Source organism: Podarcis erhardii (assembly GCF_964252035.2).
Source record: "Podarcis erhardii genome assembly, chromosome: 3".
NCBI classification, from domain to species: Eukaryota; Metazoa; Chordata; class Lepidosauria; order Squamata; family Lacertidae; genus Podarcis; species Podarcis erhardii.
The window spans coordinates 4,094,447-4,155,394 of NC_138507.1; the positions used below are offsets into that span (position 1 = coordinate 4,094,447).

Sequence of the window (60,948 nt, forward strand, 5' to 3'; positions counted from 1 at the left end):
TTATGTTTTTCTCCTATATAGACTGAGGAAAGAGAATGGACCACAAACAGTTTGGGTGGTTACTAATGTATGGTAGAAGCAGGAGGACTGGAAGCCAGGAAGAGGGATAAGGAGCTAGCTGTTTGCCGCAGGGGTCAGCAACCTTTTATAGCCATGAGCTGGTGCACTATCCCTCAGACTATATTGGGGGGCGGGGGATGAATGAATTCCTATGCCCCACAAATAACCCAGAGATGCATTTTAAATAAAAGCACACATTCTACTCATGTAAAAACATGCTGATTCCCAGACTGTCCGGGGGCCAGATTGAGAAGGCGATTGAGCCTCATCTGCCCCCCCCCCGGGCCTTAGGTTGCCTATACCTGGTTTTGGAAGGAATGCTATCATTTGTTTTATGATTTCTAGGTTTTGTCATCCCTAGTCTCTCTGTCCCATATATCATACTCTCACTTACATCTACAGTTGCATAGGAATACTGCGGTTGGCATACAGACAAGCACAGGGGGAGTTTGTTTTGTCTTGTTGATCATACAGCTAAAATATATAGGAGTATGAAGAACCCTGTGAAGGCAGCTCCACACCTTACACATCAAACATGATTGTTACAGCATTGTTGCCTACTAGTGTCCTCTCCAGCTAATGCAAAAAGTGTACATTATCGTACACATGTTTGGGAGCCCTGGTTGAGCCAAGTCCTTGTGCACAGATATTTAAGGATGCATAACTCTCATCCACACTCCACATGTTTGTTGTGTAAAATACTGGTGTAACACTGATGTATCCACAACAGTTGTGTTGGGTTTGATTTGATTTAATGGATTTATTATATTTTTATGCCCCTTTTCATTAAAATGAATCCCAAAGCAGTTTACAAACAATAAGTAATCATAATAATAATATGGAACATCACAAATACAACATAAATCGTACAGAATAAATAACAAATCATCAGTGAAATAATTACAATCTATAAAACACTATTAACTAAACCACAAATTAAAATATGCTAAACATCGCAATTAAGGCAAAGTCATATTATATGATTAACAAATCAATTCCAAAGTTATAATCTATAAAACAAAATAATAACATTAACAAAATAGCAGCCAATATAAACTAAGCATTGGTAAGTTCATACATGCACTCTCCACACCCCATGACTCATTATCTTTCTCTCCATTCAGTTCATCAAAATACACATACACCTAATGCCCATGGCAATAACTCCCTTCTGAAGGGTCCTCAGGCTGGGGGTGGAGCAGCACAGGTGAAATCAACCACCCCCTGATGGTAAATACAAATACAAGATGGATGACACCTGGCTTGAGAGCAGTACATGTGAAAAGGATCTAGGAGTCTTGGTTGACCACAAACTTGACATGAGCCAACAGTGTGACGCAGCAGCTAAAAAAGCCAATGCAATTCTGGGCTGCATCAATAGGAGTATAGCATCTAGATCAAGGGAAGTAATAGTGCCACTGTATTCTGCTCTGGTCAGACCTCACCTGGAGTACTGTGTCCAGTTCTGGGCACTACAGTTCAAGAAGGACACTGACAAACTGGAACGTGTCCAGAGGAGGGCAACCAAAATGGTCAAAGGCCTGGAAACGATGCCTTATGAGGAACGGCTAAGGGAGCTGGGCATGTTTAGCCTGGAGAAGAGGAGGTTAAGGGGTGATATGATAGCCATGTTCAAATATATAAAAGGATGTCACATAGAGGAGGGAGAAAGGTTGTTTTCTGCTGCTCCAGAGAAGCGGACACGGAGCAATGGTTCCAAACTACAAGAAAGAAGATTCCACCTAAACATTAGGAAGAACTTCCTGACAGTAAGAGCTGTTTGACAGTGGAATTTGCTGCCAAGGAGTGTGGTGGAGTCTCCTTCTTTGGAGGTCTTTAAGCAGAGGCTTGACAACCATATGTCAGGAGTGCTCTGATGGTGTTTCCTGCTTGGCAGGGGGTTGGACTCGATGGCCCTTGTGGTCTCTTCCAACTCTATGATTCTAGGATTCTATGATTCTATGATTAAACAAGTCTCTCTCATCTCACAGTTCTTCCTCTGGAAACAGCATCCTTATGGAGGCTCCTAGGACAGGAAGGTGGAAAAAGCCATTACCTGCTGGACAACATGGAGCCTCTCTCCCCCCAAATTTTTTGCCACAATTTCATTGCAGTGACTTTCATTTTGCTTCCTTATGTTAAGGAAAAGCTGCCACTGAGAAGAAACATAAAGCATTAAACAGAGCAGACACATTTTCTATGCGTAGCCACACAGTAATTCTGTTGTATTGCCTTGTGTGCAATACACTAAACAATTATTAATCTAGTTCTCTGCCTTGTTCTGTTTTCTTCTTCGGTTTAGGTTTCAACTAATTCATAAAATAAGTTTTAGATTATCTGCTCAGCCAACTAAAGCTAGAACTGTATACAAATTCTAAAATTAATTTACTTGAGAAATTTAGGTAAGCATTTCATGAGCCATGATATGTCTCAGTTACATAATTTAACATACACTAGGCTTAACTTTTCTTCAATTTGTTCCTCTCATGACACACAGCTGTGTTTTGAGGCAAGTTGTCACTGAGGTGTTAAAAATCAATGGCTGGGCCCTGCCCCTTCAGACTGCAGGTGGAAGGCTCACATGATAGGATGTCCCAAAACCAAAAATCTCTTCACATATAAAACTAACATGTTAAACAGATTTATCCAAAAAAATGCCAAATTTTGATGAGCAGGAAACAACTGTGTGTGAAGGAGCTTTTTAAAAAAGTGGCATAATCTGTTTTACCACATGAGTAAAGATGAGGCCTAAGTCTTCCAGGAGGATTGAAGTTTCCAGGAGAAGAGAATAACATGCAAAAAAGAAGCCTAAAATGTTGCAAGCAAATAAAACCAGTGCTTATTGAAAATGCATTCATTGTTTCTTTTTTCTTTTTCTTTCCCCTTAAATTTCAAGGCAAGTCTTAAAAATTTAAAATGACTGTGTACAAATCTTATTAGCCAAACCCGTATTTGGCCTGATGCTTTCAGTTTGATATGATGTGACCCGAATTTCTGCCCTAATGTAACTCTCTTATCTAGTCCTCATCCAAGCATTCCCATGGGTAGCAGGGCTTAACGCTTTGAATATGAGAAAAGAGTTTCTGGCTTTTGAGAAGGGAAGAAAAGCACAACAGTGTGATTGAAAAAGCTTTATGTGTGGTGCAGGGTTTATTCCTGCATTCTCAAATAAAACTGAACATGGGAGCAACATCTCCCCTCCCCATCTATCAGATATTTGGAAATAAATCCAGTAGATTAAACGCAGCAGCTATGACATGAAAAGAAAGGTCTGCATTCTTGAAAAGCAAGGGCTTTTCACCTCATCAAAACCCTCGAATTTTATCTTTCCTCTTGCTGGCCCCAAACCGGCACACCTAAAGCAGGGTAGCCTTGCAACAGAGGAACTAGCCTTGCTGTAGGGGCAGAGCCTCAAGGCTGGCCCTAACATCATGCAGGGTGTGGTGACCTGCCTTAGGCAGCAAATTTTGAGGTCCCTTTAAAGGCTGCAAAATTGTCAGTCACTTAACTTTGCATACTGTAAACTGATTGCCTGGGAAAGCTGAAAGGCAATGAAGGGAATGGATAGGTTTCCCATGTCTCTCTTATACTCCCTCCTTTCCTTCTATGACACAACATGAACAGACATCACAGGTCATCCGCCAGTTTTCAGATTCATGACTTTTGGGCTGCCTTTACCCACATGAACAGAAAATGTGGTCCAGGCAGTGCACATATGAAACTTTCCTACAAGTTTGATCAATGCCTGGATGGGTGGCTGCTTGCTAGGAGTGTGCATTTGTTTAGGGACAAACGGACAACTGAACCAAATGGAGTCTATCCAGTTCAGTTCAGTTTGTGGTACAATTAATGTTTAGAGGAATAAACTGTCATGAATGAACATCTAGTCTGGGACTCCTGTTCATGTGCATTTGTTCAATTGGTGGCATTCAAGGACGGATAAGTAGATGACCTGTCTGCAGCAGGAGCCAAGTCAGCTCTGGCAGAAGGAGACTTCAGTGGCGCGACATTCACCACTCCAGAATGCCTCTGAACATTCACCACAAAAAATGAAGCATTCTGAGGAAAGAAAGATGGCAGTCATCAGGTGAGCTGCTACGTAATGGCTCATCTGCTGTGAAAATGTTGTTTTAAGAAAGTAAAAAGGATCTTATGGCTTGGTTGCCTTTCAGTTCATGGTTGATATTAAACTTACATGCAGATTTGAATTGATTTTATAGATTCATGAAATTAAAAAGGAAGAAAAGACCATGCACTCCAAAACCCTCTTCTATGACCTGCCTGCTCCCAAGTGCTCCATCGTTCAGCCTACACTACATAGCAACCATAATAAGCCAGAATAGAATAGAATAATGTTGTGGAATGGTGAAACCCCAAAATATTGGTTGTCTGTATTCTTGCCCTATTTCTCTCTCACCTCTCTCCCCACATAAGCCACGGACTAAACTGACCTAGGGAGACATTCCTCCTCAATTCCCAAAATATACAAATTAGCATCACCCAGTCTTCCAAAAGAAAATGTTAGAGTGTAACTCTATCCTGCCCACTCTCTAATGTATGCCAGTCCTTGCTGCCCCAGAGGGAATGCCCCCACACACATCGGAGGAAGGAGACTTTTCGTGACTCCAGCTGTCCACAGCTGAAGCTCCAACATGGAAGATATCCTTCATGATTGATTTTACCTTTAAGCAAACTCCCATTTCTCTGTTAAGGTAGCTGTGAAATTCTTGAACCAGTGCCTGGAGGCAGCTTTGGTGTGGATGAAGACAAGCAAGCAAAAACTTCATCCAGACAAGATGGGGGTGTTGTGAGGGAGGTGAATTGTCAACTCTGGATAGAGGCTCATGACCCTACTTGGATAAGGTTGCAGTCCCACTGAAGTAAACAGTTTCAGAGTTCTCCTGGATTCAGCATAGTGGTCAGGAGTGCATTTTTCCATTTAAATTAGTGTTGTTGTTATTGTTGTTGTTATATTAATTGAATTTATATACCACTCTATACCCGGAGGTCTCAGGGCAGTTCACAGAATGATGTCAACCATGACCCTATCTGAATAGAGCAGACCTAACCTCATTTACTAGTGACATAGAATGTAGTAGTGACATTCAAGTTGGAGATTCAGTTACAGATAGGTAGCCGTGTTGGTCTGCCATAGTCAAAACAAAATAAAAAAATTCCTTCCAGTAGCACCTTAAAGACCAACTAAGTTAGTTCTTGGTATGAGCTTTCGTGTGCATGCACACTGAAGAAGTATCTGAAGAGGTATCTGAAGAAGTGTGCATGCACACGAAAGCTCATACCAAGAACTAACTTAGTTGGTCTTTAAGGTGCTACTGGAAGGAATTTTTTTATTTTATTTTATTTTTTATTTTGTTTTGAAGTTGGAGATTGCCATTGAAGACCATTCAGAAACATGCAGTGATGCAAAATGCCTCAGTCTGGTTATTGGTGGGAGCCAGATGGTCCGAATGTTCTGACTCTTCAACTTGTACCAGTTACTGGTACCATCTTTGATTCTAAGGACTGTTCTGTTGTCTGAGGCTTGGTTGGTTGGCTGGCATCCAACAGAGGAGTGTGCCTTTGCAGGTAAAGTCAAACTGTTGGAAGGTTGCAGCACCTGCTGTGGCTGTAGAGACTGATATGGGAGATACATGTTTTGTTGCAGCTGGGGCAGGTGAAGGTGTCTAGTTGTGCTGATGCAAATGCACCATGGCGTTCCTCCTCTGGTCACTGCTATGGATACATGACCTGCTTTCTGTCTCCAGGCACTGTGGTTGTCTGTAAGGGATTCCCACATGGCAGGAGTGATGTTGCTAGCCTTCATATCTTGTTTGCAGACATCTTTGTAAGGATAGTTGGTCTGCCAATGGGCTGGGTGAGTGTTAATATGCCCCATATTCCATATTTCATCTCCCCATGGTGTACTGTGGCTTGGAGCTAAATATCTCATCACAGTAGTACCCCAGTTTATTAACTTAATCCGTTCCAGAAGTCCGTTCTTAAACCAAAGCCATCCTTAAACCAAGGTGTTCTTTCCCTAATGAGGCCTCCTGACACAGGTGCCCTTCCACCGTTCGGCTTCCATTCATAGACCAAGGTAAAGTTCACTAACTGGAACACTAATTTCGGTTTTGCAGAGTTCATATACTGAATAGTTCATAAACAGGGCTGTTCTTAAACCGAGGTATCATTGTACATGTTTCAGTTGATTAGATTTGAATGGATTTGTGCACATCTGATCAAGGCCATGTAAAGGTAAAGGGACCCCTGATCATTAGGTCCAGTCGTGGCTGACTCTGGAGTTGTGGTGCTCATCTTGCTTTATTGGCTGAGGGAGCCAGCGTACAGCTTCCGGGTCATGCGGCCAGCATGACTAAGCCGCTTCTGGCGAACCAGAGCAGTGCACGGAAACGCCGTTTACCTTCCCGCCGGAGCGGTACCTATTTATCTACTTGCACTTTGATGTGCTTTCAAACTGCTAGGTGGGCAGGAACTGGGACCGAGCAACGGGAGCTCACCCCGTCACGGGGATTCGAACCGCCGACCTTCTGATCGGCAAGTCCTAGGCTCTGTGGTTTAACCCACAGTGCCACCCGCGTCCCTTGTAATACAATACAAGGCCATGTAGTGGCAGTATTATTTATAGCTCTCTGGAGTTTTAGACATGGGACTTTTCCAGCTCTACCTGGGAATGCCAGGAACTGAATCCAAGACATTCTGAATGCAAAGCATGAGCTATGGCCCTTCCCAGTATCAGAGATCCCTGGAATCATAACAGGTTATTTTTTAGATCATGGCTACTCAAGTTCCATACATGTTGTCCCCACAGGTGAATTTAGGGCACAATGACCAGTTTTCACACACACAGGGCACAGGGGCCAAAGGGAAACCTTCCCAACTCCTTCCTAAAGCCTATTTAGCACTTCCCCAACTTTGGGAAGGAGGAGGAAGGGCGGGCTCTAGAACCATGCAAGAGCCTTGCACCTCCTTCCCAAACCTGACACCTCATATATCCGGCTTTGAGAAGGCAGTTTTAGGCAGTGAAATTTTGGCTGTCAAATTTTGGCCTTGCACAGGGCACCATATTACCAAAGTTGCTGTTCCTAATTAAGCAAGTGCACTGCAAAATGAAATGTGCCAACTCTTCCATTAATTACATGGCAACATCAGCTTGAGAAACTAACAGAGAAGAATTTGTTGCAATAACCCATTGCTTGAAACAACTCAGTGTTCTTATATGACAGCTGGAAAGGGAAGAGATAAAATCAGAGAGTAGGAAGACGACCTAACCTGAACAACTGAAATGGTGGGACATCACCCAAATCCCCATACGGGTTCAGCCACTACTTTACCCATTTAGCCTCACTGTCTCCCTGAGCAACTATTACAGCATCCCTATCATTAAAAGGAGCCAGACTGCTATAGGAAACACCCAATTCCCATTAATGCTTTTGTTTTACTTGAAAAGGCCCTTTGATATTTCTATGCCATCAGTCAGCAACCAGCTCCTTTTTTTCAACCTCCTCCCTCTGGATGCATGGGATATTAATATGATCCCTGTAACAAGCAGCAGAAGAAATAAAACATCTAGGTAAATACTGCAAATGAGATTAAAACTCTTAGCTTTCTGATCTAACCCTGTGACATAGAGTTTCTAGCAAATTAAACCAAATGTACAAGTATTTAATGACTAATCCTTTTAAGTATTTTAATGCCCAAATGAAGATTTCTTGGGGGGAGAGAGAAAGCATATGTGGTTTCCGTTAGAGCTTGCCTGCAGGCGTAGGATTGAACAGATTGCATCTCTCTCTCTCTCTCTTAATTAATATTTCACTTCTTTTGTTTTTTCGCGGGCAGGCACCACGTGGTTGTTTGGTCCTGAATGGACAGCTCCCTACTGAAGCATTGCTGAAAGACAAGGGGCCTTGTTGGAAGGGGCCATGATGTTTGATAAACCAATAACTCTTTGGAGGAAGGAGATGGGGGGGATTGCAGAGCAGGGAGGGAGAGGGTGTGGGATTACTCCAACTAACAGGCTGCTCCTGTTACAGAAAATAAAAGAAAGGGATGCCAGGCAGGCTTGCATCCTTTTTTCATGCTCTTATTGCAAACATTCAACCTAGCTCAGGGGTTGTTTGAAGACAATAAAGGAGGGTACCTTTTAGATTTGGGGAAACATCCTGCAGGAAAACAAGTGATACTTCAATGATTTAGAGTCATTCTGCTCCAGAATAATTAAAATTTAAAGCAAGGACAAAGAGATTGTTGGTAACTGTTTCTCAACCCCAAGCAGCTTACAATTTACATTTCAGCAGAGGAGGAAACACCAGTGTAGGCGGAAGGTGGTGGGAGCAAGGATAGCGGGGGGGGGGGGATATGCACAAATTCAAGTTCAGTGGGGAGTGAAGAGAAAGATATTATGCACAAAAAACCTTTATAGAACAGGTGGGTATTGAGGAGGGATTTGAAGGAAGAGAGCGGAGAGATATAATTCATCATCTCCCACCCCAATTAATTATATAAATAAAAATCAGCCTTTAGATTTGCTGTACATTACTCACAATGACTCATCCCTAATAACCTTGGGGATTCAAATGTACATCCAAGCCCTAAGCACATATTCTTGGAAGTAAATTCCACTGGAAGTGATGGGGTTACTTCCCTGTAAGTGTGTTTGGGCTCAAGCTGATAGGGTCACTGCTAGCATATTACTGATATAGTAAGGCATAAATTAAGGCACAGATTTTCTCAGTTAAGCTTGAATCAGTACCACTAACTTCAGTAGAATTAGCATGTACATAAATGACCACAGCTTCCCACATGGATAGACTATGGACAGAACCACTCAGTGGAAATCAATTGTTGTTGATTGAAATAGGGATTGAGGCTTGGAAACAAAGTGCTGATAAATATTCTGATGTTCTGAACTTTGATTTTTATCAGCTAACATAAATCTCAGGTTTTGAAAATAGCCCTGATTCTAATTCTGAGTTTTATGGTCACATTCCTGAACACATTTGATTTGAATGATGCCCTGTTGAAAGTAAAGATGCATTGTGTGGGTGGTTTCCTATTGTTACTGGCTTGATTTAGGAAATGCAATTTTATGCTTAAATTAATTACTTAGTGATGCCAAAGACTGCAGAGTGAGCTCATATTTACAGCCTTTCAGACAAGATTGCAGATCTCAATATCCTGTAAATAACTAATGCTTTCAGATTAGGGTTCCAAAGTCATCCTTTTCTTCAGCTGCCATTTCAAGCAGTGGTGATAGGTTCACTCAGAAAGTCTTCACAGGGGTTGCTGTTTGCAAACAATAATATGTTTTATTTTCCTGTTATACAGAACCTGGGAAATGGTACTGCTGAAGATCCTGAAAGGATCTTTCGGGGTGACTTCATGCTATATCTTTTAAAGCAAGTTTTAAGATCAAGAACCAAACTATACATTATATGCAATCTCATATAATGAGAAAAAAACTTTTTTTCTCTACAGGAGAAGACATTTAGGAGTAATTTGGAGCAGAAAAACAGTGGGCTGGGAAAGTGTTAGGGCACTTCCGGACAGAGGTTTGTTTTGATATTGGTGCTACTCACGCATGCTTATTTTTCACACCATTGACATGATGTCATTGTCATCAAAATTCCAGCCCATTTTCTCTCCTTCTTTTTTACATTTAATCCAGATTTCCTCTTACTGGAGAAAATCCATGAAGTAAAACAAAAACAAAAACCATTACACACCCAAAGTCATAATTATTAATTAACTTCTTTTAAAAAGAAAATAAATGGACATTGATGTCACCTGACACCTCCAAATTAATATAGCATAAGCCAGTTTTGCTCATTGTGAGACATGATAACGAAGGGTTCATAACACTTGCTGTTGCGTACTTCCTGCGCAATTTTTTAAGAAGAAATTCCTGTATGCATGTCCAGAACAAGAAAAGTTAGCTAAAGGTGTGGAAGTAGTGACCGAGAGGAACATAACACAGAAACATTCCATCAAGGACGGCCCACTGTTGTGGTTGGGAAGCAGTGGAATATCTTTTTTAAAACAAAAACCTACGACTAATACAGGAATGGTGGGTAGCTGCAAGCCCATTGGGCACACAGAAAAAAATCAAACCTGAATGACCCACTTGCAGCATAAAACCCCCATGTGGAGGCACTCTGAAACAGTTTCCCTCCACCACTTCTGCACTTCCAGTTGCCACCCAAAGAGAGTTTATATACTTCTCCTGAAGGGAATGAGACAATTAAAGATGCAAGTGCATGTATCATGTAGTTTGGTCCTTACTTGACGGCAAACCCAAATTTGGCTCTGTGCTGTATTGTGTAAAATGGCCCCAAATGCTTAAAAATCCATTCCTTTAATGTGAGCAGTCATTGCTTTGCCATTTACTCTTTCATTCTTTCATTTAAAACACAATGAAAATTCAAACATTTGCTCAGGGCCTCAGCTCAAGCCTAGTGCATTCAATTGAAGAGGCTCTGACTTGCAATGAGCTTTGGGCCAAACCCTTCAGGCCTCAAGAGTTCCAGAATTCTAGGGTTTTGACCCTTCAACCTTCACCCAGGTCAAGGACTCCAATAGGGTCAGGAAGACAACTAGCTTAAGCAGGGATTACTAGGTTTGCAGAATTGAATTCATAGTTTGTACTATCAGCAGGACCGTTATGGCTATTGCCAAAAGTTTAGAAATAACCTCTTCTTCATCTAACTGTTTTTTTTTAAGAAAGGAAAGCGTAAGAAGGAAAAACTCATTTCAGAATCAAACCTTGTGGATTTAAAAAATAAAACAAACTTACCACTACCCTCTCATTGCTGGGTTGCTGAGGACATTATTTTGTTTTCCATATAAATTTTACTTGTTAATTTTTTAGTGATAATTATGGGAGGGGAAAACCTTGATTTTATCCATGAGCTGTTACAATCAATGGGGAAATTAAATTATGTTTTTAAAACATAAATACATATTCCCTGATGGACTCCAGTGTCTCTGAAGTAGCTGGCTTCAGTGTGGGGAATGCAGCATATGCATTTTAATAGCAGGAAGGCATGAATTCTGAATCAGTCAAGGAAAAATATATATTCAGTGGTTCCTTTGCAACCATCCTGGATTCTTGGGTCAATAAAAGCCTTATGTTTCAAGCCCATGAATAAATATGTGTTCAATTTTATTTTATTTTTACAAAAAAAACCCACCTTAATCATAAAATTTATTCAAGCTGCTCATACTCTTGAGAAAATAGTGGCTTAAAAACATTAATAGCGTTAGAATGACACATGAAGAGTGTTACTAGTAAAGCATAGGCCTACAACTGGAAGAACAAAAGCAAGTCAAAATACTTATTTGTATGATACATTAGAATGATTATCCAAAATCTAGCAGATGTTGACATTCACATCAATGATCACCAACTTATTTCACTACAAAAAAGAGTTGACACTAAGATGACTCATAAGCTAAGGACCCAAATCTTTGACATGAATTATTTTCACATTTGTGCTATAGTCTTATGTTATTTAAACATACCATGGTGCTGCTGTGTGTTTAATTAGAGAAGGAGCCATGCTTGCTATTACTGGTGGTGCATAAATATATAAGCACTGTAGATGAGCCTCAATAATCTAAAGATTCTGACACTGTATTATTTATTGGAATGTCTCCATCAATTATAGACACTCCTAATATACGGTACATCTTTAATACATCACAGTCTACAGATGTTTTCATTCTCAGCTACCAGAGAGAAGTTTAATGACTGGATACTGACTCAAATATTAAAATGCATCTTGAAAACAATGTCAGAATAGTCTTCTTGATGAAAAAGCAGCTCTGCATCTGGTGTGATGTTTTCTCAGCCAGGAGTACTTTTATGGAGAGCCTGGTCAGGAAATCCTTGATAATCCTTTGTATAGTTGCCCCCCCCTTTTTTCTAAGAGACTACAAAACAAGTAGTGTTTGGATCAGTCACTCTCAGAAAAACTGTAGGCACTTCTATACTGAAGGCATTGTGAATTTGAAGACAATGAAATAGCACATCACTCACAAGATGACCCAGCTTAAAGGGCAGATTGTGTAGATCACCATAGGTGGCACAACAACTGTGCTATTTAAAAAAATCCCAAATCTGTGCTAGCTGGTACATCCTGTGTGAGGTCCTCTCCTCTCCAGAGGTTCCTGGTTTAGCATCGCTGGCAAAACAATGTGGCAATACACATCTTGAGACACATCATCATGGTGGCTTTGAAGGCAACCATCTGCATTTTCCATATATATATATATATATTTCACATGCTTATATACAGTTCTGCCTTGGACTACTGTCTTAGCACTCTCTACCACTCTGAGCCATAACTGCTGATATTGGGGCTATGGGCTTGGCATCTTCCCAGGAGAGATTCCATTATGAGTCTTCAAAGGGGTACCTGTTTTTCAGGGTGCCTATTCTGTTCAATTTCAAAGCCATCCCTTTAGTGTATATATCCTGTGAATATGTGTATCAGTCTAAGAGAATGGGAAAGTATATATCAATGAAAACCCCTCCCTCCCTGCCCCCCCGATCCGTAGTGGTTAAACACTAATTAGGAAGAAAATCCACATAACACTAGTGCATAAAAACGATCAGTAGAAGCTGGGATTCTACTTGATGCTGCTGAAGAGATTTTCCCTTGCTGCTGGAGGCTGCAGCAGTCTCTCTTTGTGTGAATCTCCACCACAAAGTGGTGAATGTTATTGGTAACATCCAATAATATTCTAACCTCAAGTCTCCCACAGTTAACTGTATATTCCCGGATGGAGGGGGAACAAAAAATTATCTCTAATAAGAGATGGCACATCAAGAAGGGCATCTCAGACGAATCCAAAATTATCAGCATGATCCTGAGCTGAGAGGATTGCAAGACTTGACCTGCATCACTATTCACAGGTATGAGTGGAAGGAAGATCAATGTTGCCATGTCTCTTTGGTGGAGTGGACATAGTGAAGCAAGTAGGATCTTTCTGAAAGGATTGTGGTAAGAGCAGTACATATTTAAAGTGAATATTCATATTCCAAAGTAAACTAAATATTGTCTGAATGAGTGGTTGCATTAAAACCCATTGGTAGCTTAAGAAAGACAACCACACATTTGTTGATGAAATAAATAAAAAAACAATAGCAGGGAAAACTAGTTCTACATTTCTCAACTTGTAGACGCTTGTTTCCTGTGACTGAGACAACAGTTCACAGCAATGAGTAGAGCTCTTTCTCGCATTTAGGTTAGTCTCCCAATAAAGATCTTGGGAAAGTTCCCAAAGGCAGGAAAGGATTCTGCTGAAAAAACAGTTTCCCTTGACAGTATAGATAAAAGATGCTGAAAGCCACATAAAAGACAAAATCATAGATAGGGTACACCTTGAGAAACCATTATTGTGGGCTGCAGAATAAATGAGTTCAAGATCATTAAAGGTTATCCATGGTCCAAGCCCAATGCTTATGCAGATTAGTTAAAAAAGAGCTTAAATAACATTGCAGTAAGCAAAGTGACTTCAGCATATAATGTTGGAAAATGAGGGAATCTGGGACAAACATAGAGCAGGGAAGGAGGTGTGTTGAAGTCTTTACCATTAATACAGCACCTTGCATAGGAGCCAAATCCTAGAGGCTGAGGTCCCTTCAGCCCCCCAAGAAAATATTTGAGGGGGCCACCCCTCCCAAGTTGAAGTGAATTCCCATTCAAATGGTGTGTGCGCACCACATCATGTGACCAATTATGCAGTATGGGGCTTACCTGCCTCCCCCAATATTTTATTCAAGTTGGCACTTGCCAAGGGACATGGCATATAGTTGAATTAGAGACTTTGCTTCCTGCTCTTGTATTTATGAAGGGAGTGGGAGAGAGGGTAGGTTTCATATCCCCAGTACAGTTTGCTCTTCAGCTAAGGATAGACGAAATACAAATAGATTTCTTCTGTCTCTAAAGGCAGAGACAATGGATGGCTCAGGAATGGTCCATGGAAGGCAGGACTGTGCAGATGTGTGGCTCCTGTGTAAAACAACAGCATTTGTTTGAACAGCATTTCTCTGTTAGCCTCCAGTTTTGCTTGCTTAAGCCTGTCCTTGTTTGGTGGTCAGAAGTGCTATAAGGGTGCCGATCCCCCAAAGAAGAGAGAGGGAACCAACTTGTGGGCCCAAGGATGTTGAATTACAACTTCCTGTTGGAATTACTTGGCAGACTGAGCACACAGCTTGGAAGCTGGCTGCTACTGAATAATTGTGGCAGGTTTGGCCTATGCTTCCACCATCACGTTCGGCCTGGGCTGAATGGAGTTGGTGTCCAGCACCATCAGGAGAGCCACAGATTGCCCATCTCTCATCTAAACAGGAACCTTTCAACAAATAAGTTTGAATGGATGGTGGCTCCTTCCCAGCCTTCCTCCCACAAACAGTCCTTGACGTAGTAAGCCAGACATGTCCAAAGTCCATGGCAGTTTACTTATTGGGGTCAAATCCTTTAAAAAGCTCAACAACTTTGTTCAGCCCTCACACATGTTCACTTCATCAACTTCATCAAATCTGGCCCTCTTTGAAAAAAGTTTGGGCACCCCTGACTTAGGGGAAATTATGGTAGGGCCTGTGGGTCGTAAGATGAGTCAAAGAATCCCGACAGAGAGTGATTGGGAGAAAGAAGTCAAAACTGATAGTGTGGAACAAGCTTCTCCAGCTGTCTCTGAGAACTGAATCAGCTCCTCTTGGTCACTGGCTTCTCAAAGGAGGAGATCCCCAATATATCCCACAGACTTTCTAATTAAAATAGAGAGAAAGGAGGTGAGCAATAGCTTAGGGTGGTTTCCGCAGCACCACACAGTAAAACCACAGCTTTGGCCTTCTGTGTTCTGAATGCCTTGTTTTGAGAGAAAAACCAGGCGTTCAAGACCCATTTCTTTCCATAATCCCGCAAACTGTCAAAGAACTCAAAAGTGCCACTGAAATCCTCCCTCACAGGCTAAAACTGAAAGAAGTCTTCGAGAGAATAGGCTAGCTAGAAAACTAAACTACACCTTGGGAGTGCCCTTCAGTACACACTTACTTGCGAGGAATTCTCATTGATCCTAGTGGGACTTACTTCGGAATAGACCTGCATCTGTTAACTGTAACGCATTCAGTTATTGCTTCTTTAGCCTGATAGTCTAGCATTGCTTTGCTTAGGACGGGATTGACATAGCAGGAAACAATGCGTTTCCTTGCTTTTGAGAAGCAATCAGTCGGTTGCTTCACAGCTTTGACTCCGTTCATCAATATGGATTTGGCCAAGATTGTGGAGGAGAGGCTGTGTTTAATGGTTTGTTTCGAGAGCAACACAAATCGAGGGCGTAGGAAGGACTGTAGCTCAGTGGTAACGCATCTTTGCGTGCAGAAGATCCCAGCCAGGTTCAACCCCCGACATTTCCGGGGTGGGTGTGTGCGTGTGTATGGAAAAGAGGCCCCGGAGGGCCGCTGCCTCTCATTGTAGATGGAGCCACGGCCGAACTGGGCAGAAGGCAGCTTCTTACGTTCCATATTAAAATAACTAGCAGGACAAATTCATCTGTTCTGTCTGGCTGTTCTTTAAACGTTTTCGCTAGTCCGGACAGAAACCTTGGTCCCTGTTGCCGGTCTGATCCTGTATTTGGTAACCCCGCTAGTGTTTATGCGACGGTGGAGGAGTGCCTTTTTTGTTACTGTTGTGGAAAGGGAGGAGTTAAATCCTCTTCCTTAGGAATCACTGCTTTGTCGAGGAAGTTGTTTCCATGCCTAGGAAACTGTCAGTCTCATTTCTGCACGCCTGTCTTGCCTTGTTTAGGCTGCAGGAAAGTGAAAACAGCTCTCCAGCCTAAACATGGACAAGTAAGATAAAACATGCAAACTTTGTCTCCATTTGGCTGTTTGCTTTGCCAGCATGGGAAAGGACGTCGCGCGTTTTCTCCACTCGCTTTTCCGGCGTCGAACTGACACTTTCTATGACGTTGGGGGGAAAACAATGATTAAGTGTCATTTCACACCAGGTTGTCAGAACCCTTACCTACAGAGTTTCGTGACTGAATGTGAACTAGATCCTCAACTCTTAAGACCTTGCAGCAACCGACCAATTACTAACCTACGCTTGATTTCAAGAACATACGAAGAGTCTGCTGGATCAGGTCACTGGTTCATCTAGTCCAGCATCCTGTCTCACACTGGCCAGTTCGATGCTGACGAGAAGCGCGCAGACAGGACCTGAGCGCAAGCGCCCTCTGCCCACCTGCGATTCCGGTATTCAGATGCATCGCCCTGCCCCTGGCAATGGAGGCAGAACAAAGCCATCACGGCTTGCAGCCGTTGGTCGCCCTCTCCTCCTCCCTGAATTTCCCTAATTCTCTTTTAAAGTCATCCAAGTTGGTGGCCATCACCAACTTGGAACTTATTTCCTATGGATCTCATCTCCAAGTAAGCGTACCTAGGTTCGCTTCCTGTCTATTTCCATCTTAATCTCAAGGCACTCACTTAGAAGTACGTCCAGTTGATGACAAGAAGAATCACACCTGAGGTGTGCAAAACTAAACTGCTTTTAAAGCAGCAGAACCTCACTTGAAATCCGTAGGGGTTACCTTCCAGGTGAGAGGGAAGTATAGAGAATCGGGCTGTAACGATGCTATCCTCCGCACATTCTCCTGGAAATCCAGTTTGACGTGGGTAAGGTTTCCACACAAACAAATCAAGTATTTAGTTGTCCGATGTTACACTTGAATAGACGCATTTGAGTGGAACCTAGCCATGAACAAGATTTTTCCTTTCTTTGGGTTTAGTCTTTCTTTCTTTCTTTCTTTCTTTCTTTCTTTCTTTCTTTCTTTCTTTCTTTCTTTCTCCACGCTTCCGACGTGCGCATCTACTCTTGCGAGCCAGAAGGACGATCCAGGCTCTCATAAACCAAAATAATACCCTTCGGCGTTATAGATGATCATAAACCAGGGTGGGGTGAATAATCGTGGTTATCCCAAGAGACTGGTGGCTCTTCTCGTCTGGTGGGCAAGCAGGATCCTTTAAAAGGAGGTGACTTGAGAGGAGTCCCTGCTCTTTCCTGAAGGCGCCTCCGCTTAGGAAGGGGGTGGACTGGAGTGTCTTAACTGGGGTAGGCTGATCACTGGACAAACTCAGTCTTTGCAGGGGAAAGATTTCACTGATTTATGTACTGTCTCCCATTTCCTAATCTTTACCACCAAAGTTGCCCAAAGCCTGGGGAAAGAAACATTACAGATGTCAGTAATTAATGGAATTTCCTGTTTAAAATGTCAGGGTGTAATTTCTTTCTTTCTTTTTTCTTTCTGCGAAGGAGTTTTTGAACCCCCCGCCCCACCCCATCCCGTTAAAGAGAAGGTTGGGGAGGCAACAAAAAGTGTTTGCTGCTGACCCCTGTGCCGGTCTGGATAATCGCACTTTTCCATTTCAGACAATGCATTTCAATTCTAGTCGTGTGCCTTTGTCCATTTGGATAAAGAATAGAGGCTTGAATGACAGCTCCTGTTAGCCTGCATGAACAGATACCAATAAACACTCCCCAAACCTGGACCTTAAAAAAGAGCCACATGTCTCTTTGCCTGCGGCTTATTATTAAGACACCTTCGCGGTTTAAACACTTAAAAGCGAACCAAATTAAATGGCAATTAAAAGCGAGTTACACCCGCTTCTGTCTCCAAGGCTTGTAATTTAAGCTCGCCATCAGCAGAGAGGCACAGCAGCGGCAGGAAATGCCATTTGCCTCAGATCCTTCCTTGGAGCATTCGCCAGGCGCGCCCTGACGAGAGAGAATCTTCAGTTGCGGTTCCTCCGAGCAGAAAACGGGGCTTAGATGATTCTCCCGCAGAAAGCGGACGCGCCCCCAGAAATTAACTCCCGGGATGGTTGCAAATAAATACATGCACGTAGTTTTAAACTCGGCCATAATGCTAACTCGGCCATAATTAGCTGTCTGAAAAATAAAACAAATTGCACTTCAAATAGACAATTCCAAGTTGGGGCGGGAGGCTCCAAATCTTTCTCACCTTTTCGCTCACAAATCTCCAGGTTTTTAGTTCTCTTACCCCGTGTCATTGTGTGGGTGCGGGGGCGCGCGGGGGTGTCTTCCTGCTCCCGGTATCGCCCTATATGTATATATATGTATGTATTTATATTATATCTATCTATCTATCTCTCTAATGCACGGCAGCGAAACTTAACCGCAGTGACACATTTCAGATAAGTTGTTTCTTTGAAATTCTGTTTCAAAACCCAGTGTGATTTCATCTAAGTTGCCCCATATCGAACAATCTGACTAAGGTGGCGGGGGGGGGCGGAGGTGGACTTCAATTCGATTTATTATTTTCTCTAAGAAATATAAATGCGCTGGTGTAATTCGGAGGACGGGGGAAATCCAGTTACATACATGCTACTCTTGTGTTTTGGTCAATATGGGGGGGGGGGTGGATAGCCACAGCCAGCAAGAAGAAATACTCACCAACTGAAAAAGGATGGTTTTAATTAATCTAGTTTGTTTTATGTATTAGCTCTAGTTCACCTCAATCATATGTTCCTAAAAAGGCCCCTTTCGAAAAGATTAGGTCCCACATTAGCCTGAGTAAAGTGGGGGGAAGCCTTCTAAAAGAGTGAAGGAAAAATGTATAAAAACGTTGAAAGAACCTACAGTTCCTTATTAGGCGAAGATACAATATTTATTCCTTGTCTCCTGGGATGAAGCTGCTCTATCTATTGTCCTCCCAGTTCTCAGTGCTGATGCTTAATTTTCAAAACTTCTATATTACCAAGGGACCTACGACATCAGCCAAAGAAATACCCTGCAAGTACAAAATCTGATCCGGGGAGCTGCTTTTGTGCAGAGGGAAAAATTGTTCCTACAGGTTTTTAAAAGGGTGCACGGTGGAAAAAAGCGGGAGACCTATGCAGACACGTTGCAAAGCCTCTTTGTGTTTAGATAGAAATACTCTCTATATGTATATATATTTTTCACGTCTGTGGGAAACAGGAGAGGACTGCAATTTTTTGATTTTTAAAAACTGTTCGTGGTTTGGTGGTTGCTTTGGTGTCTTTTCTTTCCTTTTAAATTTGGAGAAGGGATTTAATCAGAGCCTCTTTCGGAGAACCCAAAATGTCAACTACCTTTCCAGGACTCGTCCACGATGCGGAGGTATTTTGTGTGTGTCTGTGTGCGTGTGTGCGGATGTGTGTGTGTGCGCGTGTGTGCGGATGTGTGTGCCTATGCATGCGTGTGTGTGTGTGTGTGTGTACGGTCGAGTGTGCCTGTGTGTGGTTGTTTCCATTTTTTTGTTAATCCACATTGGACCGTTACATTTAATTATAATCCGGCTTCAGAGAGAACTTCGAGAAGTAAAGGGCGAAAATTCGTTATGACATCTGTCGCCAGGAAAGGGGCAAACCCATTGCCGCATTCAAACGGTTGCAGGAAAGAAAGCAGGCTAATGGCCACAATAATGCCGTGAAACGGAAGGTGGCAAATACTATTAATAATAGCCGGAGAGAGAGAAAAAGAGCGAGAGCGAGAGCGCGCAATGGGAATCCGGGGGCCAGCAAACGATCGACTCCTACTCAGGTTGTCGGAAGGGGAAGGTTTTGGACCTATATCTTTTACCAAGAAGGGTTAAAGGCATGTAGGGAGTCGAGCCACACCGAGAGAGACGCGGTGCCTGGTGTCTATCGAGAGAGACCTATGTCTGCTGAGAGAGTTAGGACCGTAAGAGGAGGATATCAGCCCTTCTGCGCTTGAGACGGATATGGAGTTTTGCTGCGTTTGTGTTGGGTAACTTTGGGTTTCCTCCGCAAGCAGCCATCACAGGGAAGTAGCAGCTTTCTTTGCCAAGCTGTGTGGACGCCTCGCTTTCCTACATAGGGGTCTCTCTCTCGCTCCCTCTTTAAACCTCCAGTGCAGACTTGCAGGGCACCAGCCCAAGGTGTATGGGGTTGCCGGCGCTAACTCTAGAGGAGCTTCGGCTAGGGTTCGAGGGGGGGGGCTAGGCGGGACAGGGTGCTGTTGGAGCCCCGCTCTTCTCCGATGACCAGCCTGCAGTATTTGGGTTACCTTTTCCCTTCTTCCTTTCAGATACGTCATGATGGATCAAACAGCTACCGTTTGATGCAGCTGGGATGCCTGGAGTCTGTGGCCAACTCCACCGTCGCCTACTCCTCCACTTCGCCCCTCACTTACTCCACCACCGGCACTGAGTTCGCCTCCCCCTACTTCTCCACCAACCACCAGTACACCCCCCTGCACCACCAGTCCTTCCACTACGAGTTCCAACACAGCCACCCGGCCGTCAACCCCGACGCCTACTCTTTGAACTCGCTCCACCACTCGCAGCAGTACTACCAGCAGATACACCATGGAGAACCCACCGACTTTATCAACCTGCACAACGCCCGGGCGCTCAAGTCCTCCTGCTTGGACGAGCAGAGGAGGGAGCTGGGCTGCCTAGACGCTTACCGTCGCCACGACCTGTCTCTTATGAGCCATGGCTCCCAGTATGGGATGCACCCCGATCAAAGACTCCTGCCAGGACCAAGCCTTGGGCTGGCCGCCTCGGGAGCAGACGACCTGCAGGTAAATCACACCTCGCCTTCCCGCCTCACCCGCCGCCGCCCGGCTCCTGCTCCCACCCCTGGCCCGCACTCGCCTGTCGCCCACCCGGCCCCGGGCTGTAGACAGAGAGCTCGGCGACCTTGTGGTCAGGAGAGAAAGTGCTGCACGGGCGGAGGAGCCTCTCACCTGCGAGCTGCCTGCGGCCGAGGGCGGGCGGGGACATTAGCTAATCCAGATTAGACAGGCAGAAATCAAAGGTCGCTCCCCTAAAGACAATCGCATCCCTCCAAACAACCCCCACTCCGCTCTGCAAAATTAAAACTGAACCAGACAGGCAGAAATATCTCTGAAAGAGAACTGCACAAGAGCAGTAGCTCATGGAAGGCGACTGTGTGTGTGTGTGTGTGTGTGTGTGTACCTACGGCAGTGAGGGAGCCAGCAGAAGCATTAAAAACTAGCTGTAAAATATTGAAATAGATCTGCAAATCCATCCATTCGTTAACCCAATCATCCGCTCCCCCCCCCCCGTGTTCACATACGCATGCACGTCTCTTCCCTAAATTTCTCTCCCTCTCCAACGCAAACACCTGTTTTTCTCTTCCTCTCCAACATACTTATCTGTTTATTTCTGTTGTACCTCTCTTTCGCTGACTGTGACACACACAAATCTCTAGTTTTACAAAATTCGAACGTTTCCTAGTCAAGAAGCTATCAGCATCAAGGGAAGGTGCGTTTTGATGGAATTAACTACCGGTACTTTTAATACATATAATGTATTATAATAACTAATTATAGTTATAATAACTAATACATAGTTATAACGTTACTGTAAAAGAGAGAGAACGTGAAATTCTACCAAGCCTATTAGGAAGGAGTGTAGTTTCACTTAATGAAGTGGGTCCTATTTACTTACAGAGAGTAAATTCTAAGTTGCTTTTATTGTCCTTTCTTCGCCCCTCAAACCCCGCCCCAGATTTCTTATCAGAAAAAAATATATATTTTCCTCTCTGAGGATAAAGAAAATGTTTGTGTGTGTGCCATATAAAAGGAAGGCCTCCCACACACATATTTTGGAATTTGCACAAGAATAAAATCATTTGGGCCCATGAAGAACAGTTCCCTAAAACCTGACTTTCTGCATTGAAATTCACTCAATCATTTTCCACGCTTCTGTCTCTACCCGCCCCCTCCCCATTTTCAACAGGGCTTCCCTTATGTTCCTCCTCATCACTCCTTCTCCCAAATCTGCCATTCACCATTTCGCTTCACTAAGACCTATTTACTCTCCTTTTTTTATATAACCACGTCTGCTGCTGATTTTTTTAGCTGTACATTTTTTTTCTATGCGGAGCACAAAGCCTTGTATTTTTTTTTCAAAAGGAGGGATTAGAGACGTTTGCAAGGCAGCGCACAATGCCTAAATCCTGTGCAAAAAAGCACCATAGTTTATCCAATTTTCGACTTAGTGCCATTCAACTGGTCACTTATGCAATGTCATCCGACCAAACAACGCGCTTCCCTTCCAACCTCCTTTTGCCGAGATGGCAGGTTCATGCTTAGGAATCATTTTAACGATTTTAAAAAATCATTTTTTGTCTTAAATTTAAATAGTGGAGAGAATAAGACGAGGTTTCCTTCTTTCTGTTTTTAATGCTTTGTGGGGGGAGGCGGCGGGGAAGCGCTACAAAAAAAAAAAAAATGCCATAAAAATCAAATTTAACAAAACCCTGTTTTGGTTTTGAGCTATGCATGATGCATAATGTCTATTATACTCATTATACATGAATGCTATTTCCTTACATCGTCTTCAGTTTCTTCAGTTACAAATGTGGGGTTTCGAAAGTGGCGCGAGGGGGAGGCGGGGGAACAACTATTTGTGAATTTGCATTGATTTTTGTAGCTTTTTCTTTTCGACGCTTGAAAAGAAGCTTGTTGATTTCAGCTTCTTATGTTTTATAGGGGAGTTTTTTTTGGTGACAAAATGGATTGCTGCCCGACCAAGGCTGGAGGAAGAACTCCAACTCGTAGCCAGTCTTTGCCTTTTCTTTTTCATCTTCGCCCCCGCCCGCTTTCCACTTTCTTCATCAACATATGCCTCATTTCTAATGCAACAAATGTAAATATACTTTCCCCTGCTCAGAATGTTAAGTGAAAGTCCAATAGTTTGGAAGGCTGTTTAAGCCAGCCTAACAGATGCAAGGAGTCTTGGAGCCGGAATGGGCATCTTTGAGACCCCTAAAAAGATTTTCCATGGGCAACAAAGGAAACTGTCACACCTTTTCCCATCACCGCTTTAATTTATGCTCAGTCGCCTAGTTTTTCCCCATATTGATTTCATAATCACTTTAAGGCAGAACACTAAAACTCAAAAGAGGCCTTGAAAGGGGTTTTCTAGGCCAGCGTCAATATGCCGAAAAACGGGGGGGGGGGGCTTGGGGAAGAGAGAGACGGGACTGTAAAGGTTGTTTTTGTAAAGTGGGCTTTATATTATTATGCACCGACTCTTTCTCCGCATGTACTTAACTCTTCACGGGCTGTTGAGTAGGTTAACACCCTTAAGAGGCCTCTTTCATGTCCAATACCTCGTTTGTTTGTAAAGGAAAATGCATCTTTTAACACATTGCCACTGGACAAAAGGACTGAGAGGTTGCGTGGAAGAAATGTACACACACATAGACAGAAAAAAGGGGGGATTTCTTCTCGATAGGATTCGTATCCCAACATAAAGCGAAACCAGAGTATATGGAACTCAGTTTGTAAAGTGTTTTGACCAGAGCATGTTGAAATCCCACTGAAGTTGATAGTAAAATTCTCAGTCGTTGGAATGGTTCCCTGAACAGCGTAGTCTCGAATTTAGTCCAGTCGAGAAATCGAGAAACACCCGATTGTTCCCCTTCTGTCTCCGTTCTTTATAACTCCCATTTCCAAGTCTGGCTTTTACCAGTCTCTGCAAACTGGTCCTAGCTGTGTGACATGTGAATGCTACGTTCACTTAACACGTTAGACATGGACCTTGAAAGGGGTATATATGTTCCACAGGTACGCTGCCACTTTCTTTTAAAATTGTTCTTTTTCCTCCTCCAAAACATCCCTTCAAAAACTTTCCATACTGACTCTCTTCCTCTTTGCCTGCCAATCAATCATTCAGACAAAAGATCATATCTGAGAACAGAGTTTGTTTGTTCTGGGAAGAAGCTGTGCTATTCTATGGTTTTTGAAATATTTCGTAGGAGATATATTCTTTGAGTTGCAATCTGAACATAGTCACTTCTAAAACGCATCACGTTCGATGCATCCAGCCATGCAATTTATGTGTACGGATATTTATCTGATTTTATTTTATTCTCTTCATTCAAGGGCTCAGTGGAGACCCAGTGTGGGCTAGTGTTGAACGGCCAAGGTGGGGTGATAAGGAGAGGTAAGCAAGTTGCGAGTCCTATATTTTTACTTATTATTTTAACAACAGAAAGCCTTAAAATTGTGTAGTAACCACTAGGGCCAACTTCCAAACAAATAGCGGAGTTTGTGACCGGGTTCTGGGTGCCTTTTATATCCATGTAATTGCCCCCACCCCAATAGAAACAGAAGAGGCGTTAAGGAAACGTTGCCATCATGTTTAGTGTGCAGCTCTAGGAAATGAAAGACGACCCCAGCCCCATTCCGCTATGCTTTCTACTTGGGATGATCTTGCGATGCTGTTTTTGCCACCTGCGTTTCCCATTTCATTTTGTGCGCGCGCGTGTGTTTTGTAAACTTTTCAACTCAGTATGCTGCTGGTACTATTTACACAAGTAGAGCTTCAATGACAATTTGCGATGGAAGTTTTAAAACCGAAGCGTAGCTTTTGTAAAAATCAGGATGTGGTCTTCTAGCCTATTCTGTATCAGAAACCCGAATTACTGGCTTTTGCAGGACGGGGAGTAGCACCAGCCATAAGCTCACATTTGGATCCTAAGGCAACCGGTGAATTCAATGAGGTTTACTCCTGAGTAGTCATGTATAGGAGTGCACTGTAAATGCACTGGGTGAATGAAAGGGGGTGGGGTGGGTCAGTTCATTAAGTTGCGTGAATCGCAAGTATTTTAGGCAGAAGGCTCTATAGTGAGGCCAATATGTTACCGATCTGATCAGAATGAAGGATAATAAAAATGTCAGAGAAGAGAATTTATTTAAAGATTACATCTGAAAACGGGAAAAAAACATATTTTCCCGAAATGTGAACAAATTAATGAAGGGAGGAAGTTAAATGGGGTTTTCCCCATATATCAAAGATGACAGGGAGACAAGATGAAACTATTGAAACCATCCTGTGCTTACGCTGAGCGCTACCTAGCCCATTTGGGCCACGTGTGTAATATAGGCTGATTCCAACAGGACTGCTTCAACTATAATTTACGTTTTTCAGATAGTTTTGTTTATTTTATTTGTTGTCATTTGGAGGAAGGGTAAACCAAAATGAGCAAGGGGAAATTTTCTTCCGTCTTGGTTAAAGTTACTGAAATAGTAATAAGGTCATTACAACTTATTTGAAGCATAAAACTATGGAAAGAGCGCACAGCAACACGCTAGTGGTGAAATGTCTTTTGAATCCTGTCGGACTGCAGATATTCTAAAGGTGCGGGAAAGGAGGCGGTGGCAGGGATACTTCTGGTGCTGAAATGGACAGCTCCTTGGCGGTGAGTTTTCCTAACAGCGAGGAAGCTTGACCGTTGAGCGCCTGAGGCTACTTTATAACAGTCCCACTCCAAAACCCTTCTGAATGTTGAGGGTTACAATTCTTCTAGGAACTGGGGATCTGTGAAAGCCACGTCATTTTCTTCTAAACAAACGGATGGATTCTTTTTATATTATTGTTAACACTTTGATCAAGGTCTGCCGAAACGTAAACTTGTAATATCAACCATAAAGGGCCCCAAATCTATTTTTTTCCGTTTCAATGGGTTGTAAATCGGTTGTTTCCCCTCACCCTTTACACAAGGCTGTACCTTCTGATTTTTAGAATCGCTTTAATGTGCGGTATTATTGTGTGGTTTAAGAAATATAAATAGAGCTAGGGGTGACACTTTTCTTTTTAAAAAGTTACATTTGTTGCTTGCATACTTGAAAAAGAGCAAGGGTCTATTTCTCTGGAGTAATCCATATGGAATGTTTTGACAATATGTTATGCATTCTCATTCAATCATCTCCACCTTCCTTAGCGCCAGAGGTGGGGAGAGGAGTTGCATGTTGGTTTCTTGTATTTTGGTTCATATTCATTATGAGGAAGTGCGCTTGCTTCTTTGGGCTGGATCCTGACCGGAGAAACGGGCAAATGCTGAATCCCCATCAACTGAGGTGCTGTGTCTGTAACTGCTTGACTGGACTCTAATCTCCCATCTGAAGGAGGTTTTTCCTCTCGAGTCCTTCTTATCGAGTTGATGTCGTCTCCAGCTCTCTCCTGGCAAGGAGCTTCCAATTACCTGAGCGACTGATTGTAGTTAAGCAAGGCTGCTCTCTCCCTCCTTACCGTTCCGTTTTTCAAAAGGCGACCGAGTCATTCAAGGATTTAAAGGCTGATGGTGAAATCCAGCATGAAAATGCAAGGAGGCTGTTTCTCTACTCATCTTAAGAGCTGAATGGCTCCGACACCTTGAGCCCCCATCCCCCGCCCTCCGCGCAACGCCTCTTGTGAAATCAGGGACAAATATCAAAGATGAACCTATACGTTTCAAATGAGTCCTCGAAATACATAATAAATATTTTGTCATGTGATTCTTAGGGAAAAAGTGTTAGCAGTCATCAAGGCACACGGATCCCGATCGCTGTGGAACCTTCCGCATAAATCAGCGGGGCCCTTTCTTTTTTCTCTCTCTCGCTGCATCGATGCAAATATATGAAGCCGGGCTCCCCTCATATTTTAAGCGTTTGGTGTCATTATCTGAGGGGGGAAGCGGCTTTAAGAAGAGAGGGAGGGGATTCGAGGTGGGGAGAGAGAAAAGATTTCACTTTGGGAAGAAGCAGGAGGAAAGAGGAAGGAAAATCTAACTCCATAAAGACATTAAAAACACCCTTTAATTTCAATATAGAGGGAAATGATAGAGTTGAAAGGACGACTCCAAAATACTAATACTGTTTACTAAACAGGTGAGGAAAACTGGTAAGGACTATAGAAGGTATAGAACAGAAAGAAACTGGGGAAATCCATGTACATTTCAAACCGGGCCTTCTGGCCCTACAGCCAAGATTGCCCAATTGTAATTCGAAAACTAACCAAGTGCCCCTACTCCCCGCCCCGCTTCCAACAAAGTCCTCGGCCCAAGCCCGCCCGCCCCCGTCTGCTCAAAATGCAGCCTCTTGCCTGCCTCCTCCTCCTCCTCCGACTAGGCCTGTCCCAGCTGAGACATTGGAGGTGCCCTGATGTGGAGTGTTTGCTTTTTAATGAGACCCGGGCAGGAAGGGGCCTTTTCTTTTGTGTGGGTTTGGGCGGTGGCGGTGAGGGGGGCGGGAGGAGGTCGGGGCTGCAGGACTGAGGTGTTGGCGAGCTAATTACAAGCCAGAGCCAATATTTGCCCCCGATTCGGTGGCCGAGCTCCCACCGCTATCACTTCCAGTTAATGGTGTGCAGGATTTTGCCCGGAGCTCCGCTCCTCGCACCATCACAACCAATAATCTTTACTTTACCTACTGCGAGCGTATCGATAGCTTCTCTAGCCGCAGGCGCCTGCTTTGATATGGTAATCTTTCTGAGGGCCCAAATTCTGCAGAGATCATATTAATGTTGTACATACAGACGAGTGAAGCTTTGCCTTAAAAGTTGAATATTCAGATCGGCCCTTTCAAAAGAAATCTCTCCCGAAGATGCAAACCTTCTATTTACAAGAGTCGTCTGCAATTTTTAATCATTGCTGAGGATGGCGGCAAAAAGAAACATCTTTTTCTCTCCCCGCCGCCACGCCCAGTTTTCCTCCCCTCTTTTTTATAGTTTCTTAGAAATCAGTATTCTGTTTTAGGAATTCCTCTCTAAACGACAATTAGCAGCCTGGAACCTGCTTTTTTTTCTTTTTTAAGAGTCTCGTATGTTTTGCTTGCCTGCCTTGGAACGAGTAAATAAGAGGGATAGACTGGTGGCTTCTGCACTAAATATTTTGGAGTCCTTTTTTTAAAAAAAAGACAACACGGTGACACTTGGCCCTCCTGTGTCGTTTTATGAAATGGCAAACTCAAAAAAAAAGGAGAAAGGGGGGGGCGGCTCTTGTTTCGCTTTGTGATCATCCATCTTTCCCTGCCCCAGGCTAATTTCAGAAGCTTAAATACTGCTATCGCCTCTGGGCCATGAAGAGAAAAAGAAGGCCCGGGCTATCGGCACACTCTTTCTCGATTGCCCTTGGCAACGTAAAATACAAACTACTTTGAATCAAAACATTTTTGGGGAATTAATATGATCTGAACTCTTCCCGTTTTAAGAGATCTTGAGTTTGTCAAATCGCTTAGAGGTGACTGACATGAGAAGGCTGAGGCATTAATGCGAAGCTAGAAACATTGTCAGATCTTATTTGATTAAAAAAAATAAAAAATAGAAAGGCTCTTAAAAGTCTGAGCATCAGTCACCAAAAAACCAGCCTAACCAATAGAGAGCCTGGATAGACGTCCCCCTTCTCTGCCTTCTGCCTTTTATGTGTTTACTTAAGGCGCTGCCTATCCCTTGCAATCCGGGGTTTGATCGTGGTCCTTTGATCTGCAATTTTAATTTGAGGCACTTAATGATGAAACTGCAGCCTAATGACTCATTCATTGGGTGCGGGGGGAGAGGGGTGGAGAGAGTTTTTATTAAGGGGTGGAGTGAAGCTCTAGGGGGCAAATATCTAAGACCAAACAATCTCTTTCTTTCTTCCTTTTTAAGGATAGCTCCAAGTTTTGCATTTATGGTACATTCTGGCAGAATATATCACGACGCATATGTCGTGTTAGAAAAGACCCTGTTCATACTGGGTGTAGAGAATAGGGAATTAGGCAGAGAAACCAGATGGGACAGACGAGCCACCGTTTGTTTTACTGTAAACGCCTAAACAGAAGGTAAAACCTAAAGGGACTTTGTTAGTATATCTCGCAGAATATTCTTCATATCGGCGCGGGGAAAGATAAGACCTGTCTATCATATCCATACGGCTATTCTGTGAAAGAATTACATATAGGATTCAATCCTGCGCGACCCTTTTGCATTTATTTGGCAGTAAGGCTCACTTCCAAGCTGATATCCAGAAGATCGGACTTCGTTAAATTAATTTCAACAACAAAACATGTGCTTAACTATTTTATTCGAATCAGTGGCTTAAAATGCTTGACTCCGGCTGGTTTGTGACTTTAGCACCGCAGCGTTTTTCTTGAGTACTCTCAAAAGCATTAGCCACATTTAGCTCAGCAATCGTTTCACAACAAACCTGTGAGGCAGGCCAGCGTTACTACGTCCCATACCTAAACTGGAAGGAATGGCTGAACCACCAGTTTGCCTAAACCAGGCATGTCCAAAGTCCGTTTGGGGGGCCTAATCCGGCCGCCGGTCGGTTTAATTCGTCCCCCACAGGCAGTTCCCCCTTTGTGGTTCTAAAAAAAGGTCAACAACTTTGGTCGGCCCTCATGCATGTTCATTTCATCAAATCTGACCCTCTTTGAAAAACGTTTGGACACCCCTGGCCTAAACCACCTGGCAAGGTTAGGGATGAGGTGAGGTTGAGCGGATCGTAGGCATATTTACTGGGAAATAAATCCAGCTAATCTGATCCCTCTTCCTAGGGCGAAAGCAGGGGTGCCAACTTAAATAAACTATTGGGGGGCTGGTAAGCCCCCCCAATAATCAATCACAAAACACTATTTGAATGGCATTGCTCATTATTATTTATTTTGGGGGGGGTATGGCCCCATCCAATATTTTATTGGAGGGGGCCGAAGGTTCCTGGGCCCCAGATGTTGGCTCCTATGGGCGCAAGGCGTCCGACGCGAGAGTCCTACACCCACATTCTGTTGTCTATTTTTGCTTCACTATAGCTGTTCTGTTGAATTCTATTTGACTATTGTTTTTAATGTGGGAGTGGGTTTAAAAAATGTGTACACATTTTACAACAGTACATATTCCAGCAGAAACATGTCCAAGAGGTTAATCTTTTTGAAAGGATGTGCTCTGTTAGACCTGATCCACCACAGGCCTCTTCTGTCTCATAGTCCTCTCCCTGAGTCCTTCTCTCTTCTCGACTCCAAGATACGCCTAGCTCTAGTCCTCAACCGCTGTTCTTTCCATCTTTAAATATTGAAGTAAAAACAAATAATATTAATTTCTGCTCCCTCCATTTCAAACCCCTAAAACCCTTAGTAAGGAAGCCCCACGGACGCTTTCCCCAAGCCGGCGTGGAGTCTCTGCGGAATGCAGGGCACAACTGAGAACCCTGTTTTACGGGGGTGGGTGGAATGGTCTTGGCTTTTACAGCTCAACATGAAGGGGTTTCAGTGTCTCCTAAGTCCATGATCGGTCAGAGAAGAGGAGGACCCCGGACAAAGGTGTGTTTAAACACTTAGAAATTGCCTAAAGACCACCAGAAGCATCACACACGCATCTCAGAAAGAGGCGGTCTACAACAGAAATTTGGGAGTGTGGCTTGTCTCCTGTTTGTCAAGATACCTGATATTGTTTCCTGATCGCCCCACCTCGGCCAGTCTGGGCCATCTTTTAAATGGTAAATACGCTAGTTCCTGAAACCATTGTCCCAAGACCTCCCCTATTCATTCACAAAATATTCTCTTTTCACTAGATTTGTAAGCGAAAAGAACTACTGGGAGAGGTTTTTTCCAATATACTTCCTTCTGCAGAGGAAATATATGGGTCATTAAGAGTCCAGATGGCTTTTGGATTTCTTTCCTGTACTATTTCAGACATGTGGTTTTTTATCATGTGTTTGTGTTTACCTTGTGCACTTATGATACCTTAGAATTATTATAGCACCTCCGACACCCACAACCACCCGTTGCGCATCCGCGGGGTTTAGGCGCGCGTAACTGTGCTGAGCTAGTGTCCCGGTCTCTGAGAAAGCAACCTGAGGAGACCGGGCGAGGCTGGCTTGCTTCGCCAGCCGTTCTCTGTCGGCCCCCTTAGATTCCAATTCCCTCCCCACTCTTTAGCTCTTATCTGGCCAAATCTTGATAATCCCATAATACGTATAATTTGCCCTTAATGTATTGTCATTAACGCTGCTGTCTCTTTTCTCTCTTTTTTTTTTTTCCAGGAAGCAAATTGAGTCCCATTTAAAAGCCCTAATGCGCTTGTTTAATTAATAGTTCCAGCCGAGCTGGTTTCAAATGGAGTCACAACAATAAAAAGAGAGGAAGGGGGAGGAAGGCAGGAAAGGAGAGACGTGAGGCGGGGTGTGGGGAAAAGCCTGACTGGTTCATGAAGGAGGCCGCAGGAAACGCGCCCAGGCGGAGGAGGGAGCGGCTGGAATAAGCGCGGCTGGGTTTTAAGAGGGTACAGCTTGCGGAGCGTGGGGAGGGTTGTTTGGCTTGGCTGAAAGATTAGCAGCCGAGTATCTCAGCAGTTGCCTGGGCTTGGGACTCGCGGGTCACGGGAACGTCTTGGGAAATCCCGCCCCAAACGAGGGAGTACTGTATTAGGATTTCAAGCCATTTCCCCCATTCACTTCCATCGCTGTGCTCAAGCGTTCGGAAGCCTCTTCGGTTCAGAAGTACGTCGCAGCAATCCCCTTGCGTTGCTCACCATGGGAGCACAGCCCGATCCTTTGCATGCCTTCCTTGGAGAAAGCCCCGCTGTGTTTTGGGGGATTGCTCCCAAATGCTGTCAGCCTGCGTTGAATCGGTCTTCTCTTGGGTTAGGCTCACGGTAGGCTCCAATAAGCGCCTTCCCAAGCAGGGATGTAAACCCGCCTCATCCCAAACGTTTAGATGTAACAGGTTGGGTGGGCTGTGTTGCTTTCTCTGGCCAAGTAAGAATAGGCTGCAGTCCCCAACGAAATTTCTACAAGTCCCACTGCATGGGGGAAATCCAGAGGAAGTTGGGCGTGCTAAATCCTGCTTACCTAGGGAGATGAAATACACAGACAAGCATCAAAGTTTACTCCAAAGTAAACCTTGCTTACTGGAGATTCCTTCTTTCCCCACCCCCACCCCATCATAGGCAAGGGGCTTTGGTTTCCATAAGACTGAGGTGTAGGTAACTTTTTCAAGATTACACCAATTGTGTGGAATGAAGGACTTTGGGAATTTGTGTTTTAAGGAATGTGTTTATGACAGAGCTGTTACTTGGTTTCTACAAAACTAATGCAACTCAGATCAATTCTGTAATGAGAGGTTATAAAGTGCTAGAGAATTATTGCAATCCAACTGAAATACTGAGGCTATGCTAACTTTATTTCGGTCCTAAGGGTGGTGGAATTAAGCATGCTTCTTCACTCTATGTGCTGCTTCATGTTACATGGCAGCAAATATGCATTTTATTTGGTCTTTGTCTTGTGGTGTGGAGACATGGCTGATCACTCATGTGCTTGAATTAGAGGTGCTTCCAAAATAATCCTCCTCTGAATTTTCTTGGCATTCTTTATAAATTGTGCAGGCTTGTGTTTTGAAAGAGAATCAATGCATTCAGAGTCCTCCATTCCTCCAATTTTTTGTTCCCAAATTTTCTATACAGTGCTGTGGGTTCATGATTTGCTTAAGTTCCTTCATGTTTTCATTCTGTCCTGCGTTACCAATGTATGCATGTGTGTGTGTGTGTGCGCGCGCATTAATTAATTGCATTGATAGAATTGTACACACAGTTGTATTGATTTTCCTTTGTGCAATCTTTTACTAATGGAAAGGAGCACATTTGTGCACACCAGTGAAACATTGCACAAAAAGAATCTCGATACATCATGGAATGACAACTTCAGGGTTGCTTTTCTGCCATGTTTTCTACACAGACATGTGTATACATACTGTATTTCTAAAGTAGATGGAGAAGACCGTGACCATGAACTGTAGGAACTGAAAGTGGAGGCAAATTGTGCATTTTCCAGTCCCAGCAAAAGGTTTTTAAAATTCTCCTAGTTAATCTGCAATTTTGGAGGAGTGGCACCATCAAAGCAGAGCAAGCCCTCAGAAAATAAGGGAATTGGATAGAGAACCCCCCCCCCCACATATCCTTAAGCTGAACTCAGTTTTGTAAAAAATAATAATTAAAAAATGCACAGAATGGGAACTGCTCCTATGATTTCCACAGTCCTCTGCAGGGGGACAGATTTGGATGGTGGAATAGGCAGCATGATGTTTTCAGCCAGATCTGCATGGAAGTTTAATCATAGATGAGTAGAATGCATGGATATTGTGACAATGGAATGAGAAACAGAGGTTTTTTTAAAAAAAACAAGAACACTGTTTCAGGTAGCAATTTTTCTACCATTCCTAACCCCCTAAATGCTTAAAAAAAAAAAAACCCTTACCCTTGAAAATCCATACGAATGGACGGTGTATTTCTCCATCTAGCCCAGCACTGTCTATCCTGACAGGCATCTTAGATTGAAAGGCTCAGGTAGAAGCTGATGTGAAATGACCTCTGCCTGCGACCTGGACAACTGCTAGCTAGGTGGGCACACCTCCTAATTTGGTGTAAGGCACTTTCCACATGTGAATGTAGCCAGGGGGGTGCTGGGGGGCAGCTATCCCCAATAGAAAAACTTAACTAACTGACCAATTGCATCACAGATATCTCAGTTCTGCCTCATCCAATATAAAGCATGCCCCCCCCAAAAAAAATTTAACCCTGGCTATGCCCATGTATTCCTCCTGTATTCTGTGGCACATTGTTTTCAATAGAACTTCCAAATAGCAGCCCAATCTTAATTAGCCTGAACCTTCCCCTTATTTCTGTGGTATTTGCAGTTATGGAGGGTGGAACAAGCTTGTTTTCTGCTGCTCCAGAGGGTAGGAACAGAACCAGTGGAGTCTAGTTACAAGAAAGGAGATTCTGACTAAACGCTGGGAAGAACTTTCTGCCAGTAAGAGCTGTTAGACCGTGGAATGGACTCCCTTAGGAGGTTATGGACTCTCTTTCTTTGGAGGTTTTTAAGCATCCATCTGTTATGGATGCTTTAGTTGAGATTCCTGCATTGCGGGGGGTGGGCTAGATAGATGACCCTCAGGATCCCTTCCAACTCTGCAATTCTATGATTCTATATCTGTGAGATACTTACAGTGCCTGGTAGGTGGAAAGTGTGCTTACAAAAAAAAAAAGTTGGTCAATATGTTTGTCATTCCAATAAAGGTGTTGGTTTTTGAAGCCTATATAAACTTTTGGGCACACCAAGAAATGACCTCTTTATTGTGGGCCTCAAAATCAGCAGCACCCTGCACAACAGCAAAATGTGGTGCACTCCCTTCCTCTCACACTCCATTCTAAATCACAGTTGTGGCGCTTTCTCCATCACCCCCAAGGCTCTGTGCCCAGTGCTGCGGAACCAGCCGCACTCTCCTAAATCCACCTCTGCTCCGAAAGGGACCTCACAGATCTGTGAGGGCTAGTCCCAAGTACATAGGCTTGCAAGCAGGGCCGTCTTTAGCACATGGGCCACTGGAGTGCAAAGATCTGTCCAGCACCCCCAAATTTAGTTTAGCCATCCCCAAATTAACTTTTATTGAGCTTTTTTGGGGAGGGGGGAAGCCAAAGTTGTTGACCTTTTTTAGGGGGGTGAACTCAAAGTTGTGGAGTTTTTTGGGGGGAGCGGGAATCGCTCACCTGTAACAATGATGTAGTGAAAAAAACTGCTTTTGTTTCCTGACTCGTCGGGGATATTTGTTGCTGCTGAGTAACAGAGCGATGGAGGAGCGGGGCGGGTACTTTTGCTCCTTTGCTTTTCACTGCCGCTGATCGAGAGGGACCAGAAAACAGTAGGTATACATTTGACGCCCCCCCCCCCCAAATTTGGTGCCTGGGTGCTCTGCACCCCTTGCACCCCTGGGTAAAGACAGCCCTGCTTGGAAGCCTAGACATCACATTTCATCAAATTCTTCCTTGTGTTATGCCAAAACTTGCTCTAAAATATTTTAGAAACACCTTTTTTTTTTAAAAAAAGATTGCAATCCTTTCCACACTTTCCTGGGTGTAAATCCCACTGAGCACAATGAGACTTGCTTCCGTGTAGCTAGCATAGGATAGTTGTGAAGTCCAGTTGTCATGAAAGAAAACCCATCTAGGTCAATGAGATCTAATTTTGAATCCAGCTAGGATTTTAGGATAAAAGTTGAAAGTCTGCTTCCCAGGTGTTTTCTTTGACAAGAACTGAAGTATATGGCAGGTAGCTGGTTGGCTCCTTCATGGAGTGATTCTTTTTCTTGTTTAAAATGTATAGACTGAAACTTTCATTGGCCAAGAAATCCTACGCCATTATGGGAGTGTACAGTGCTACCTCGGGTTACAGACGCTTCAGGTTACATATGCTTCAGGTTACAGACTCCGCTAACCCAGAAATAGTACCTCGGGTTAAGAACTTTGCTTCAGGATGAGAACAGAAATCGTGCTCCGGCAGCGCAGCAGCAGCGGGAGGCCCCATTAGCTAAAGTGGTACCTCAGGTTAAGAACAGTTTCAGGTTAAGAACGGACCTCCAGAACGAATTAAGTTCTTAACCCAAGGTACCACTGCATTGGTTTAATTTGTATTTATTTTTAAATAGGTAGTTCTAGCTTTCACAGTTTGGGATAGAAACATCAATCATAAAGACTCAAAGTGCCAGAAGTCACTATAAAAACCATTCTTCAGTAAATACTGACTTGAATTCTAGACAGTTAATACTGGAAAGGGCAGAGATATTTGCCACAGGAATGCAGAATCTGACGGTGAATTCAGTGACTAAATAAAACCTGGCTTTCTGCCCCACATTTCTTGCTAATTATGCTCTAGCAGGATGCCCTTTTTGTTTGAGTTGTTAGGCTTAGATCTAAAGCTGTAGTTCCTCCCCAAATCCCATTGACACCCCACCCCTTCAGCCTCCATCTTGACCATCAGGAGTGACTTTTGGAGTTATCAGGGGCTGCAATGGAAAGGGAGTCCAAAAAAGGCCCATTTCATGAGCAGAGTTCTTCTCTGGCTCCAGCTGTTAGTATATAGTAGTTAATCCAGCCTTTAGTGGTGACAATTGGCATATACCATTCTGGATGTTTTCGCACATTACACACAAAGTCCACCAACCCACACCCCATGCTTAGTGATGACTTGATGTTTCAAAATGTGTACATAAATAGAAACAGGAGGTGCGGAAAAGGCATCGCCCCAGGAATCTGCTGCCCAAGGCAACTGCTTCATGTCACTTCATGGTTTGTGGATCAAAGCTTTGGCTCTAAGGTGCTATGATAGAGACTGGGACACTGTGTTTAAGAATCATCTCATATTCCAGAGTTTTTGAAGCTGGGAATGTTTCGGGTCATAAAGCATGAAAAATGAGGCATGGAATTCAATCATTAATGTGAATATAACTTTTCAATCCATATTATGCTGTTTATAAAGAGTGGGATTAGCAGAATACAGAAGTTTCTCCAAAACATCATTTCAGTGCGCTGTGTTCAGACTAGAGACAAATGGTAGTTTTTCTTCTCCTGGGAGTGGCACCATAGGGCCATCATGGCTCGTAATGCAGTCACTTACATTTCCCATCCCATTGCTGATTCTGAAAAGCAGTTTTTGCCCTTTTGTAGTTTGGCACCCTAACATCTGCTTGAACAGTCATGACAGTAGAATAAAATGTTTTCCTATCATGCCACCTTCAATTCTCCTGAAGAGAGAAAAGTATTGTGGGCCTACCACTTCATCCTGGAAAATGGTGCATTGCCTACTTACGTGCAGTTAGGGAATTTGCCCCACTTCATCAGGGCTGGTCCTAGTGTTGGGCAACCTTGGGAAGCCTCCAGGGAACATTTTTCTCCTATCAAGCATGTTGAGCATGATAGGGAAGAATGGTGGGGAAGAGCGTAGTATCAAAGGACAGTGACAGAAGAGAAGTCGGGCATCCAAGTCTCAAGGATGCTGAGGAGAAACCAAGGAGTCAGCTGAGGGCAGCATCCCTGGAGATGCTCAAGAACTGGCTGCTGGCTCTTTCCTCCAGGGCCAGGCTTTCCCTTTGTTCAGTGGGTGGGCTGTGCAGCTGGTACACTGAGGTTTCCCATGAAGCCTGCCCAGCAGGCTTAAGCCATAATTTGGACAGACCCTGCTTCATATCTTCATTATAGTTCACTGGGAAGTTCCATTTACCATCCTGCCCTTATGTCACTGGATAAGTAATGCCTTTTACGTTCCCACGACATTTTCCTTCTCCCCCCTATCCTCATTGGCCACGATCCAATGATACAGCTAGCTCTGCATGCCCAGTGCTGATTTGCACCTGTGCTAGAGCAGTGGCGCATACCTCAAGGCAAAGCACTTTTGAAATCGGCGAGGGCTTTCAAAAATACTTTGCGATGTGGCAGGCAGGGGCCTGTCACTCCAGGAGAAAGAGTCAAAAATCCCACTGGGCACATTGAAACCCCCAAGGGGCACCTCAAGTTAGCCATTCTTTGGATCTGGCCATTGTTTCTGCTCAGTGTTGTTTTACAAGGCATCACTTTTTGAGTCAGTTTCATTTTAGAAGACTACTGTGGCCTTTTTGGAATTGATGCATTTTGCTGAATGATAAAGCCTGCGCTGAAAAAGATAAAGCAGGTGGGAACAAAATGTTTTCTTATTAAAGGAGCAATTATTTATTCAGCACAAATTGTTTGTGCACATATGGGTTGGATTGTAAAAGAGAAATATTAATATTTCATTGCTGCACTTCCTCATTGTTTGTAAAATGTAGACTTAATTTGTCTCTTGCATTGTAATATAAAGATCTATGGCTGCAGGTAATTCTCTACCTGCCTACGAGCAAATATATCAAGAGCTGAAATAAATAGTACCTTCCAATATAATTAACATCATTTACACATTATTTTGCTGAACTGAAATCTGGATGCACAGGAAGACTATTATTTATTCAAAGCTATATGTAGGTGAAAAAGCATAAGGTACAATTTGGCAGGAGGAGAGTTTGGAAAAATAAAATAACCTCCCCCCCCACACACAAAGAGTTCAACTAGTTATGAAGCCTGTGTTTTCCTTTGAAAATACTCACATTTATTAAGATGACTGAGTTTCAGTATTTTGTTGGTCTTTCATTGTTGGTCGTTTAATTTGAGACTTTGTTTTCTTTCCTAAATGGCAATTTATAAAATCACTAGTTAGATAGGGACAGAGATATAGACGCAGATATATTTTCTAGTGAAGCCCCTATTATAGTGACAGAGTGGGTTGGCCATAGATTGCTGGGACCCCTGAGCAGCAAGCAAGGAAGCAGCTTGTCTCCTTGCAAACTGCATATGTGGTCTCTGTCAGAGGAGGCAGGGTAAAATCAGAAAATATGGAAAGCGGCATAGATAAAGTCAGGCAGGCAGGCAGGCAAATTGTGATGCCCATAAATAGAATAGGGACACTTTGTGTGTGGAAGGGGCCTTTTGCTTTCTGGGGGATCCCTGTTTGTGAGGGTTGAGGCACCCACTGTGAGTGCGGGAACGCAGGTTTGCCTTCAGGTGTGCAGACCTTACATTCCCCATTCACTTATATGGGAGAAAGGAAAGACATCATTGCAATGGAGGCCTCACCCAGTTCTCTATCTGAGTCACCCCAAATCAAGCCATTGAGTGGGATGGTCTGCTTCTCTCAGCACATCCTACATTTTGTTGCTTTTCCTCACAATGCGATTGAGATATTGAGGGACTGGCTTTTATAGGGAGAAATCGTGATTAACCACTTAAATGCACTAGGCATAGATACAGAAATCATGACTTAGAAATTGTGAAAACAAAATGTAAAAAGGAGAAGGGCATGGACTACAACAATTAATGAATGCCTCTTCTGGGAACATCGCAAATATTTTCAAGTGTGCCATTGCCTTGTGTAAATCCATGGAATATAATTGCTATAAACTCTGCTTCAAAGAATAATGTTAACTTCTACAAATGTAATAAAAAGCAGAATGTACATGATACAAATACTGGTACATGTTAGTTACCTGGATTGTCGTCGTCGTCGTCCTTCCCAAGTACCCTTTGGTAAACCACTTGTGTATGTATCACTTGTATTAATCTAAACATCTACCGCATGCTAATATAGAATACAAATAGCATTTTAAACCTGTTTTAATAATTTTTACCACTGCAAAACTTAGCCTACACAAACAGCAGCTCCTGTGGTAAGAGTGCCCCTCTTCAGACTGCAGAAAGTGTGCGTGAATGCTTTTATTGGGGGAGATACATGCATAGAAAAATAGAATGCTAGAAACCTTCTCCCTGACATCTAATTGTCTATGTACAGGGAAGGATATACAGTATTTGTGCAATCCTCTGTCTGAAGCGATATACTCCAAGAATTGCAGCTGTAGTAGTGACAATGCCTAAGTATCACTATCACGCTAGAGGTTAGGTCACAGTTGCAAGTGGCAGTTCTGGGAAGAAATCACAGAACAAAAAGCCCGAAATAAATATGCAAAAATATTTTCCTGGAAGAAGAAGAGATCTTCCAGAACCAAAATATAAAAAGGGAAGAAATCATTGTAATTGGTTGCAAATAGCCTGTTGTGACTAACTATTTGAAGTTCTTACATGTTGTGCAAATTCTTTGTTTGATACAGTTTTGGAGGTACTTTTTAAAAAAACAATAACAAGTTCTGCTATGAAATTGTGCTTTTAAAATGGACAAAACTGGGAAAGACATAAAAAACCCTATTCAGGCATTAAAATGATCAACCCATGGAAAGGATTGCATGTCACTGAGCATGTCAGTTCCATCCCCAGCAGTCTTGGGGATGGAAAGTCTAAAGGAGATTTATAAGTGCATTTAGCCGAATGTGCTTAGAAACTTCCCTGTAACTGAGAACCTTGCATTATTCCAAGGAGACTTCTAAGTGTGTTCAATCAGATGTGCTTAGAATTCCCTTCCCTACTTTCCCACTCAAGACAGGAAGGTCAGGGATGGAACAGGCAGAGCAAGCACACAGGTGAGTGTTGGCAGCAGGGCTGGTGTGCTTGGCCCCACAGACCTTACTTGTGCTCCCACCCCCCATTCAGGCATAATTCCCAAATTAAGCAAAACTTTCCCTCAAATGTGTTCCAGGAACATTTCATCCTGAAAACTCCTGCTCTGAGCCTCCCCCTAACGCATGTCATGTATACCTTTTCAGGTGGCACGTGTGTAGTCAATCCCACAGACCTCTTTTGCTCGGTTCCTGGCCGTTTATCTTTACTCAGCTCCACTTCCAAATACAAAGTGACCATCGCAGAAGTGAAGAGACGCTTGTCCCCACCAGAATGCCTCAATGCCTCTCTGTTAGGAGGGATTTTGAGAAGGTAAGGGAAAGCTGTGTGCAACTGCATGGGGTAGATATAGGGACACTTGAGTTGGACTCAGTGGGGCCTTGGATGGCATGTCATTGTGCCTGCTCAGCTTGGCTGGGCTTATAAGAGATGAGTTCTTCAGACCTTTTTGTACCTCAGGCTCTTCATGGAAAAGGGAACACTGAGACAGATTGATCAGAGGCACAGAAATGGTGCCTCCTCTGGAATCTGTTTCCTGAAGTGATTACTTCATCTGAATCTGTCCCTCCGACTGACAGCAACATCAAAAAATGATTGCCTCAACAAGGAAGACCAGAAATAATAGAGGAAACATAAGCAGCTTTTTGTTGTAGCATTTTAATTGTTGGCTGTGGTTTTATCTGTTAGACAACGTTTGTGTCCAAAAATAAAATAGAAACAATATCCCTCCTCTCCCAATCACCAACTAGGCATCATCTCTATGGAATGTATATAAAATGGAGTTCATTTGGTTAAATTTTCATTTGTTTCAGAATGAATGCATTAAATAATGAATGGGCACGAATGGGCTCAGCTTTTGTTACCACACTTAGACCCATTTGAACTTTTCACTGATAGTTCCTGCAGACACATTGTTTCAATGGCCACTCTACCTTTTATTTTCTCCACAGTGCTTAGATCAGGCTTCCTCAAACTCGGCCCTCCAGATGTTTTGAGACTACAATTCCCATCATCCCTAACCACTGGTCCTGCTAGCTAGGGATCATGAGAGTTGTAGGCCATAAAACATCTGGAGGGCCGAGTTTGAGGAAGCCTGGCTTAGATGATGCATCACTTCAATATATTTGGGAGAGAAATGACAACTGATTCACACGATGGTCATTCCTAATGGTGACCGCCATTAATTTATGCTGCTCCTCCTGCAAGAAAGCCTACAGAACAATATAAGATCTGGGGTATTCTGGGGAAATGAAGTGGCAGTCACAAGGAACAGGCTTCAAAATCAGCTCTGTGATCACTGTTGACCCAGATGACAGGGGAAGGGGAGTTACAAGTTTCATTGAAGGGGGAAACAAACATGAGTAAGGGGGAAACAAACATGAGTGTTGAAACAAAATGACTTTGCATGAAAAAAAATGACCAAAGAAATGTGACTTTCTCAGATTAAACACAAAACAAATAATCTAGTTAATAGCAAAAGCCATGGAGTAATTAAATTGGCGAATGGTGGGAAGATTCTTGCTCTTCTTGGTGCAAAGCTCTGTTAATAGAATCAAAGTCATTCATTTTCTTCCTTTTTACTAGTATCATTCAGGGGGTCACTTCTGAAACCCATAAATCTGCGAGAGGAACAGGACTATTTTTGTAACACTACTTTTTGTTTGATAACCCTTTCTAAGTAGAAGTCAAGAGAATGCCAGTACATCAGAAACCCCAACTTTTACTCATATTGTACCTGCATGCTTTCAGTTCCCCACCTAATGTCCCTTTCAGAGGAGTGGTTTTAGAGATGAGAGGATTTCCTCTGTTCATTCTCTTGCTTTATTTGTTTCTCTGATTTGCTGTGCTCCAAATTTCACTTTTCCTGAATCCAGTTTAAGTAGAGGCATTTGTAAAATTTAATTTGGAATCTGGGACATGTGCCGTTTTCCACAGTCTATTTTTCCTCATTCATTTGTATTATCTCGGCTTTTGTTACCAGTGCACATCAACGCATTTATAAAGCACACTGCCCCCAAAACAATCTTGATATGACTGCATCAAGTTTCTTTCCAGTGTGCCCATACGCTGTCATAGATTGGTCAAACACGGCACAAAAAAAGCCTTCTATTACAATTGTAGGTACTATCATATCACATTTGTTTTGTTGATGTATTTTATCAATGCACATAGTATTTGCATACAAATAAACTGAAGGAACAGGCTGTGTGTACAAAGTGTGCTGTACAAATCTGAAAATCAAAAAGGAACAATGGGGAGAAAAATCAAATGTGTCAGTTTCACTTTGGAAAAAAAGACCTGATCATTCAAAACTCCAAAAATCTGGGGAGAAATTTGGTTGAGGAAATTTTTGGAAGCCCCACTAAGTGATCTGCACCATGAAATCAATTTGTGGGGAAAGGTTAGCCACATGCACACTCATGTACACTATGGCACTGATTCAATTGCTACTCACAATGGTTCCTATGGGGAAAGAAAGCAACATCAAGTCATGGCTTCCCCACTTAACATGCCATTTAGCCCTCAGCAACATCATTCTTCTCATTTACTAGCTCCAGCTGCTGAGAGTACCTATCAATTCCTGCTGAGGAGGGCCTTGTACTGCAAATTGGGAACATGCAGCTCTTAGATACTCATTTGAGGAATTATTTAAGTAAGAAAAAATGGGAAAGGATAACAATGAATCTTTGTATTTCCATTCCCTCCCCTTTCCCTGACAGAGCAAAATCCAAGAATGGAGGACGCTGCTTAAGAGAAAAATTGGACAGGCTGGGGCTCAATCTGCCTGCAGGGAGGAGGAAAGCAGCAAATGTCACCCTCCTAACATCCTTAGTAGAAGGTATGCTTTGTAATATCATGATATAAATACCTTACTTGTTGCCTTCTTGAATTTTTGAAGTGGTTTTGGTTCCAGCATCAAAACAAAACAAATTCCTTCCAGTAGCACCTTAAAGACCAACTAAGTCAGTTCTTGGTATGAGCTTTCGTGTGCATGCACACTTCTTCAGATACACTTCTTCTTCAGGTTCCAGCATGTTACTGTAACTGCAGATGAAAACAAAAGATCAACAGTTACATTTTTCCTACTAGCAATGAATGACAACTGTTGTTTCTGAAGTTTCCATGCTTTGTTCTCAACATGTCAATGAGGCACCTGCCCTGAGAGTGTGGCGAGATGGCAGACTATTTAACTAACGAACACAGAAAGCTGTCTTATGCTGAGTCAGGTCATTTGTCCATCCAGCTCAACAGCAGCTCTCAAGGATTCCAGAGAAGTGTTTCTCCCAGTTCTATTTGGAGAGGTTAAGAATTGAACTCAGGACCCTCTGCATGCCAAGTGTGTGTTCTACAAGTGTGGTACAGCCCCGCTTCCTTGTAGGCAGTAAAAGCCCCAGCAGGGACTTGAGCAGGCAACTGTGCAAGAGACAGAGCAGAGTTTCATCAACCGACTCCATCTGAGAAGGCAGGAGCCTAACATGGAGTTTTAAGGAGATGGGTCTCAAACCAGGGACTCCTGCAGCAAAGTCCAGGAAACTTGCTCCCTTTGCCACTATGGTAGTACTGTAATTGATGATCAGCCCAAATACACTTAGGCTCAAGCTTTGACCAGCTGTTGTCAATCAGAGTAGACAAGAGCAGGGGGATTGGTGGGCCCATGGTGGGCTTTAGGGGAAGGGACTGCCTTTTAATCTGTCCGCACAGCCATCTTGAAATGCCACAGCGACTTTGCTCAGAGGACCCCACACACAGTGCTGACTGCTAGAGCAGCCATGCTGCACTGCTCGTTGTTTTCACTACAATCTGGGTTACAGGCTGCTTTATTTACAGCTAGAGCTGATGCTGAACAAGCAAGACTTTTTCTGTATTGCTTGACAATTGGCCAGGGAGCTTTGCAAGATTGAAAAGGACAGTTTGCTGGGCTAAGGCAGAGATTTCTGGAAGGCCCCACAGGAGGGACCAGGTTGTGTACCTTGACAGGCTTCAGCTGGCAGGTGCAAGGAGCAGCAAGAAGCTCTCCTGGGCCTCCCCAAGACTGAGGGATGCTCCTATCTCGAGTGAAAGCTGAAAACAACAATCCTAGGAGGAAGCTTATCCATGGATTTCCTCTCCTCTTCTCTCTGGCTTTACCTGCATAATGATCAGCACTCCTGCAGCATTTGCTGTTTAAGGAATGGGGGGGGGGGGAGAAATAGGTTGCTTTTCCATCCTCATGAGAAGACAGAAGAATGAAGACTGTGAAAATAAAGGCTACAGAGTAGGAGAAGGGGAGAGAAGCTGTGGATGTGGTAGTGCCTGTTAAACAGCCAAAAGAGACACATGTTGACCTGTTTGTTGAAAATATGTGTTTTGTCTTGTAAAGGGATGGGGTAAAGAAAACAAATTGTCTCTAAAATTAATATCTGCAGCTCAGTATGATATGTCCTCCTGATGTTTTAACTACTACACAGTTATGCAATTGAGCCCAATGAAACTACAAAATTCTGTATGAAAATTCTCTGTTTCTAAACAAGCAACACAAAAGTAATCAGAATTATATATTGTCCATCTTAGGGCCTTTATTTGGCTGCATGTTTTATAGCTGAACACATAATGAATTAATTGATTTAATTTCCATATATTACAATGCAAACTTCAACCAATTTACTCTTATCCAAATTCGAAAAGAAATGGATTCTCTAAAGAGTTAACTTACATTTTAATAAACAGAAGCTACCAACCAGTCATTGGTAGCTGTTTTTTTAATGCCATTTTTTAATATTTGAAAAAAACATTTCTTGATTCATAATTATAGAAAATTTCCTATAATCATAATACAACAGCATTGTTGTTGACATCTGTCTCAAGACAATGGAGTGTGCCTCTGGGGGTGAAGTCAAACTATTGTGTTAGCAGCACCAAAGTGACCTCCCTGGGACACAAGCCTGGGAAGTGTGTATGGCGGTCTTGGGCCGCCCAGAAGACAAGACCCCCTCTCAGTCTCGCTGATGTGGTCCAAAGGAAAGCAGAGCACCAGCTTGGCTGCAGGAGTTGCTGGGAGAAAGCATACAAGGCACCAGCCAACCAACTCCACTCTAGATTGTGTTAGGTTTACTCCTTAGCCTTTTCTTCTCCCACAAGGCAGTGGAGATTCAGGGTCAGAGTTTTCCTTCCAGATGGGCTACCTTCTCAGGTTGACAAGCCCCATCTGCCCCTTACGTCCATTTACAGCATGTGCAGAAACCTCTGTCTTGCTATGCTGCCTAGTAGTTATAGCAAGCAAGGAGTTCTTTTGGATCCCAGCAGATGGAGGACTAGTAGACTATTAGATGAAGAAGAAAATGGTTTATTGATTGACAATTATTAGCAATAAGACGTAATGATACTACAAAATAGAGTCTAATAAGCTCTACAATATAAAGACTTACAAAAACAAAGACTGAACACTAAATAGCATTTAAGATAAGCAAAAATGGCACTTCAGGATATTTAGGGAGATAACTGCAAAAACCAAGTTCATGGTTCATCTCATTTGCTGCAGAGTCCCCATGAGCATCAGATCCTGATGGGACCAATGTCCAAAGTTTACCTGTAGAACGCGAGCACTCACTCGGCCTCTGAAGTTAGGAGCTTTTATAGCCCTAGTGAGGGCGCAATGCCAGGCTATGCAGATGTTCTACATTATGTGAACCTTCCTCCCTACTTGGGCATGAATGCACTGCCAGCCTTATGTCTGGTCAATTAGGGTGCATGACGTCAGCTGTCCTTCAGGCTGAGCCAAGTACAGTTCATGTCTTGGGCATGGTAACTTGTCAAACTGGCAGGTGTCTGGCAGCTGGCCAAATTCTCATTAAGTTGCCAAGCCCTTATCATAAAGGTAAAGGTAAAGGGACCCCTGACCATTAGGTCCAGTCGCGGCCGACTCTGGGGTTGTGGCACTCATCTCACTTTATTGGCCGAGGGAGCCGGCGTACAGCTTCCGGGTCATGTGGCCAGCATGACTAAGCCGCTTCTGGCGAACCAGAGCAGGCCATGGAAACACCGTTTACCTTCCTGCTGGAGCGGTACCTATTTATCTACTTGCACTCTGATGTGCTTTTGAACTGCTAGGTTGGAAGGAGCAGGGACCGAGCAACGGGAGCTCACCCCATCATGGGGATTCAAACCGCCAACCTTCTGATCGGCAAGTCCTAGGCTCTGTGGCTTAACCCACAGCGCCACCTGCGTCCCTGCCCTTATCATATATAGTCCTAATTGTATTGACAGATATATAGCAACATCTAGCACCAGTTCCACATTGTAAGTTAGCTATATGATGAAGCCCTCATTATACAGATAAAAATATAAAGATTTAAAGCTACAATAAACATGAAAACAGGAAGCACCACCTACTGGCCATATCTGATCTGGCAATACAACCATTGGACCATTGGACCCACTATTTAGGTAAAGGTAAAGGACCCCTGACAGTTAAGTCCACTTGCGAACGACTCTGGGGTTGCAGCGTTCATCTCGCTTTACTGACCGAGGGAGCTGGTGTTTGTCCGCAGACAGTTTTTCCGGGTCATGTGGCCAGCATGACTGGTGAACCAGAGTAGTGCATGGAAACACCATCTACCTTCCCACCAGAGTGGTACCTATTTATCTACTTGCACTGTGACGAGCTGGTACTGAGCAACGGGAGCTCACCCTGTCACGGGGTTTCAAACTGCTGACCTTCCGATCAGCAAGCCCTAGGCTCAGTAGTTTAGACCACAGCACCACAGTCTATCTTCACATGCTGGGGAAGTCCCTAACTCATTGAAGGTGTGAGACCCATTGGCTGCCCTCACCTGGTTTAGCTGGCTGGTCGAAGCCATTCCTGAGGTATGGCTACTGTTGCATGCTGACAGCTTCTGGGAGCCACAGGTGAGAGCTGAGTGTAGGGTGGGGAACAAAGGTGGAATGTATCCCCCACCAGAGGTACTACCTCTCCCCTAATACTCCATATATCCCCCTCACAATATCATAGCCTTAAGAAAGAAAACAATATTAAAGTGATTGATCTTTAAAGTATAAGCATTGGACCAGTTTCTTTGTGGATTCATTCCCTGATGCTGCTGTATTATTTAAAGGCCCAGAGCCACATTTTTGGGCCCAATTGCATGGGACCTTTTGATAAGGTTACCAGATGTCCCCATTCCCCGGGGACAGTCCCCAGATTTACAAATCAGTCCCCTGACAAAATCCATTCAAGTTGAAAAGTGTCCCTGGATTCATTGAGAAAAAATCTGGTAACCTTACCTTTTGATGAGTTGTTGATGAGGATGATGTGCTGGTGGTGATCTTGTGATTGTCCCTACTCAAGTTGTGGGCTTTAATATGTCACCTCACTACTATGCCCATGGAAGAGAGTCATCCCATAGTGCTACTTACAGCATATCTGAACATTGCCTGGTTTGAAAAAGCTGCAGTACTTCTTTGCCAAAAGACAAAGTATACGTTAGGTTTGGATCCAAAGTGAGGGTGTGCTCACATTACTGCCTTAGAGCAGTAATAGCTCAGTTGGTTAGAGCATGGTGCTGATAACACCAAGGTTGCAGGTTTGATCCTCCTATGGGACAACTGCATATTCCTGCATTGCAGGGAGATGGACTAGATGATCCTCAGGGTCCCTTCCAATGCTATGATTCTATGAATCAGTTCAATTTCTGTCTGTGTACTGTACACACCAGGAGGTGTTGACTGAGCAGGGATGTCTTTGCTCCATGCAAAGGTGTTCATGCCTTGGCTAGAGACAAATGAGGAATGGCTTAAGAACGATTTAAGCTGGTGGGAACCTGGTTTGAGAAACAAGGCATCAGACAGTAGTATCTAAACACAAAGTACAGTATAGATATACATTTTGGATGATGTCTTGTGAGCAAGGATTAAAAACCCAGCCAAAGTTTACGTTTGCCGAAGCCCAGTCTTTGATTTTGGTGGTTGCCATTCTTCAGGGTTATCAGTATTTTATTTTATTTTTGATGCCATATTTCAACAACAAAAATATGTTGTTGTTTTGTTTCTTACTACTCTTATGCAATCTGCTCTGGCATTTTTCTTGTTGAAGAGCAGGTACAAATGCTTTAAATCATAACTATTTATCTATCTATGTTGAGAGAGGCAGTGCCTGTACATTCTAAGTAAAGTAAAGTACCAAAGACTAAATGTAAAATGACCCAGTTGTTTTTGTTTGCTTGCAGGAGAAGCTTTACATTTGGCCAGGGATTTTGGCTACACTTGTGAAACTGAATTCCCAGCTAAGGCGGTTGGGGAGCATCTTGCCAGACAGCACATGGAACAGAAGGAGCAGACAGCAAGGAAAAAGATGATCCTAGCAACAAAGTAAGGAAGAGCCAGATTATTTTCATGCTGGTTTGTAACCTGACCATGGATCAGCCCAAAACATAGTGGAAGGGGGGCACATGCACCCTCTGCAAACGTTTAGAGTGTTTTTGTTCCATGATACATAAATGCATTAGCCACAGAGGCTGCAGTTTGAAACACACTTCCTGGGAAGTACATTGTGTTGAATTTAGTGAGACAAATACGTAAATATTAATAGAATAGCACTTCGTATCAGTTCTGAAAATATAGCGCTCACATGAGCGGTCTCCTTGCATGAGCACTATAATATTAGAAATGCAAAATCACCAATTCCATTTGTGTGGAGAAAGATGACTTGGATGTTTTTTAACAGAAGTCTGCAGCTGACACATCACTGGAATCAGCTGACTGATGAATGACAGACAGATGGACTGTTGCTTCTTTTCTGTTATGTTATTATTGCCCTCTACTGGGCATAATCAGAACTGATCACCTGCATGTCATAGACATGCTGAACAAACCAGGCACATGAGCCAGTCCTGTAGTGCTCCTGTATCAGGGGCGGACTTTGGTCTTTCAAATTTCAGCAGCCCCCTGCATGAGGCCAAAATTTGGTGCCCTCTCCATGTCTGTTTTGCATATGCACTGCAACATCAGTTACGGTGCCACCCTCACCTTGACACACAGTGCAGGAGAAGCAGTCGCACTGTGCTAAATCCATCTCTGCTTAATTTGTCATGGGAATTATCCAGTGGGATTCATGGGAAACATATAAACTGACAAAGAAGTTCAGTATTCTCATGAAAACCTCACTGCATAGCAGTTGACATGCAATCCTCCATACCAAACTTCTTTGAATGTGCCCAAATGTGCTGAATTTACTAAAGTACATGAAGAAGACATTATTACACGCACACATCAAGACAGGAGCAGGCCAGAAACAGCCTATTGACTTCCTGATGTTAATTTTTTTGAAATTATCTGATTTTTGAACTTTTGGGGCAATCTGGAAAAGGTGAGGAAAATGTTTTCTTGAAATATTTTTGGTTACTTATGCAAAAGTCAATGGTTTAATTTTATTTTTTCAAAAATCAAGGGCCATATTTTGGAGTAAAGACCTTGCATATTTTTTAGTTTATTATAATGAGGGCCATAAACATACATTACAGACATCAGTCTCTTATTTGCTTTCTTTTAATACGCAAGCAAGGATGTAATCCCAAACGCAATTATTCTGGAGTGAGGAAGCTTACTTCTGCATAAACATACAAAGGACCAGATGTCGCAGACCTAAGGGACACTGCTCCTAACATGTCTTCGTTTCCCTGTCACGTTATCCCATGTTATCCTCATCACAGTCTATGAAGAAGGCTGGTGATCTTTGTGAATGTGGGGAGCTGAACCAAGGTTTCTCCAGACCTAGTCACTGTGCACACCAGCCATTATTTTCACTAATGCAGTTTCAGTAAGAGTCTCTCTCAGGTATTCTGAATAAGCCCAGTTACACAACTTCCCCTGATTTCAACAGGACCCCCAAAGAAGTACATGCTGCACTGTAGCATTATAGACCAATACACAAACCATTTAAGCTCACATGATAGGCTAGACAAAGCAGGTTAATTTGTTCTGTTGGCCTGAGATATGAGGCTCAATCGAACTATAACAGCCCAATTTGTTTAGGGATCAGACTTTCTGTATTATACCTGCCCTGGAAATTCATTCACACTGAAGGACAGAGAGTAGACTTTTTGCTCTGTAAATGCTTCTGAGTTCCTTCCCCTGTGCCTCTTTCACATTTTCAACGGCCATGGTGTGCTGCCTGGCGACAAGATACAGGTGACCGCAAATAACTTATACAGTATCAAAGGCTTCAATGAAAGTCGCAAGCTTTCTGTTTCCTTGAAAAGGGAAACCTCTTTCCTACTTGATGTATAACCTGTCTTCAAAGAATCCCCTTTGGCTATACCAGCATGCAATAGTCCAAAAATCACATAACTGGCTTAAAATGGAAGGAAACAAGCTGCCACTTTTATTAGGCCACACACAGTCATTACAATCAGAAGTTCTGAAATGCACAAACATAACAGAGGCAAATAGGCCTCCTGAAGCCCTTTATCTTCCCCAAGGAGCCATAAAAAACAATTAGTCTGCCAGGATTTTAAAGACCAAACAGACTCTTAAAACATTTACCTAGGACTAGCACAGACCAATTCGTTCATCTGCAGGCACATCAGCATACATACCATTTCAAAGTGACCCCTTCCTGCCAAGAGTGGCGGAGCTTCGAAGAAAGACTGGACCAAGATTACTCTGGGCTTGCTCACACTAATGATTTGCACCAGAGCTTTTGGGAGCTATGATTTAACACTGTAAAGATTGGAGTGATAAAAACTAATACTATTTGCTTTCATTTTAAACTATCAATGGTTGCAAATAATTTGTTTCCTTTTTTGAAAAATAAGACAAAGGCTCAAGTGCAAAGATTTGCTTGATATGGACTGGTGGACCTTAATGCAGGCTTCGCTGGATCTTAAAAGACAGAAGTTCATATGGAAGTTATTGTTCATGAGATAAAATTATGTCTATAGAGAAAATTTGTGTAGAACTTGAGAGCAAGGCTGTGCAAAAGTCTCAGGGGTTTCAACTAGATTGCTCTTGGTGTGCCTTCCAACTCTACAATTCAACAGTTCTATGAGGTATGAATCTCAGGCAAATCACACTGCTTCATGCAGTCTGTTTAGAAATCGAGAGCAACTCAGCTCTGCATATAACACCCAATTCTGCCTAATTTTTTTTTAAAGGTAGAGACTTTTGTTAATTTCCCCATTATAGTCTGTGGGAAAGTCATGTGAAGCTTCAGAAAATGGACTGAAGCAACCTTCTAAACACAAGCTGAAGTGGCCTCCTATCTGAACCTAAGAGGCAGGTTCTGAAATGATTCACACACACAAAACCCTACCTGGGAGGTGTTTGTGGCATGCACCCAAGAGATGTTGCTTATTTCTGATAATGGCCTCAAAAGGGGGGGGGCATGGCTCATCATCTCTTTTGAAAATTACTGTAGACTCATGAAGGCAATATTTTATGTATGTGTGGCTTCCTTATGAGATGGTGAGAGAACAGTGCAATGGTGTGCAACCAAGAGGCTAAGCCTATGTAGCACTATTTCCTTTGATCGTCTGTTTTTGATCCTATGCAGTAGTCTCAATGACATAGTGGATGAAAATTGCGTACATGCAAGCTGATAGCAGCTGAATTTAGACATGAGTGAGATAAGCATGGCTGGCAGGTCCTCGTTGTAGGGAGATGCCTCCCACTGATGGCCTTTCCTGTTCACTGAAATGTGAAGTTCTATTGACCAAAGCCTGGAACTGGATGGTCAAGGTTTACTAATACTGCAACTTGAAGCATTTTAAAGTACATTATTTTTCGCCCCATAGGACGCACTTTTCCCCCTCCAAAAATGAAGGGGAAATGTGTGTGCGTCCTATGGGGCGAATGCAGGCTTTCGCTGAAGCCTGGAGAGCGAGAGGCATCGGTGAGCACCAACCCCTCTCGCTCTCCAGGCTTCAGGAAGCTATCCGCAAGCCTTGCAAGCCCGGCGGGAGTTGCCGCGGGCTCACAAGGCTTGCGGGCAGCAGCCTGCAGCCCCGGCGAGTGTCCACAAGCCTTGTGCGCCCGGCGGGAGGTACTGCCAAGCGCGCGAGGCTTGGGGCAGCAGCCTGCCGCCCGAAGCACGGGGAGCCCTCCGGAGGGCTCCCCGTGCTTCGGGCGAGTGTCCGCAAGCCTTGCGCGCCTGGCGGGAGGTCCCGCCGGGCGCGCGAGGCTTGGGGCGGCAGCCGCGGCTGGGGGAAGAAATAAATTTTTTTTATTCATTTCCCCCCCCCAAAAAAACACAAGCTCCGGGGACAGCTGGGAGGTGCAGCACGTCTTCCCGCTGTCCCCGGACCTGGTCTGAAGGCGGGCGGCGGGGAGAAGAGCGCTTCTCCCCGCTGCCGGCCCCACAAGCGCCTGGGGGGGAAATAAAATTTTTTTCCTTTATTTCCCCCCCAAAAAACTTGGTGCGTCCTATGGACCGGTACGTCCTATGGGGCGAAAAATACGGTAAATTCCAAAAGCAGCATAACCACACATAATTTGTGTTGGATTGTTGTCACTGTATTATGTGTGTGTGCATGCATGTGTGTGCATGTGCATGCATATGCACGTTTTTTGGAATGTAGATTGATTTTGAATATAATCACTAAACAGCATAAGAGAGTAATGGCCAGCTAATAGTCCACATGCTGGATCATCTGGTCTCCAAATTAATATTGTGTGTTTCAAACATCCTGGCACAGTTTCACTTGTAAAGCAAAGCAACGAGCCTCTGTGCACATTCCATATGCATTTCATAGTGTTGCTATTTCACATGCATTATGGAAAGCAATGGAATAGTGCCAGTGCCAAACTCTTTTCAGCAGAGCTTTGAAGAATGCCTTCATTTCTCAGCCCACCTTCCACCTGTACCACCTGCTACTATTTATTCAGTTGTGCTCCATACCTGGGAATCCATTTATGCTAAGAGATGTCAACACATTGGAGCATGCATGAGATATCCTTAACATTATGCATCCATTTTGGTTCTAGGCAAATATGTAAAGAATTTCAGGACCTGCTAAGTCAAGATAGATCACCCTTGGGATCCTCAAGACCCACTCCAATATTGGACCTTGACATCCAGAGACATTTAACACATTTCAGGTATGACCTTTGAAATCCATTTGTCTTCTGTAAGTCAACTTGAAATGCTAGCTGGTGAATGTTTTAGATTTCAATGTGCTTCCTCTCAAGAAACTGGGATGAAAGTTGCTTATGCTGTCACAGTAAGTTCTATATCAAGACTAGCATCTGTTAAATCCAATCTTGTGTGGTAGGGAAGAGCTTTCAATGGGTGCATAAAAGGAGGCTACTTGAACTTTTGGTCTTGGGTTGGGGAGCTTTGCTGAGTTTAGTCCTTGTGTAGCAACCACATCTTACAAGATCCCAAGGCACAGGAATGTCCTTGAATTTGATCCAGGAGAGAGTATAGCTCTCTGGAATACAGTTACTGTCCAAGACTTTTATGTAAACTTATTTTTTGCTATATAAATAATATAGACTTAGGCTCTTGAATTTTTCCCAGAGTGGCTAGCCTTATCCCTCCCTTTAATGACTTTTCACCGGATGGTCAAACCTTCCAGTTTAGAGGAGCATGAGGCCATGAATGGTTTTTAAATTCCTGCATCGATCTGTATTGCATTGTTTGTACACTGTTCTAAGATTATTTTAAGAGCCGCTTTTATTTGTGTATGTATGTGTTCTTCAACATTTAATAGTTTAGCTATTCTTCCTTGTTTTTCTTTAAATTATTGTTGGTTATCTGGCCTAGGAAAGGTGGGGATATAAATGTTTTAAGTAAATAAACAATTAAACCACTTCAGTTTTTGCATAATGAAAAACTATCCAGTTGAATATGTGGGCTTAAACATGAAATCCAAATTCATGAAAATTTGCTCAGTTAGAATGCAATGGAAACGATTGTCTCGTTCCAAGGTGCTGTCATTCCTGAGTGGTCAGGCGCCCTCTGGTGGTGCTGGTGAGAAGCCGTCATTTCTTTTCTGCTGTTCTGCTAGTGAGCTAAACAAAAGAAGAATATGTGGAAGCAAGAAAGGACATAGGACTAGGTTACATTTTCCCAATTGCACGTAAATGAGCATTCAGTCCCAAACAGGTTAAATCAAATAAGTGATATTGCAGGTCTCTCTAAGCAAGAGCAGGATGGGATAAGTGCAAAGATTTCCCCCAGGTATCAATTATAAAAATGTGCTTGAACGAAACGGTGGCTGAAGGTGGAGCACTTCATGGAGCACAGTGTAGAGATGAGACATTTCCAGGATTTAAATTCTTGAAGTGCCAGAAAATTTATGGAGCCATATATACTTCCCTTGCCTTGTGCTGCTCAGACAAGGTATCTGAATATAACCCTGCAACATTTTCTGCAAACAAAATTAACTAAAACACAACCAGTAGAACTACCAAAAAACACTTTCATAGTATTTAAGGGAATGTGTGGGTTCTAATAGGCTTGGCATAGAGGGTGCTGTGGGTGTAGCTATAGGACACAAGTCCTTCTCAGCAACTTGTTCTTCCTCCTGAAATCACTTTAATATGCTTGCATGCTTTAAATTATTATTATTAGCAATAATGAATAGTAATGGTAATAATAACATATGTATTTTTAAAGGGTTGTGTGAGCATACAACCTTTAAAAGGTTGTGTGAGCCACCCACAATGCAGCTGGAGTGTTACAACCTTCCTCACACTCTTATTCATGGACGAGTGGCCATGCCCAGAAGGGAGTAGTGGGGCGATACCACGGCCTCTGCAGCTTCCCCTGACCCACCCCCAACATCCACACATCCAAAATGTCTGACTGAGCTATGTGCATAGGCTTCAGTGCCAGAGAAGCTGAAACCCTGCATAAAGCATGCCCACATTGTGGCCGATACAGTCCCTCATGCAGCAAGAGACATAGCTGATACACTCGTTGCAAGCAGATCCTCGTCTGGAAAACAGCGAGTGCTGTGTGTAAGCCACAAAAATGTGATTATGGACCAAGGGAGATCCTTTCAAGAAAACACTGGAGACTGCTCTCACCTTTTTGTTCCCAAAATAAATTTATGTAAAGCAAGGGTGGCCCTCTGGACGTTTAGCACTATAACTCCCATGCTGACTGGGGCTGATGGGAGTTGATGTCTGGCAACATCCAGAGGGCCCCACCTTGGCTGTGCCTGCTGTAAAGCATCTGAAGGCTTGGCACTAAGCCCTGGTGTTTTCCGTCACAAGGAGTGGCATTCTAGCTTCTAACCATGAACAAGTTACATACTGAGAAGAACTGCAGGTAATATGTAGAGGCTGCAGGAAGGAGCTTCTGCAGTCATAGGGGCCACTCATGGGGTTAGATGTTTTCACACTGAGCAGGGCATAGCAGAGGCACATGTCTCTCTTTGAGTATCATCAGCCTGCCACAGTATGCTGTAAATATTTGATAGCAACTTCTGCTGCTAGAAATATCCAGACTTGGCCATTGCTGTAAACAGGGATAGACAGATGGTGGCTTCCTCTTTTTCTCCTCCACCTCCCATGGAGAGTAAAGCTATTTCCTTCACAATAAGACTGAGCTCTGTCAGCCTGGGGGTGGAGAGGTGGGGTGGGGTGTGCGACACCTTGTAGCTGCTGCCAAAGGAGAGTCCAAGTCTTGAGGCCTATTTGGCTGGTTTTGCTTCAGTGAAAGGATATCATTAAAACATGAAGGGGAAACGCCCTTCCCATCCAGCTTCTGGGCATGGCTGCATGTGCTTAACTGCATAATGACTTGAGAAAATTGGCATAATATCCCACCACCACCACAGTTCTCAGAACACTCTTTACAAATACAAATCCATTTTCGTTCCCCCAAAAGTGCATTGTATCATGGTAAGTATAGAAGAGGTGCAATGGGCCTTGCTTTCTCTTTCCTCTCAAATGGAGAGAGACTCAAAGCAGATGCCAAGGTGGCAAAGAAAAGAGGAAAGTAGGAAATGAGGTCAGAAATTCTCGTCTGAAGGAAGGTCAGCATAGGATAAATGACAGTCTAGGAAGCTAGGAGGTTCCTCTCTCTAGCCTCCACTCAGGGGTGTAGGGGGGGGGGGCGGGCCGCCCCAGGTGCCATCATGGAGGGGGTGACAAATGATCAAGGAACAATTACTGCCCTACTAGGGCGGTTCATAAAAAAACTTTTTTTAAAAAAATGCCTGCTCCAAAGATCTTATCTTACTACACTAGGGATTATATAGCTATATCTGAAATTTCATGCATATCAGTTAATATCTTGACCCTCCTCCATGAAAATAACTGTTTACTTGGCCATTTTCATATGTCATGAAGGCTGAAATTTCAATTCAGTGGAGCCAAAACACAATCCATCCTGTAGATTTAAGTTTCTGTCCACAGTCGCCTACTTGTTATCAGGGGCCCAGAATCCACATTCCCCTGTAAGAAAATATGAAATAACATAAAACCATTTTTGCAGGCAAATAAAAAAATAAAAAATCAATGTGGGGGGCGGTGACAAGAACTTTTCCGTACCACCTGACCTTCCTACACCTCTGTCTCCAATGCAAGCTTAGCTGTATCCAAATACTTCCAGCATTTCATAGCTATATAACAGTCAGAAACCAGCATGTTAAGCTTTGCCCACTGCTGAATAGCCACGCCAGCAAAAACTTCATTGCAGATTTTTGCCAGCCAGGCAATTATTAAAGATATAGGGGACATGACAGGGGGAAAAACTGGCAACCTGAACTTTGATCCAAATGAAAGACCAAACTACATGTGACTGTATCCCAAGTATGATTTGGATCAGGGCCATGTATTTGGGAAGGGGGGTTAACCCTTCACCTTCATACCTATTCCCAGAATGAAGATTGCCTGTTCCTTGTTTTGCCACCCCAGTATATGTTCCAGCTCCAGACATTATTACTGCAGGAATCACTTTTGTAGCAACACTGACTCTCACCACAGCATGCCAAGGGTGGATGTTACCTATAAACCTATAAACACCCGTGCACAAGTACCAGACTGGGCCAGAGTTTCCCAGTGGGTGCAAAATGTGTGTTTCCACACATATTTCTACCTTTGAGGCTTTTTCTTGCAGGACTTTATTCCTCATCATCCTAACAGGCAGTTTTGTTGGGCATCACATTGTATTGCTTTGGGAGACTTCATAGCATCCTCTTCTACCTGTGGGGTTCCAGGGCATCCTGGCCACAGCAAATGAAGCAACACCAGTTTACACCAACTGAAAATCTGGTCCCTAAGGGCTGCACTTAACACCTAAGCTTCTGTCAAGAAAATCAACCTTTGAAGATGTTTCTGGCCTGGATAGATAGATTATTTTTGTGTCTTCCTCACTCGGAAAGTAATAAATATTTTAGTGGGCAAGTCTTCAATTTCAGCAAAATGAAAATCTGTGTGCAGTAAACTCTTCAATATTTCTCTCTCTCTCTTTCTCCTTCCTTTACAGCTTGATCACTCATGGCTTTGGGACGCCTGCGATATGTGCTGCCCTCAGCACTTTCCAAACTGTTCTCAGTGAAATGCTGAACTACTTGGAAAAACACTCGGCACACAAAAATGGCGGAGCAGCAGAATCCGGCCAAGGACACACCAACTCGGAGAAAACCCCCCTGCGGAAAACTTCAGAGGCTGCTGTGAAAGAGGGCAAAACAGAAAAGACAGACTAGCTACATCAAACAGAATCTATTTCCAGAGAACCTTGCTGCTGATATTTTTTTTTAAACATATATCTATCTCTATATATATAGATCTACATATATATCTATATCTATATATCTCATCAAAAGTGATTTGGCTCCAGTGGACCAAACTGAATTTGGGGAGGGGGAGGTTTTTTAAAACCCACCACCCCTGCTCTCCCCAAGGACAGCTATGTACAGTAACTGTGGGATGAAACCGTCACTTTTTTAAAAGCCTCTCTCTCTCTCTCTCTCTCTCAATGATGTTTTGTGTGTGCACGCATGCACACACGTACATTTGATCATTCCAAATGATACACTGACACTTCCCCCCCTTAGCACTTCCAGACTTGGAAGAAGCAGCACAATTCTAACCTATCACAGGCTAACACTGGAACACTTTTCTGATTGGACAGCCTAGTCGGAGACTAAAAGAATATGGCATCCTGGTGAACTTGTGTCACATCATCACCCATTCAATGGATGAAACAGAGAAGGGTGCCTCTTTTCACTTGCCCCCACGAGAGACAATATGGAAGCACGTCTTCCATAGGAGGTGGAAGAACTTGAAGATATTTCAAATAACAAGCGCTGCGTTGTTTGGACTGAATACTGAGGCCTGGGAGCTTCTGATAGATCCACACCAGTATGATGTCAAAGCCCATCAACGATTTGTCATTCCAGCCTGGGTGCCTTCTCTTGGGAGGGTGTGGCCACTGAGTCCATACCCTTCTTACTGCTAGCTAGGAGAAGTTCAACAAATAAGAGCTGGAGCTTCTGACCATCTTTCCCACCTGCCCTTAAACTTAGCAGCTGACTTCTGTGCCTGCAGAAAACCATAAACAGCTGTATGCTCTGCTGGATTAGAATATGGGACTGGAGAGATCTAGTGTGTTGCTGTGATGTCACAATGTTTCTCTTTCCCCCCCTTCAATGGTTTGTACGATCATGCTTCAGCCGCACTGTTCAGCTCTTCTTGCAGGGGGGTGGGGGGGTACGATTGCTCCTGCCAGCTCTTCCCCAATGTGTGTCTGATATAATGTCTGAAAGATCCTGTGTGTAAGCTCTGACTACACAATCAGGAAAGGTCCCTGATCACACAGACAGAGCCAACAGTTTGCACATGTGTAGGGCATCATTTGTACAGACACCATGCTGAATGTGCATAAGGAGTGAGGGCCAGAAGGCATGAACATGGAAGATGCTGTTCCCCCTTTCCCTGCTTATTCAGAAAATGTCATAATAGTGCCAAATGCCCCCCCCCAGAACACACATTCCTAAACTCAAGATTTGTTACAGACCAGCACATTATCCAATTCAATAATCTGATTCAGAAGTAGCCATTTGTAGCAGCCATGCCCAAGACAGCCAGAGAGTTATTATTTTCTAGCTGTTTCATGATTCTGACACTTAATGCCTCAGCTTTTGCCAGGCTCATTCTGTTTCTGTTAGGTTGATTAAAGGAGGGAGAAAAGCCTTCTAGCTGTGGCTTATAATAAAGTTGGACTTAAAATTTTCTTTCCCAGACATCTGCTGAAAGTCTGGTTTGCTATTCTGGGCTCAGGTTCATTCAGCTAGACCCTGCACTTAACATATGCGCATGTTGGGCCTGGAACACCAAATCTGCCACACAGAGAGACACACACACACTTTGCTCACTGCAGAGACTAGAGCACAACCTTATTGTTCTCAATTGTCTTTCTTCCTCTTCTTAAAATAGTATGATGTTCTGACATTCCAAATACTCACAAAACTTACCCAAATCTAGAGTAAAATAAACTTTTCACTAAAGCATCATTAAATATGCCCAGGATCAAAATGTAATAGGATTGCTAACTTTGCAACTAGTCCTTCCAGCTATGCCTTACACAGTGGTTAGATATGCAGGAATTAGCAGGTCACAGATCTGCCCTAAACTCAGTTGCCCAACCCAGCTGAAATGTTGACAAGTTTAGATTTATAAAATAAATCCCTGACGTGTTGTGCATCACACACTTAATTCCTGCCAATATAGAGGAATCCCACAGAGCTGGTTCTGATTATGCTTCCACACATGGGCATAGCCAAGAGGGGACGGGGGACAGCTGCCCCCCCCCATCAAGTAAAACAATAGAAATACATAACTAACTGACTAATCACGTCGGTTCTGCCTCACTAACAAAAATCTTGGCTATGCCCCTGCTTCCACACACCCAATTTGCATACACACATTCATGTGAGTGGCCTGCTTGTTTGAACAGTATAACACTTGAGCATTGGATTCACATGAGAACATGGCTCCTCTTCTGTGCATTGGAAAATGCAAGCCATTTTTCAATACATGGAGAAGGGTTGATCTCATATGAGTCCATGGCTCTGATATAATACTGCTTACCAAAGTAAACTGCACGGTGGGGTTTTGTGAGGTGTCAAAAGTCAGCTGCGCTCTCGCTCTCCCTTACTCTCTCTCACACACTCATACACAGAACTGACAAACCTCTTGGTATCAAGAAGTTTTACCTGAGGTCTCCTCTTGTGTAACTTAATCACATTTAACCCTCCCTTCTAAGGATACACCATTTTTGTTAAATATGGTGGTGATTATTGTTTTTGTGCAGCAGGTATCAGGTCCCCTGTAGCCATCATTTGTAACACCCTGGCTGTGACCCACAAGCATGAATGACCAGGGACAGCCTTGGTGGCTGTAATTTAGAAATACTTTTATTCAATCAAGAGAGGGATGAATGGGTTTTTGGAATTGTGTATTCATGGGATCACTGCATTTTCAGATGGTAAAAGCTAAGGACCTCTTCTTCATTTTGAAATCCTGGCAAAAACCTTTATTGCCACTCACAGCTCCACCCCAGTTCATATTCAAAAGTATCTTAACTGTTCAGTCTTTTATAATCCTTTGGTTGCCAATGTTTATCCATAAGTAAGCTCATTAGCAAAATACAGTCATCTTTTTTATCCAACCAGACAGGCACCCTACTTAGGGCCTCCTTCCTGTATTATGGTGTGTTTTTTTTAATTAAAAAAAAGTGTACGCCTAAAAATGTATAGTGTGGATGTGATAAACAGGTGTTTGAAAATATGTGTTTCAGACGAAGTACACTTGTTAGAAGACGGTGGGTGAGCTGCAGCCTAGATGTAGCTTGAGGGCCATTTGAGTGTACACTTGGGGCCAACCACTATTTTGTTGCTGCGTAATGTGTGAAATGACCTTATTGCAGGTCAGGCTTGATGTTCTGTAAGATACAAAAAAACAAAAACAAAAACAAAAAAACAAATCCTGATTCTGTGTACAGTCTCTCTCTCAGACCTCTGTGTAAATACTACCACTGCTCATATCTTTCTTTTGAAATTTCCTCACCGGCATGGTCGCTTGATAGGAGCACTCACATGGTGGCATCCTGTTATTCAGATGCATCCTTGAGTCCCCACCCCATGTAGTGGTTCCCTCCAACCTTGAAAAGACTGTAGAACATTGTTTTGTTTTCTTTTTTTGCTCTGGAAATTAACAAATCTGAAAGGGCTGCTAATTAATCCAGATAAATTTGAATTT

General features: G+C 43.3%; 1 protein-coding gene across 2 annotated transcripts; it reads left to right on the forward strand.

The window, feature by feature from the left end:
- Positions 1–19,190: 19,190 nt before the first annotated feature.
- Positions 19,191–58,149, forward strand: TFAP2D (transcription factor AP-2 delta). Of its 2 annotated transcripts, XM_081855634.1 has the most exons (8): positions 19,191–19,244; positions 20,175–20,672; positions 24,009–24,069; positions 39,909–40,074; positions 42,483–42,601; positions 47,964–48,105; positions 52,717–52,830; positions 57,173–58,149. In XM_081855634.1, the coding sequence occupies exons 1-8, from the start codon at positions 19,206–19,208 to the stop codon at positions 57,390–57,392; spliced, it is 1,359 nt and encodes a 452-aa protein (XP_081711760.1). In that variant the 5' UTR covers positions 19,191–19,205; the 3' UTR covers positions 57,393–58,149. The 2 variants fall into 2 exon arrangements, with proteins under 2 accessions (XP_081711760.1, XP_081711759.1); XM_081855633.1 differs by lacking the exon at positions 19,191–19,244 and having other exon boundaries at positions 20,111–20,672.
- The last annotated feature ends 2,799 nt before the right edge of the window (positions 58,150–60,948 follow it).

Bases quoted from the DNA above. Each gene is read 5' to 3' on its own strand.
- TFAP2D (XM_081855633.1), top strand. From the start codon at position 20,127: ATGACCAGCCTGCAGTATTTGGGTTACCTTTTCCCTTCTTCCTTTCAG. The intron at 40,075-42,482 runs GTAAGGGAAAGC...TTTCCCTGACAG, and splicing joins TTAGGAGGGATTTTGAGAAG to AGCAAAATCCAAGAATGGAG. The intron at 42,602-47,963 runs GTATGCTTTGTA...GTTTGCTTGCAG, and splicing joins CCTAACATCCTTAGTAGAAG to GAGAAGCTTTACATTTGGCC.